Source organism: Schistosoma mansoni, chromosome 7 (assembly GCF_000237925.1).
Source record: "Schistosoma mansoni strain Puerto Rico chromosome 7, complete genome".
In the NCBI taxonomy this organism is placed as follows: Eukaryota; Metazoa; Platyhelminthes; class Trematoda; order Strigeidida; family Schistosomatidae; genus Schistosoma; species Schistosoma mansoni.
The window spans coordinates 8,072,542-8,125,537 of record NC_031501.1 but is presented as its reverse complement, the minus strand read 5'-3'; the positions used below and the strand labels follow the sequence as shown (position 1 = coordinate 8,125,537).

Below are 52,996 nucleotides of genomic sequence, written 5' to 3'. Positions count from 1 at the left end.
CGTTTTAATGCTTAGAATATGTATGTATAAATATACAGCAGTTTAAAATGAAATACTTAGATTTGTTTTTTCATTTCATTCTCCCAATTATCCTCATACCTATCGAACAAGGTATGGAGGCCTGCTTGAACATCTAGGCTGTTTGTTCCAGAAGTGTTAAGGATACTGCAAGTCATAAGAAGGTCACCTCTAAGACGCCTGTACTCTAACGGGTAAAGGTTAAGTGATTGGAGGCGCTCTTCATAAGGTTTGAATTTGAGTCCCCGAACTGATTTCGTGGCTCGACGTTGGATACGTTCCAGAGTGTCCTTATCCTTTTGGAGGGAGGGGGGAAATACTATGTTTCCGCACTCTAAATGGGGACGAATACAACTGTTGAAGATTATGTGGAAAGTTCTACTGTCAAACTGGCCGAAAATGCGCTTCAATGTTACCAGTACAAGGTTTGCTTGAAATGCGTTTTTGTCACAGTTAGCGTACGATTTCAAGTCGTAGGGTATGAACACTCCTGAATCTTTTTCGACTTGAGAAACTTCTAGAGAGGAGTTTCCTAAGTTGTAACTATAGTCTGCAACATGTCGCAGATGGACTACTTTGCACTTTGAAGTGTTGAAGGTAAGTCCGGTGTTGTCACATGTGGATACAGATTCGGCATCAACTGTATTTCAACATTCTCGATTCTCGGAACTAGGAAAGAATGAAATGAACAATGTTATTACAAAATGAATGCATTGTGACATTGTCACAAGCGACAATAGCAGTTGCTGGATGGCAAACCTGACAAACTTTGTCGTACTGCGTCCTTGTTACAACGCACTAAAGAACAGGCATCTATCACTAGCAATGCATTCAAATGATACACTGAAAGTGTTATCTTAAAAAATTTAAATAAACAATTCGATACTTCTACGATTATGATAAAATTGGAAGAGAAAATATGATCGTTTGGTAACAGTTTGAAAACTGCTCACCTCTTTTGTATGTCATCTGGTATGTCCGAAAATTGGAAGGAAAAAAGGCGTTGGTGTAGCCCTCCGCACGATATTTTGTAACATCACATGGTTTACCAACAGCTTCCAATAAACCTATATTGCCTCCATAAACTTTCACCGTATTATCACCCCAAAAGTATACGTCATGAACCAAATAAACATAACCGAAACTTTTGTGCGTCATTTGTTTCCATTCGAAAGCCATAGCTGCTGTCTGTTCTTGAATCACGCGGAAAGTATTTGTATTTGGATCGTCTGTTTGAAAACAAAAACACTTCCTAATAAGTTTTAATAAGGTGTTATTATTCTTTTAGGTATAAATACTAGTCCAATGCGATGACATTCATGTCCATAACATTCAAAATCCTGCATTCGATAAACTAATGGTCAGGCTATATCGAAAATGATTTTATTTTTGTAATTATGTAGACGCATTGTCTGTTTTTTTCAGAATGACTGAGAACTTCAAAATAAACTTGTGATCAATCGGTTACTTCAAACTCAGACGCACATGAGAAAGGAAGGTTTGCATTTCATATATATTTAACAAAACACAAATAAACACAAAACAAGCCAGCGGGAGATTACTCTAGTTTTGTCTTGTCTTTGAAGTCCAATCCGCAGGCGGGTGAGTGTAAACACTGTTCAGTTGTATCAGAAACGTCAATAATGGCCCATGTCATACATTTCACGTAACATCCTCAGTGTAGAATATATCAATGAGGTCAAATATAATCACCTTCAATAACCTTCATTCACTATTCATATCAGACTTGGTAAACTTTGAAATCATTCAGTGTCTACTGAATAGTGGTTCGAACAGGCAACAAGTCATAAACTCATGTGCATTTAAAAATGCATGCTGACCAGCATATACACACTTTTCTGTAAGAATGACGTTCAGTAACACAATTACCTGTGAGAATAAACAGAATGCTTATACTTCTCTTAGCGACTTTACATGTCCAAAGTAGCTTATGGCAAATGAGAAGATTTTTGCTGACTATACATCCTTTCCTTACGAGAATTTGATACTAATGATGTTGAAATATCAATTTGATTTGTGATCAACCACTAGAAATGCACAAATATGAGTTGATGTATTGTTTCTAAGGAATGAAATGCTTTCTGTCTATTTCAACTCATCACCACTTTCCAGGAAGTGTTTTCCTGCAAATTATTCATTTGCCTTTCCCGTGGTAAGTGCATCTCCGTATACTATAGACTATCAAATGTCATTTTCAGTAGGAATCTGTGTTTGTTTGCAGTTCATCCACACACCGTCGATGTCATTTTAACAGTTTTTTTAACCACTCACTTATTTAGTTCGATGATGTCAGGAACAATTTTGCTTGTGATGAATTCTTCGTTGAGCAAGAGAAATAGACTACTGTTTTCGCAGTCACTATCAATCGCAATAAATTCACTTGTCTTTGTGATTATGAAATTAGCAAAAGTGAATAATTATTCGACAAGGGAACAAACGCTCAAGAAATATGCTAATTTAGAGAGAATTAAAGCAACAACTGATACTGATTACATAACGATTGAGTGACCATTCATGATAATAATAATGGCACTCACTTCTAACCATATTTGTTTCCAGATATGCGAGTTCATTCTGTCCGTTTACAGTGTGTATTGGTGTGAATACTAGTGATATTGACAAGAAAACAAGACAAATATGAGACATTCGTAGCAAAGAAAGAGTAATACATGCGACAACTTCATCAACTTCTTAAGAAAATTAATTTTGTCATCTTTCAATTCCTATCACATGAGCACCAGCAGTTTGTTTGCGTTTGATTGCATGTTGCTACATCCAAATATATCAAAATGATACGCTGAATCAAACTACAGTGACGTTTTACTGGTATTACAAATAAGCCATCACAGTTTTGTAACAAATGACATTAAATCAGTTTTGATATCTTATCATTTGATAAATTGTGAGATTCGTCTTGAACATACGACAAAAAAATTTATGGTTGATTACATTCAGTCATCATCATGGTTTCCCTAAGGTGTTATTTAGCTTAAGTAAAGTAAACATAGAAATCTAAAGAGCTTAACTCACCGATCATCACTGCAAGGAAAATGGAGATGTATTCGTCTGACCGTATCATATTCACAGTCTTTTAAAAAGGTTGTCGACAGTATCATTATAAATATTTATATACATATATATGGAGAGAGAGAGAAAGCAAAAATATGAAATAAATAACTCCAAATACTAGACGACTGTTTTTCAATAAGGTCATTTCATTAAAGACCTTAAAGATTTTCTTTCTATTTAGTCCTCACAATCTGATCTGTCGTAAGATTGAGGTAACATTATCTTACGATATCATGAAATTAACGGAGTTTTACAACAAAACCAGTCACATGGTATGCCGTGCGACAATTATATTCTGAATTATTTAATTCTTGTTGAGTTATCGGATGATGATTTATGAAATTGTGATTTTGTTCATAAGTTAGCAGTGAACCTAGTATTTTCGTCTAGAACATATGAACACTTGTTAAATTATTCTTTTCTGTTTCCCTATTTTCTCTGTGAATAACGTTTTTCGCTTGAATTTCATCGAATGAAAGCACTGTATGAGAACATGATTGTCCAGATGCATTGAGAGGAGATAAACCACAATTACTGGCTACAATAGTTTCATTTTTAACATCTGATGAGCTGAATGAATCGATGAACAAGAGTAACATCATATCGTTTGAAACATTATTTCAAGTGATATATGTTTGCTGAAGATATTTGTTTTACATTGCATTCACTCATGTATCAGTCAAAGTAATCGTACAATACATCAAGTCACTGTACTGGTGAATCAGTATGAGAACATTAACTGCCCAATCGATGATGCTGATGACAAGAGAGTACTTAACGGACATACATTTCTCAGGACCTTCGGAAACAATCATTAATGTCACTGAGTAATTTAGCAACCAGTCGAAATGTGACGAAAATAGCATTGATTTGCCAGATTTTTTCACGAAATACGGTGAATGAAAAAATAATTTCTGATCTCTCCAAGATAAAAACGTTTGATTGACATACCATTGAATACTCTGAACACATACATATGTCAGAAGCTACGACTTCACGGAAGAGAAGTTATAATTTCATTGATTTATAATTTGTGAGCCTGATATTCGCTTTTCTTCCAACTGTACTCAACATGCTTCGGCGGAATGAGTTACAATGACACTTCATCGACAGCGGTCAATCTTCACTGTTGTTAGTTCACATTCGGACTATCCGATAAGCATTCAGATGCGCTTATTATTTATATTAAGTGTGGAGGTATTCAAGCAAATGAAGTAAGTGCCAAGGGGCTGTTCAAAACTCATGAAAATGTACATCTGATTTTGTCGGCAGTGTCCATTTCTTTCACATTGAACTGCAAATCGATCTCCTAATAAACATTGAAGAATCTTTTGTTGTTTTCAATTTTGACTGAACGCACAGTCAAATAAATGTGCACATGCTGGCTATGTATCAGTGTTCCAATGAAAAAAATATTTACCCATACTGGGAAACATTTCTGTTTCTAAAATAAGTACTATTTTCTTATATGTATTTTATCTTGAAATTACTAAGCCTACAGATTCTTATATCTTCTCAACTAGCGTTATTCCGAAATGAAAACAGTTGCTTGAAAGCAGATTATATAGGGTTTTCATTGGGAAGGTTTTTGATCAAACTTGTGGTAGTGGTATTTGAAGTACATGCTCGCGCCATGACGGAAAGCAAAATAAATCAAAAAAATAACAGGTTGTGACAGCCGTTTTAGGTTTTTTACACTGCCTCAATATCCGAATGACTAATCCAAATACCTGGTATGTTAAAAAAAAGAAGTATTATTTAGTGCAATAATGTCTGATCATCATCACCATCATGACGAATCTCAAATTGGATGCGGTGTGGAATCACTCATCTTCTTTTTTCATGCAACCATTCCGTTTCCTGGCTAGAGTATCACTACACCGTGATCTCTTTCGTAGTTGTGTCATAACGTGTCTGCAGTTCGTGGATGAAATCCGGACCTAGCGACAACATTTTATATAGTTTATGTCTAGACAAAATTTATTTGATATAATCAAGTATCCACAAATAAATTCATTATGTTAAGGATTTATTGAGCAGAAACGTTACAAATAGACTGCAGTGACGATTATCAAGAACGTCTAAACTGAAAATTTGCATTGCATAAACACTTAGTACGACCAAAATCCTAACACAATTTTGCTGAGACTGAATCTGGTGTGTGATGTGTACGCGATGCCGCTTTGGAAAATATTTTGATGAAAACATTTTGTGTCTGAACGAATTAACGAATCAACTTTTATAGATTATGTGTACTAAACAACCATGCTTGAGATGCATACTGTAAACCAGTTCATGTTGTAACTCGTAGATCATGACTGTAAAAATGGCGTATACCTAACCTTGCAGGAATAAATAATTATAATTATATGCAAATCAAGATAAATGTCAATCAATTTTTAAAGTGAGAATGTGCTTTAAGATCGTCTATACAATTATACTGTATGGATCTGAAACGTAAAGAACTACCTCAAGCGTCATTAAAATGTACATGTATTTATGAACGATTGTCTACGCATGATACTCAATGCACGATGGCCGGATGCAATCAGCAAACGTCGACTGTAGAGAAAATCAATTGAACTTGCAGTTGAAGAGGAAATTAGGAAAACACGCTGAAGGTGTGCTGGACACAATTTGAGGAAGTCATCAAACTGAATCATGTGTCATCCGCTACCTTGAAATTGTGAAGAGAAACGGAAAGGAAGGAGGTCAAATAATCATCGCTGTGAGAATTGGAGGCACATATGAAAAGGATGAATTGCAACTGCGAGTATCTAGGAAGGATAGTCTGTGACAGAGTTGAATGGGGAATGCTGGTGAGCAGTCTATGTTCCTACATGATGGTGCAGCAGTCGTATATAATGATGTAAACCGATGTAAAACATAAGTTCTAAACCAACATACTTCAATCAGTTGGAATTCATTTTGTCACGTGAGATGAAATAGACATATTAAAACAGACGGATATCCACTTAAATAACCCAATAACATCCTCACCACGTCCATTAGTTAATGATGTTGCGCACGGTATTGATATCGATACACTGCCTCTTTATTATCCAAGTCAAAAATAAATGCGGTTGCCAGAACACAAGTAAGACAGACACTTTCAATAATGACTTGAATGTCACTTGGAATGCCAACATTATCGACGAATAATGTAAGACACAAGAAATTCAGCAACAAGAAAGCAATGCGAAAAAGTGTTGTAAGCATTAAATCTACAGATGCGAGAAGTCTTTCATCTAAAAATCAATAATATGTGCCTGTTTAGACAACATTTTATGTTGCAACCTTCGAAACTGGTGCAGATTAAGCTTGCTAATTTTCAAACGACGCTGGAGACGAGCTGACTGCGTCTGACAGTGGAATTCCGGAGATATCTAGGACGTCAAAGAAAACCGTGATCGCCTGACATATTAGCTATGCTTGTCTTCCATTCTTTTCCTTCCCTCTCTCCCCTTCCGTTCTGCACAACTTTCATTCCAAAAGGTCCCTCGCCTACAACTTGAAGATACATCATCTAGCATACAACATAAACAAATGAACTTTTCACAGTCACTTTGTCCTCACTACGTACATATGGCAAATATAAATTGGTATTTCATTGTTATTTTCACATAATTAGGTTTTTGTAGCATCATCACTAACTTCCATGACATAGACTTTTATGTGCACATCAAGTTTCACTTTCAATCTTATTGTTTATACTTACATTTCTTCATCCTTGTGAACTAAAATTAAGTTATTCTGATAATTCAGAGGTCGATATATTCGTATACTCCATTATCATGGTTGATAAGCTGACATGATTTATTGCATTCTTTTTCTCTCAATCTCTCTCACTTCCTTCCAAATAATTATATATTTCAACATTTGAAGTTTGTAATTGAGACATATCATCTCACCGCATATAATCTTACTCTACGGTGAACCGTACTCTAATGATGATTTATTTTCTCATTTAATTATTTTGTTCATTCGGTAACACATAAATCACTGTTTATTCTTCTTCTATGTTAGTGAACGCAATCATTAAGTTACCAGCTTATTCCGCAATTCTCTCCTTTATTTTCTCACCATTCTCTACGTTTTTTGTCTTCAAAATCGATTCAATATTCGTCTAAATTCTACAAATCATGTTTAAGTATGGTGGATATCGTGCAAGCATCATGAAAATTTGTGTAATGCTGCATTTATAACGAAACCTGAAACGATACCTTCACAACACCTCTGTGTCAATAAACTCTTTGTGAATAGTGATAATAATCATAATGAAATTCTACCAAAGTAACACACAAAATGCAAGTTTATGGTTCTACATTGAAGATGTCAGAAGTATTCGAAGTTTGACAACGCATTTTCACCCAATACATTAACGATTATTTTTGTATCAACGCAGTCAAACCACAAGTTTGAAATGAAATGATTCGAAAGTTATTCGGAACGCTATCGATGTAACGAGAAGCGATTAGTCAAGGCGGTATAGGAGTTGTACGAAATGAGTGTCACAGTGTATCCATTTCTAAACGTGATGGTGATCAATGTACAGAAGACTGCAGCTAGAGTGTGTCCATTAAAATTAATGAGGTCAGCATTATTTTCGAGAACTCAAAAAATTTTTTCTTCAACGATTTATAAGCAAGTACGTCGATATGGCCTAGTGATTGAGACTAGATAAAAAATGAGAATAACAAAACAAAACTGTTACATTTTCGTTGCTGGAAATTGATTGTATTTGCGACACGATGACAAATTACACATATTTTATTTTACTCTTCTCTTTATTCAACTACTATAATTCACACGTTCGTACTGTCTTGTAAAGTTGTCCGCATTTTATTACGGAGTTTAACGTTCATCAACGACAATGGGTTCGCAAATCTCCAACATTTCCTTTGATGGTTTTAGATGTACATTAAATAATTAATATACACCTAGAAAATCACGATTATAGAATTAATGCAAGGCATAATTACAGATGTGACATTCTAGGAAAATAAATGGAGTCCTTCTAACAAAACCGCTTAACTTGTTTAACGTAGCTTTGAATTTCCAAGCAGACCGCAAGGAAATCAATTCGAAATTGAGACATGTCATAACAGATCACCTTGTTGTTCATATATGAGAATTATCAAGCTACCAAAAACATCACTCACCTGTACTGATTGCAATTTCCTCAGTGATCTGTGACAGTTCTTGAGGTGCTGTATAAGTGAAAGAAATGGAAGAAAATGTGGTGAGGAAGGACATGAGTGTGTGCCGCGAATATGGTTGTTTCATGAATGTGTTCTTCTCTGTACTCGTCATACGTACAAAATAAGTGATGAGGTTAATTTGCGTCGGTGGAACTCAGACAACCACTTCGCTATTTCACGTCACTTCCCAACGTATGTTCATTGATAACAGGCATGAGGAACATGAGTGTTGAAAAATTTTGCCTTGTTCAATGTACACATAATCTCTTGAAGCTTGTTTCGATTGATGAATAGATTGATTTTTTCAGTATTTTCTCTCATGTGATGATAGTTACAAGATATTGTTTTCTCTCCAACCACTCTGTTCTATTTCAAGCGAAATATGTCATCAATATCAGAATGATGCATCACTTTCCATCAATAATCAATGCATTACTAATTTCAGCAACATCCCTCCGGTGGATAAATTCATGAGTGCTTACGTTTGTGATTGTAAACGTATTCAATCATTTTTATTTCGGTAAGGGAGAGTTGTGGTCGACTGCTGATGCGAACCGAAGTGAATGAAGAAGTTTTCGATGTATTCAAACGTGAGTCTCATGAAGGATTTAAGTATCAAAAAGATTATCATGGAGAAATGAATATGCTTACATATATACTTACGCCTGTTACTCCCAATTTGGTATAAGCCGCCAATCAGCATTCTCCTAACCACGCTGTCCTGCGCCTTACTTTCTAATTCTATTCAAGTTTTAGTCATTCTTCTCATGTCTGTCTCCGTTTCTCGACGTTGTGTCCTTTGATCTTATTCTTTTCCTTTGGCCTTCAGGATCCAATGTGAGGGCTTGTCTTGCGACGCAGTTGGGTGGATTCCTCAAGGTGCGTTCTATCGATTACCAGAACTTCTCCCTGGTTTTCACCTACACTGGAATGTGTCTGGCCAACGGATCCGAAGTATCTCGCGTAGACAACTGTTAGTAAACACCAGTATCTTCCGTATGAAAGCTTTTGTAGTTTTCCATATCTCCGCTTCATACAGTAAAACTGTCTTGACATTTGTATTGCGAACTGCGATCTTGATGTAGGTTGGCAATTGTTTTGAGTTCCAGATGTTCTTCAATTGTAGATATGCTGCTCTTGCTTTGCCGATCACATTTTCATCTGACCCACCGTGTTCATCGATGATGCTGCCCGGATATGTAAAGGTTTTCACATCCTACAAGACTTCCCCGTCAAGTGTATTTCGATTGGCGCATGATGTTTTGTATGGGATCTGACTGACATATGTTGGTGATCATTGTATATATATAATTATATATATATAATTATCAAATAATTATCAATATTTCATCCTGACACAAAACGTAACCTTAAATAAAACAATTCATAAATCAACAGGCAATCCACTTAGGAAAAAATTAAAAGTTACCTGCTGATGCATTGGATTGCGGTGATATATGTCATAAATCTACTTCCGACAGATTTATTGAACTAGCAAACTTAAAACAATCTTTTATCACTTGTTTGTTCTATACATCTAATGTTACTATTTATATCAAATTCATCATGCCTGTAAACTGGCATGAATTTTCTGATTATTATGTTCCGTATATATATTTATATATAAATCATCACATTAATTTTCATTTGACTCTTTTTAATATATAATAAAACATTATTGAACATTGAATAGTTGTAAGTTATTTATAACCACAATCTTAGAATATCATTGTGTTTAAATTAGGATGCTCTCAGTAAATGGATTGGAGTTCTGGAGTAAACATCAAGTCTGACATGAAGGTATATCAAGCTGACGAGGCTCAAATGAGACGAAACCCGCGCCTTGAATTTCACCGATACCCACCATCCGTCCTTGCTTATAAAGCTTGTTGCTTAACACAAGGTGTATTTATGCTACCATGAGACTGATCAATTACACTCCTGAAAAACTATTGGAGGACACAAGTAAGCAACGCCAAGTGGAATAAGTGAAACTATTTTAAATATTTTCAGCATTATTACTTGTTTTTAAAATCTGAACCCGTTGCAATCTATCGAGATAAGCAAACAATTATGTTGTGAAATTTTCACTTTCGAATGTGAAATGTTAAACATCACTCACCTTTATTGACATAATCAGTAACATTTCTTTATGAAGACCTCTGTCATATGACATTTCTGGCTATTGTGATCACTTTTTGATGTTATTGCAACAACAGTTTGATGTGTTCATTTGAATGATTTGGGATATGTCACACTATGCAATGTGTGTATGCAGTTCTTGTTATTTACACAGAACTACGAAAATAAATTTAATGCAACAGGTATTAGTAAAAGAATACTTTGGCTGGTTGTTTAAGGATATTTCCAATTCACTGTGAACATTTGATAAACCTCAGAAGGAATAAGTAAGATCAGTTGTCGAATAATCTCAGACATTGTTACTAATTATTGCGGATCCAGTAGTCTAGAAAATAAGCGTTCGCGTGAGAGACTGACGATTTTCGTTCGCTTCTCGCTTGCTGGATCGTGGATGCGCACTATTGAGGACCTGCATAGTAGAATGCGATAACTGTTGAATTCTTCCAGATCATCAACTGTGATTTAGCTTACATAGACTCGTGAATGCAACTGTCAAAATACTACAATCGCCACAAATCCTGAAATTGAAATACTGTATAATTTATTCGTTTGATGGATGCACGAATTCTAGTCACCTCTGAACACCTTTTTATTTTTCTTTTCAAAATCGGCATAATGGAATAATGCGTGGTGGTCGCGAACTGATCACATGACAAGTACTTCATATTTCAGTAAACTTGTTAATTAAAAGGGTTCAGTTGGAGGATACAGTAGTTTAGATTTTTCAATGAAATGCAAACAACTGTTTATTAAATAAATGTCAATGCTGATTATTCAGAACCGAGATTCATAGACCTTCACTGGATTATTCGTATGTTTAAAATAACTCATTTTCCTTCATATTATGTTCGCGTTATCAACAGTAAGCACTGTGTTCAGTTCCCAGTTAACACTTGATATCAGGTACATTTAACCGATTTGTACAAAAATTGAACGAAATGCCTATTCCACATTCAACTGTTCGCCTCAATCCAAAGTATATTGAATCGATTCGGTTCTATCGTCAGTATTGTCCAGTCATCATATCGGCTATTTAAAACGAAAAATATCCAATTATGTTGGGCCAAAAATTCAGTCAAAATAGAATATGATACAGATCAATACTCTGTGATCAATCATTTGTAGGTGGTATAAAACGTCTTTATATCAATTATAAATTTCTATCATGTGTAAAAGAAGAATAATTTGGTTTCACTAAAGTAAATCGAATGACCATAAATTTCTCAAGATTACAGTCTTAATTATGATTTTCATATTGCAACCAACCGTTATGAATGACTATTTTTAACAAACAGTGAATGTGCCAACATAATTTGACAGCAATCAGATAGGTGGTTAATTACAAGAATCTAGTAATCACTTTAAGCTTGATGAAATTTGTAAATCGTTTCTATGGACTAGAGAATATAATTACGATAGAGGTTTGATGACAACTGACTGTAAAACTCCTCATTATTATTCATGGTTTTGTGATCAGTTACAGTCTGTCGTAATAATTATTCATTGTAATTCAATCCAGATTCAATTCTTTCCCAAACGCATTATAGGTAAACACATGAAAATTTATTTCCACATTTCACCGGTGAATGATGTGCAAACAACACACTTTCGATAATCAACTATCCTTGACTTGAGGATTTGGAATTAAATGACAATTGGTGGCAATCAAGCACAGGACAACAATGACTAAGTGACATTATCGATTTATTGAAATATGCTCTCTTCGACGATTATAAATTATCTTCCAGTTAACCGAACATGTTCAATGAGATAATTTAACTGTACAGTGATAAAGCAATGATTCATTCCAAAAATAAGGCACGTTCCTACCATTCTCATATTTTTATATATCAACTCAAAAAAAGTAGCACATACAAGTCATATGAAGACAAAGGCTACGCTGTTTACTAGTTCACATAAGAATAAATAGAAACCACAATCTAATTTGTAGTACTTTTCATCATTCGGTTGTTGACATTCTAACTGGATCCTGAACAGCCGTATATTGTATATATTCAACTTGTATGGATTGACTCAATTAAACCATTATGTTACAAGTGTATGTGGAGGAGATGAAATGTGGTTGACACTGGTATGCCGGACGAGCGATCTATTTATCGATCTATTTATAACTTGTTGATTGACTGTTCCTGCATAACGGCATCACCGTGAACCCAGATATCGGAAACAGTACTCTCCAATTCAAGCATCGAAGCAATATTTACTTATCTATTAAAATGTTATATTCACTCACTTGCGTGATGTTTATGAGGTGTACGATTCTGGGATGCAAGTTAATTTATTCAAAAATTCCTAAATAAGACAACGAGAGCGTAATAGATTCTGCCGATATCCACATTTGATCTTTTCAATTTGTATTACGTCGATCAGCTGATAAATCGATGCAAACTCTAATGAAATAATTATCTGTAGCTGATATTAAAATATACACAACCACATGTAAGTTTTGTACTGATATTATTCACTTGATCAAGTCCTGATGCAGCTACTGGAACAGAGTACTTGATGTCACGTTCATAATGTTGTAATGTTAGGTGATTGATGGTAGTCCAGAAGAGACCTTGAAGACTATTTTATTGGAGGTGATACCACATTATTGTGCAATACCTACCTTAATTTACAGTATAGCACGTTTGAAGCAATAAGCATTTTGTTTACTTCCTACTCAACACTTGAATTCAGGTACATTTAACCGATAAGAACAAAAATAGAGCGAAATATCTATACCTAATTCAAATCTTTGCCACAATCCGAAGTATATTGAATCAACTGCGTTCTATTGTGAATTATTGTGCAATTTCTAGCTTTATTAAACAGGTACAGTCAGTTACTAGCAATGTTCTGGATATTCAATTTTCAATAATTCATCTTTTTACTGCTTTTCTTAATTTCAGGTGCTCAATTTACCTGGAAAATAGTGTTAATTTATGACAATAACATTGATAATATTATGTTCTTGACTAGTTCATAAGTCTTTTATGGACTACTTGAAACGTGTATTAATATATTCAAATGGATATCCGTCAGTGTTTGAGCAAATTGTTTAAGAGAAATTTTGCATCCAGTATAGAGAAGACATTATGTATGAAGACATGTTTACTGAACGAAACGTTAAAATTATTTACGTTTTTATCGACAAGAGTATTTGAAATACATATTTTACAAATAAATTTATTTTACTTAGTATAGACGAATAGCTAATAATAATAATATATTCTGAAAACAATATTTACAGAATTCACAACAGTTTACAGGCATGATCAGATTGTTATAAAAATCAACATTTAATGTAGAGAGCAAACATGAAATATAAGAAAGTTTTATGTTTGCTGGTTTGGTAATTGATAAATAGTTTATATATGGCAGGCCAATGCAACACCAGGTAACTTGTCATTTTTTCTTAAGTGAATAGCCTGATGTTCTGTAGGGTTATTTCCAGTGCCAAAGCGAGTTATTGATAATTATCTACAACTAGAGAAAGTTAGATAAAAGCAAAGAGCACGGAACAACAAAACAATGATTGCCAATACATGTCTGTCAGGTTATCACTGTTCATGTTAGATATTATTCAAATGTGTTAGAGTTGATAGTGACAGTGTTAATGTAAAGTGACAGCAAAAAAGTGGTTAAACATCTAAAGTTCCTATAATCTCACTTTTGGAGTAAGATACACTTACAGGCACAAGAGCATTTATTGCAATTTCAGAGGAGCAGTATCCATGAAAGGAGCGAACAAATAATGAGAGAAATTTTATCTGACGGATAGTTTGTGGTAGATTATTGAGGAAACCAGAAAATTTTTCAATGAAGCAATTCATATAGAGAGAAGATCTGGAGTATGTTTGTTTCTCTGAAGACAAGGAGTTACGAATGTCGTATTGTGGGGCTTTAGCATATTGAATCGCCTGGCTGGATGTGAAGCAGAGTTTGTTAGGCATTTTGAAAAAGAAGATAAGGTTAAGTTTGAGTCTCCTCTTCCATAGAGGGTCAAGCCCTAGTTTACTACACATCGAATTATATGTCAAGACACTATCAGTTTCAAGAGTACGAAGTGTTAATCGTCTCTGTACTGATTTCAGTCTTAATTTATCCTTTATGCGCGTGCTACTAAGGAGAAAGACGCAGTATTCGAAGAGTGGTCGAACACAGACTTTGTACATTAGAATACGAGATCCGCTGTTATGAAGGTTTCGAGTTATAAAACCTATAAGGCGTTGAGACTTGGAAGTTTGTTTCATTATCTGTTCAGTAAACGACATGTCGTCGGAGTACCTAAGTCTTAGATCTACTACTGAGTGTAACCTAGATAACATTTCACCATTTGTGGTAAGATCGAGGTTGAGTGATGTATCATCGAAACATTACCATCCACATTTAGCTGTATTGAGCTCCAGTTGCCATTTCGAGCACCACTGTGCTACCATGTTAAGCTGCGTGCTGATACAATTTTGAATATTGCTCAGCTCATGTGGAGAAAATGATTAAAGCAATTTAAGAGAGTTCGACAATGAAGAGTTGATTTTGACTATTTGATGCCGATTGCTGAGGAAGGAATCAAACCAAGCTAGTAACGGGTTTTAGATTCCATAAGAAGTTGGTGGTTGATCATGTCGATGGCCTTAGAAATGTCCAGGTATAGCACTATTACTAGATATCCTTGGCCACGAAGAGAATAGACTAGATTAAAGGAGTCAAAGTGACGTCATACAAGATCGATTTTTAAGAAATCCATGTTGCGAATCAATAAATTGTTCAGTCAATAAATAGTTGGATAGTTCGTCACTAATAATTGTTTCCATAATCCTAGAGATAACTGGAGTAATATTGATCGGACGATAGTTGTTCATGTCAGTCTTATCTGCGGATTTGTAACGTGGTAAGATGTACGCGGGTTTCCAACGGTCAGCATAAAAGCCTGATTCCATAGAGAGAGTAAACAACCTAATGAGAAGAAGTGGAATATCTGGACCACCATATTTGTAGAGAAATGATGAAATCCCGTCTGCTCTCTGACCTTTCGAAACCTTGAGGTTATTTATAACCTTACTAATTTTCAGACATGTGAAGGAGATAGATTTAATTGAGTTACCAGTCATGTATATATTTCTAGACACTGAGCCATTTATGGATTCTTTGCCATTTGCAAAATTACCACTGAAAAGTTCTGCTATATTTATAGGGTCATATATAAAACTGTTATTATACAGGATGCATGGTATATCAACCTTTTAAGTTGATTTAGCACGTTTATTGTAAAGATGGATTAGGTTTTGCACTTTTGAGCTAGTACTTAGTGCTAAAAGCTCTTCAGTAATGGCCTTTAACTTATGTTTCTCTTTAATTTGATTAAAAATTATTGTTATTTGTGTGACTGCCGTGAAGTCGTTGGATATAAAATAACGTTCCAGTAGGCGTCTTAGTTTATTACGATATTTAGCTGGTATATGTAACTCGTAAGGTTTACTAATCCTGTAAGTCTTAATTAGTGCACAGGAATCTATACAAGAGTTAACAATCAAATAGAATATGTTGATGGCATCTGTGAGACTATTACATGAGAAGTATTCATCCCAGTCTGAGAGTTTGTATGGTGAGCGCAAGAGGTTCCAGTTTGCATGCTTATAGTCTCTATATTTGCAGGTTCTTTTAATTGGTCGGTTGTAGCAGGGATGGATGGGGAGAGCACAAGCTACTATCTTATGATCACTGCTTTCAAATTCGTTGCACACTTGTACAGAGGGTGGGATGACATCTCTATTAAATATTAGATCAAGTATATTATCACCTCTTGTTGGGGTACGAAGCCACTGTGACTAACAGTACAGGTCAAGGAATTATAAAAATTCATCATTGGTTGACTGACAACCGCCTCCTCGCTTAGTTTCTCTGTCACAGCGTTAGAGTCGATAGTTCTGGATATTGAACTCGGAATCGGCCACTGCTGGATAGCACCACGATGCAGTGATAAGTATAAAAGAAGGCTTGGCTAGAAAAGCTAAGATTCTCAAGGCTGGAATTCTGTTCAGAAGTGAACGTGCGTTAATAAGTAATAAGTTTAAAAAGGGAGTGCGTAGTGTAAACAACCGAGAGCATCATTATCGATGGTATGAGTTCTAGATATGCCTGAACTATGGTGTTTTCCGGATCGCATGGGCTAAAGCATGAGCGAATTGTAGTGCTAGTGGAACAAAGGGTCTCTGGAGGCAAGTTTGAATAATTTGTTGTACCTTTTTTGATGGACAATCAAGACAGGTGTCTGCAGGTTGGGGTTGCGTTGATGGTGCATAACCTAGTATACCATCTTCCCCACTGCGAGAGTGATGATAAGAGTTACATCTTGCAGGTTTATTATTTATAACATTTGGGGGAAACCATGCGGCACGTTGGTTCATTGCCGTCCGCCTAATAGTAGGCCTGCTTACATGATGGTTGTAGTGGCCGTCTGGTGTAACGTTTGAACAAAATGTGTTCTTATAACCTCTCTTACGATGAGTACGGTTAAGCATGGCTTCAGAAATTATACTTTTGTTTGGTAAGGCCGTTGAAATATTTTTGGTATTCGGTCTAGAACCAGAAGGCTTTTGATTAACTTTCTTCGTAATTGGTACATTCTTTTTAGGTTTAGCAGCGTTTTTATGAGCCTTCACAATAGAATCAGGTGTTTGATCATTGGCTTCCGATATTACACTGGAATGAATGACATGAGAGTCTACATCAGATATGTCCTGGTTATCTAGGGCCACTAGGTTTATGAGAGGCAAACTAGCACACTGCATTGGTACATCAGTACACTGAATAACATGAAATTAATTAGCTGCACCATTGGGTTCAGCTGCTGGCGCGATCACATTTGTTGTGACCTTAACGATGTTATTTTCGTTCATGGTACGCTTTTGCGTTAGTCTTTGGTTGATGGTTTTGTCTGAGACTATACGAGCGTTTTTAAACTTCGTATGCGCACAGATTAGCTGTACAGATTCTTTCAAACGTTCCGCTAATAAATGGTAATCGAACGTTAACAGGATAAGGCATGAGTATTTTTGATACTTTTTATTAAGTCGGATATATTGACATGGATTGTCCTGGAGATTAGCTGTCTATAGTATCGAGGTTCTTACAGTTTTAATGGCAACTTTGTCCAGTTTTTTATATATAATCACATTATTTCGAGAGATTATTCCTTTCGTGACTTCACTAGCTATCAAGTCAATAACGGATTCTACTTTGATCCTGTCTTCGAGTTCAGAAGTAACTATGTCCTTTGACAACAGTAGTCGAAGTGGTGACAGTGCCTTTAGTTCTAGTTTACGACCATCATGCCTTAATAAAGAGCCCGCAAGTGACTCCACTTTAGAACGCATATCACTTAATTGCTTATAGACAGCGGCTAATTCGCTCTTAATACGATCGATACCATCTGTTTGTGAGTTAGAACTCACTATTAAGTTAGACATAGAGTCATCCAGCAACGTGTTTGGAATAAGTCCACTCCCACTATTATCTGGTGCAACAGGAGTAGCAGAGCATGGGGTATAGGTAAGACCAGAGTTGTTAATTTCTGAAGAAATAGGAATTTTTCGAGCTCGTTTTTGTGTCAGTCGAACCATTTTTCTTCAAGGGTTAATTGAATGTTATTATTGATTTATAAACTGGGGTTTAACGATATATAAGCACCTTGTAATAAATACGGTGTCAGCGTAATGCAAACTTTAAAAGTACCGCTCAAGTCTTTACTCAAGCTATGAGTAAAACTCATGTCCTCTGAATTTTCTTGCTCTGTTAAACATCACATGTTCCTCAACAGCGCAAATCTTCAGAATAACAATAAGTTCTATACTAACTACGTATTCATATACAAAAAATTTTGTGGTAGATCAAGATGTATTATTTTGAACACATCTTAACATAAATACCCTAATTATATGACTATGAATTGGTATGGTGGATTTTCTGTGTTGGTTGTTAAGTCATTGTAATAAACATGAAGAAACATTTACTTTTATTCGGGAACCAATGATTTGACATATTGTGTTTCAATCTATTTATTTCATCAATTACAATTAAGAATATAAATTCGTCTCATGTTTCAAAGACATCATTTCAAGATACTGTTATTTTCTTCATGATAAAGTTTAACTTTGGATTTTTTGAGCAAAGCAATTTAATAACTTTTCTTTATTCACCTTCCGGAGAAGCTACTTATTGTATTTTCAAATGATAATGTAAATCAAAGAAATGACGTAATGATTTGACATCTCAGTGACATTGCGAATGTAATATACTGATGTGCATCAAATCCATTAAACTTAGGCTGCCTAGAGAGCAATCAACTTTTCGAAAAAACTGTGGTGAAAATATCATAGTTTCAAATTTGATATCTTCACTTCACATCGTTTTCATAGTAAACCGTTGGATATCACTTCACTATTAGGTTTGTATTGAATCTTTATGATTATGAATGGTAATTTGCTGAATTTACTTTTGACATTTCTCCCTTTCTATCTTTCTTTCCTTGTTCAGAGCAATCGGGATGATCTTTCATATGATATTTATTTGGATTTGTAGATGTCTATATTTTACAATCAAATAATAAATGTATTTAGGGTTTCTCACTTACCTATGCAAAGTGTCTTGTACACAAAATAATAAAATCATTATAAATTATTGTGCTCATCTTCAACTTTTTTGGTTGATAATCCCATATTTATTTGGTAGTTATCAGTTCATGTGAATCATGAGATAACGTTAAAATCGATCAATTTTCGTTTTTTTACCCAAGTGGCATCAGTGAATAGTTTTTTATAATTTAACTGATTTCTTCATTGTTGTCTGTCTATACAAAAAGAGTTTCAGAGACTGATGTCTACTAGAAAAGTTGATTTGTAATTATCTTTGAATCCTTCATAGATTAGATTATGTGACTTGATCAATCGCTGTTAACTAGAAAGCACATATTCTGTATGTGGAAGAAGAATAGAAATGAAGTTTGATAACTTTGCATGCAAATCCCCATAAAAGAAAGCTATTTGTGTAAAACATTTTGACATAAGACATTTTGTCTAATGCTTATGAGCCCCAAGAAAGTAATTTTTCACAAAAGCAAGAAGCAGTGCAGAATGATTCAGAGATATGTCTGATCAATAAGAACATGATTGATTGTTCCATTTCTGTTGAGTTAGAAAATTCATCGTTTGATCGTTCGGCTTATTATTATTTTCTGTCAAATGAAAACACAAATACTATTTCAGTCTTCATGGGAAAACAAAAGATTTCTACCAAATGTTTCGATGAGAATTTAAGAGTTTCTGTCATTGAGATTTTGGTTGCAAGATTCTTTTTACTGTGGATATTGATACAATTATTTACTCTTAAGAATTGTTTTATACTAGGTCACGAAAAGTCAGAAACAGAAGTTTCCACTCATTGTGGTATAGTGAAAGATTTATTTGGAATTGACTTGAGAGTAAATAATTCGCATACTGATACACCAAGGTTACGTAATACAAATTGATTTGTTCGTTCGGCATCTCGTTGTTGTTTGTTAGGCAAACTGAGCATTTTCTCTGACTTATGAAATCACACGTTTTTTTCAGTGATTCATACAGTGTAGTGATGGAGAAAGTCAGGGTTACTGTATGTAAAGTTTTGGAATTGTTTCACAACTTTGAACGACATAGATAAAAAGCAATAAGCGCTGTTATTTTATAAGAAACGTTTTACAAAGCATTGAATGAAAGGTAGTGAAATGTTATTCGTATTGAGCCGGTAAGCTGTCTTTGCAGATTTCATTGACATTGATGAATTCCTTCTACTGAAACAGCTCACATGGTTGAAAGCGTTTTGTAAAAGAGTAATTGTTTATTAGCGAACAATGAACTTGTTCAGAATATCACTCAAAAAGAATGAATAGATTGGCTTGGCTAGAAGCTGTGATAAGTTATGTGGGCCGAACATAGTAACCGACACTACATATTTATTCATCCGTACAACTAAATAGCACAGTATGAGTTCTAGATAACAGCCGTTTTCTTTAGATTCTTATCTTTTTCGAATTACACTTTGTAAGAGGCACAAAAATGCTCGTGGTAAGATGAAATGTTTGTTTTTGAAGACATTAGTTGCGAATTCAACTAATACAGTCACAAAACAAATCTAACTTTGCACCATTTTGTTGAATTTGCGAAGATGCAGGTATTCAAATATGCATGGGATAAACGATTTTTTAACTAAGTATTCAGTCTAATGGAACGATAATGGTGATGGTTATGACAATGTGGAAACGATTAGTAGTGTTAAAGTCCAATGTTGTAAGAGACAGCTTAAGTAGTATAATGTGAAGACTGCTGAAGTTTTGAAACATTAGAATACTTGACAAGAATCATAAATGCTGTTATGAGTTTCGCTTGGTGAGTCAAAATATGCCTTATAATAAGAGGAACATAAATACACATATTCTACTTACAACAAGAATGTAAGTCTTATATTTTTTTATTAGTAGCTGTCAGAAGTTACCGATAATTTATTATCCACTTGGATATAAAAAATATCAAAAATGAAATTTAAAACTATTCACTTCAAATGTTCTTATGCAATGATGGGTCAAAATATCAGGAGTTTAGTAGCGTAGGTAAATAACATTGGTAAGATCATAAGGTGACGAGTATGAATATCTGTCATTAAAACATCCGTCATTTAAACAAATATGCGTGCATAATGGAAACATGTGGGGGGGGGAGTCCGCAGACTCTCATATTCGAGATTAACCGGCTGGATTCCGTTAGGATCGATCGTGTATCGACCAAATTGTAAATCTACGGATCACTGTGAAACAATCAATTGAACGAAATTCACCACTCTACATCAACTTAATTGACTACGAAAAAGCATTTGATAGCGTGGACAGGACAACACTATGGAGGCTTCTGCGACACTAAGTCGTACCTAACAAAACAGTCAATATCATTCGGAATTCCCATGATGAGTTAAACTGCCAAATCGTTCATGAAGGAAGAATCACCGACTTATTCAAGGTAAAGACTGGTGTTAGGCACAGTTTCTTACTCTAACCCTTTCTCTTTCTCCTGACGATCGACTGGATCACGAAGACGTCAATATCTGGGGGGAATCATAGGATACAGTGGACAGCTAGGATGCGGCTGAACGATTTAGACTTCGCAGATGAACTGGTTCTTCTATCACTTACACATCAACAAATGCAGGAGAAGACGGCTGGTGTAGCAGAAGCCTCAGCAGTAGTAGGTCTCAACATAAACAAAGTGAAACAAGATACTCCGATACAAAAGAGCATGCACCAATCGAATTACAATTGAGAGAGAAGCTTTGGAGAATGTGAAAACCTTTACATATCCGGGCAGCATAGTCGATGAACACGGTGGGTCTGATGCAGATGTAAGGGCGCTGATCGGCGGAGCAAGAGCAGCTTATTTACAACTGAAGAACATGTGGAACTCAAAAGAATTGTCAATTAATGTCAACCACAGAATTTTCACCACAGATGTCAAGACAGTTCTACTGTATGGAGTGGAGACGTGGGAAACTACGATAGCCATCATACACTATCAGCAACAAACTAATGTGGGAGAGAACTAACCAGATTTTGGCGTAGAAAGAAAGAATTTCTGGAGGTGTTCCATCGGGAGTAGCAGGAGTAAGTGTAGTAAGTTAGTAAGTGCTATGCAAACCATTTGTTTCAATCATACTCTGTTCGTATACGCGACAGACAGATCGCATTGCACCATAAAATAAGGTATTATATTTGTGCAAGATCAAGCCTAATATGGCTGTGGACGTGGGAAACAATGTTTTATAAACTGAAAATAATTTGAGATCAGTGAATCTCACAGTTATCATTCATAGGTCAAAACAAAGCTTATGATTAGATGATTTTAGATATACACCATTTAATTACTCTATAGTTAAACAATAGGATCAGTCCATTATTAGATCCTTGGAGTTAATCGTACTTATGTCTTCACCAGCATATAACAACTTTGAAAAAGTGATAGTTCTGTTGTGAAGTTTGTAAATGTAAGATGATTAGTAAAATCTTTTCTTGGAATCCCCATAGTGCATGCAATGTCATCAATGGACGACTTCTCACTTGCATTAAGTGAATTCACATTTCTACTGTATATGACATAATGAATGATACTGTTGATCGACATTGTCGTGTTGTAAGATACAAAAATCGATTCCTTAAACCATCGCGGAAGTGGTCATAATGCATAATATACACTTATCAGCATCATAGTAGCGGGTGTAATGTTGTTTGCACACTAGGTTGGTTAGTTAGAACGATGTAGTTTTAGAACGGAGGCTCAGTGAAAAATTGAGGTGGCTTATGGGAAGATTTGTCAAGTTTTTGTAACTAAAGAGAGTGCATGAAACTTGTTTCTCCAGCCATCTAAATTCAACTGAAAAACGTATCAGTATTCCATCTCATGTATCTTCCCAATATTCGGAACTTAATATGAACCGATGTTTTTGAAAAGTGGAGTTTGTCTATAAAGATTAGTTTTTGCAATCACATTATTTATCAGTGTTGAATGTGAGTAAATAACGAACCTCAGTTGATGAAATAAGTATATAAAGGTGGTATCAAAATGCATCCTTTACAAATACGTTTGATAAATGTGATTTGCGGACAACTGATTTCGATGCAAACTCTGATAACAGTGCATTCACAGAATAAACTCTCGAAGACATGTTAGAAGTTTCTCTTCACTCACCCTGTTCATTAATCTGTTCAAGGGGATCTAACAGTGATACGTCAGTCGATATGCTGAATCCTCAAAGTACTTCGGTTATCAAATATCAAATAATAACTTTAAGATTGTAGTCAACCTTGAAGAATTTAATTGCTCAGTCTTCAAAACTTGAAATGAAAATGTTTCAGTTTTATTAAAGACTTATTAACACTTGAATATCGCATGGTCATTCATCCAGGTAAAGTGATTAGGTCAAGACAATCCTAAGCTTTTGATCGATTTTCGTACTTTCTCACTATCTTGGTGCGCTTTAGTAACTAGTTCGTCTGCGTTTATCCACTTATGATATCAAACGTGTTTTAACAGACATGAAAGATAAGAGATGATTTTCATGCTGCGTTTGTTCAAAATTATAACCTTACTCTGTGATTCTGTCTACTAAATTAAAGCAGTTGAAAGTCGGTTTTGAAGTTTGTAAAAGTGAAATGTCGAGTGAAATGTTTTCTTGGAATTCTCATAGTGTATGTAATGTCATCAATGAACCCTTTCACACCTACATTAAGTAAATTCACTTTAGAATTACTCGCATTATATATTCGTATTTCAAGTTTATTACGCAATGCAAATGGTTTCTTCTCAGTATTCAGTACTTCAATCGGATTCACTGGACATTTATATACGAAAATCACTGGACAGAGGATTTATTGGTTGCAAGCAGTGATCTGTAAAAATGCCATTTAATTAGTCAGATTTTTATGACGAACAGTTCATAACAATTACAGGAGCGAAAGTTTCAGTCCCCATGCGTTCTTTGTTCGAAATATATTTTAACAAACACGGTGAGACGATAGTAGAATCGAACTAGATATCGAGATAGTGGTTTTAGGCTAAGTTAAGAATGCCACTGAAAAAATGTAATTCGTGAAAAATTCTGATTCTTACATATCAAGGTGTAGTTTTTACATTGCAAATGATAAAAGTCAACATGATTTATTGTGAAATTCAACCTAACTGACTCATATTTGTAATCTTTAAGTAATTCATGTTTTGTAGAAGTGCCGACAAGGTAATTTGTAACTATGTTTGTAACGATATTTGAACCTATACATTTTTTCTAGAAGCATGATTGTTGAATCAAATTGTTGTTTAGTGTTGAATGTGGGTAAATAACGAAAGCGGACAGATGGATTACATATATAAAGACGTGAAAATACATCGCTTACAAATATTTTGATATTAGTATCTGATGGCCCAGTGAATGCTGGCCGTGGTGAAGCGGGTAATAGCAAACCAACTGAAGAAATCTCCGAAGACGTTTTGGGAGTTTATCTTCACTTACTCTCACTGTTAAAGTGGATCTGATAGTGATAATTCTGTCGACACGGTCATCCATCAAAGTATTTCAGTCATCGAAAATCAAAGAGCGACTTTAGAAAAGCGGTCGACTTTGAGGAATACGCTCGTTTAGTTTCGTTTACTTTGCACTCGCATCTAAGACAAGAAGTCCCATAAGGTTTTGCCGGAACTTTCTTGTAAAGAACAATTGCTCCATTAGTCTCTCACATTGTAGATTTAAGATTATTAGTGTGATTGAATGTTTATGCGAAGACGTTTGAACAGACTTTTAACGCATAGATATAATAAAATTAGACTCGATGTATCTTTTGAGCTTTTCATGAAATCCGTGTGTCATGATGATTCTCGTGAATCTTATTCCATGTCTTCTTTGAATTCGAAAAACAATACTCATTATTTTTCACTCTTTTTTTAGCACATCATTACTTATAATCAACTGGATACTTTTCTAATACACTGAAGTTCACGCATTCATTTTCTGATCCAGGAAGAATTTGTGTAAGGAGTTTGAATTGAAACGGAGCATGTGATTTATAATTGAATGCGAGTTTGTAATCAAATCAAATACTGCTACTTCTTGTAGTGTCACAAATTCGCATTTGATCCGAGTCTACTGGGAAGTAGGTGAAATGTTGTTTGCTTGACACAAATCAGAAATTTCTAAATACAACATTTTTTCCTAAACATCTTGAAACGAAATGTATACGGTTGCAATAGAAATTAGAAAAATCACATGATATTGGTCGTTCGATAATTTATCAGAGACTACTTAACAAGGTTAGCTACAAGGATGTAATGGATTCCAAAATATACGACTAAGCAATACCGTAGTTGAAATAGTTTATTTGAAGTCAAACTGTGTTTGTGAGAATAAAAACGTAACTTTTGAAATCAAACTCGTTCGCGTTTTTGATTTGTGAGAATTATTTTCAGAAAAGAATATTCATATATATGCCGTTAGTTTTTTTCATTTTCTTTGTCATGATTACATCAATGTATTTCTCATTGATTCCTTTAATCATAAATATCATTTTATTGAGTAAATATAGAGTGACTTTCCATGAAGTTGACTTGAAAGAACTTTCAAAAATATATTGAATTTCACTAGTCAGCAGCCAATCCTCTCAAGCAGGCTACTGCGTGGAAGACGAATCCAGGAAAGATTATCGACAAAGTGGTCCTACATGCGTAAACGGAAACTATTTGAAGCGCCATTTCATTTTCAATCAGAAGAGAGTTTTCATCATTTTGAAAAAGGGTAAACTGATCTTATTTGTATCAAGTTTCAAGTTACTTACCGATGACAAATATGTTACTACTACTATCAGTATTCTGATAAAGGTATGTTCAGCTTCTATGCCTACCTTGATTCATGACAGGATCAGCATTTAAGTAAGGTGAATAACATAAAGCACCTCACCCTTCACCAGTTCTATTTGTTTTCTACAGTTTTCACACTATGAACATCCATTTTCTTCGACTCAAACAAAGTCCTGCAATAGTTCTTTCGGCAGCATGTGTTTCCTCACATATTGTTTTCGACGGCACTTTTGTTTTTATTACTATTGCATTCATCGACGTGATTGAATCATTCAACCATACATTTTATTGACACGATTTATTTGATTACTGTTATACTGATGTAAGCTTGATACTCTACACCAGAACATTATAAATTTTATCAAATAATCAAGCTTATTCACCGGTTAAACTGATGGTTACATTTTAAAATAAGCTTGCAGCAACGGATGTGAAATTCAGATTTTTCAACCTTTGACAATGTCTTATTCACCTGCTTGCCTTCATCTGCGATTTGTTCAATAAACAAATGGTATGGATCCATAAACGTGAAGTCTGATGATAATGTTATTAGGAAACAGTTTTAACCCGACTATCGCTCTCTTCTGTCTATCAGCTTGCAAGTCTGTTGACTTGCATTGTTAACAGTATTGAATTGAGTGAATAAATGAACGAAAGTCTTATATACATATCAAAATTTATTACTTTATATATTTGAATATGATAGTTTGATAATAGTATAAGAAATTCGAACAGAAAAACAAACGACATCAGTGTTATTTCAACTTTTTAAAAAGAAAGAACGAAACGATGCTGATCACGAAAGTTATGACAACCAATATTGGTATGAGTATATCTGTGAGAGAAGGAAATCAATAACTGTGATCTACCATTTGTTTACTGATGTGAAAATGAATAAAACTATCAGCCATAGGTTATTTTGGAAAAAAATTGAACCGCAACAACAAACACACATAAAAACAAACCTGTGATTTGTAGTACAAGGCAGATACACGCAATGAGATAGAAAATAACTAATAATCACCAACTGAAGTTTATTAACCGAAACTCAATATGATTCTGCCGGAACGTGGTAAAGATAATCTATGTAGAAATGCGCTGAAAATCAACGAGTGTGAACTGAGAGTAGTTTTTGTTCGGACACATTTTAAGACGGTAGGTAATCTGAGTGATTGGAATAGGTGAGTAGACTTCTTCGCTCAATAGTTTTACCATTGCATGAATAATTGACTGAATGTCTGTGTTTTTTATCAGACGAGACCCTGATTCGCCTTGCGTAGATTTACAGATAAAATTTATATGATCTGAAATTATCTGATCTACGTCATTACATCGCATCAACTATTCACATTCACTGAGTTCCGATAAAGATAATTTACTTTTTTATATTTTACACTGTCTGCACAGTCTACGATAAATATACTGAATCCGGTGTTTGTGTAACTACTCGACACTTTGGTAGTCTTAAGCCAAAATTTGATGTGTACAGATACGTTTACACGATTTATGAGAAAGTAGGTATAATAAAAATGATGGTAGAACGATAAAGCATAGCCACCGTATAGCACACTCACATAGAATACGAGGATATTGGAATATTGATGTAATCAGATTATTCGATGCTGCAAATGAAAGAGAGAAAATAGAATGATGTGAAGAATCTGACCGGCATCTCATAAAAAAGTTACCTCCAATTTCAAGAAACGTCAACTTTACTACTATATATTATAGGATAAGAAAAAGGATTTGAATTAAGCCATTGGGAATGTTGAAGAAAATCATATTAAAGATGACGATATTCAGAAGACTGAAAACGTGATATTAATTTGCATTCAGCAAAAATGTTCGTGTTGAGTCAAGGGAGAATTTCTGAAGATAGGAAATGCATTATTTCATCATCGGGTGCACACAATAACAAAACACATTCGCCTAACCATATATTGTCCCACTGCACCTGTCAAGAACGAATCTTTTTTCAGTAAATCAGATGAAAGAACAAAAAAATCTGAAACACTACCATGAAGAAACGATAAGAAGCTGATGGAGATGAGCGTGATGATGATGAATTTATTAATTTATATTTTAGAAAGAGGAAAACGATTTGAGTGAAGCCATTGAGGATGTTGAAGTGAAAAAGTAATATACGACGATATTCAGAAGACTGATAATGTGATAATAATTTACATTGAGCAAAAATTCTTGTGTTCAGTTATGAGAAAATTTCTGAAGAGCGGAGGTGCATTACTTCACCATCGAGTGTGCACAATAACGAAACGAATTCACACAACCGGATATTATCCTGCTGCACATGCTGTATACAAAGCATTTCTCAGCGAATTAGATGAAAGATTCAAAATTTTTAAACACTACCATGAAGAAAAGGGTATGAAGCTGATGGAGATGGGCGTAATGATAATGATGATAATTTTGATCTTTACGCAGTCGATTATATAGAAGTTCATGAAAATGATGAGTACAAAGAAGATAATGATGATGACTGTGTTGAACGGATTGAAACGGAGAAGTTGGGATGCTTGCAGAAAACGTTTGTTCACTTCAAATCAACCAATATAACCAGCATTGAGTTTACATCTGTGCAATACGAGTATTCCGTTTGCGATTTGTTTCCTTTATAAATATGAATAAAACCAGATTATATGTGGTTAAAGAATCTAATGAAAACATGGTAATTCGTGATTTCTCATAATCTGATCTTAATTATATCTCCGAGAGATAAAATAATTAGTTGCGAAATGAGCAGTTTGACTATGCAAAAATCATAAAACAAAGAGTTCATGAAGATGATCATAAGTCAAACAAATGAAGGATTCGAAAAAGATGAAAACACATGAAGTGTACGATGCCGAAAGTTTATGAAGGTTATGCTTGAAAGTTGGCAAACGAATTAAAACTCGTAATGACAACAACAACAAGAAAGGACTGCAGTGAAATTTAATGGAAATAGGCAACAAATATAATGAATGGGTTAAAAAAATAAGGTTAGAAAAATAAAACAAAGACGATGACGTAATGAAGGAAAATATGTCAACATGAATCAAATATTTCAGAGGGGGACGAGTACATAATTTGAGATAGTTTTCAGTTGCCATTGTGGTTGCACGATACCAAGATTCGGAACTGACACATGGCACAACGGATCACCATCTTCAATACTAAAGACATTCATCATGTTACAAAAACCACTACTCACCTGAATCGACTTCAATTTCCTCAGTGATCCGAGACGGTACTGGTGACGCTGTATAACAGAAAAAAATGAAAGAAAATGTGATTAGGAAGGACGTGAGTGTGTGCTGCGAATATGCTTGTTTCGTGAATGTGTTCTTCGCTGCACTCGTCATGCGTACAAAATTAGTGGTGAGGTAATTTGCGTCGGTACAACTCAGTCAATCAGTTCGGTATTTCACATCTCTCCTCAACATATGCTCATTGATAACAGGCATGAGGAACATGAGTGTTCGAATGTGTTAACCGTGGTCATTATACAGATAATCATGTGAAGCGTGTTTTCATTGTTGAATGAGGTAGTAGTTCGAGTATTGTGAATTCATATCTCAGTACTAGGCGATGCAAGGTAAAGTTCATGTGGAAAAGAGCTTTTCCAACAGTTCTGATGCAATAAGACATTTAAAGAGGCAAACCAGAATCCCATAACTTATATTCGCACAATATTCAACTGGTACGCATATAACAATTAATCTTATGAGGATTTCTGTTGATTTCAGATATCTCGAAATCTCAGTTTGAAATGATCAACTCATATGCTAGGCCGTTGATATTTCGTGCAATGAACACAGCACTCAAGCTATTTCAGAAGACTGATATCATTGAATAACACATTGTGGAAGAATGCAATGAGAAACAACAGTTTGTTTGTAGACTCACGTGTCATGAGCTTAGTCGTGCCCTCATTCTTCACAGCGACATTCACAGCTGCTACATAAATCGAATAAACACAGAGAGCTCAATCACGTATCGACCAACGGAATACACACGATTGACATATTCATTCTGACAAATTTATATGAATCGTGTCCGTGTTCCTAAATATCCACTTTCAGCATGCAGACATCAGGCCGAGACATCCTTACAAACAACGACACACAAACATTCATGCACCGAATAACATCTCTCACACATTCAACGCAATCAGATGATCGATATTTCATTGGAACCATTGAATGTGGATAAGTGAGTTCTTCCCGTTTTCGGTTGACACAGTATTGATTTTGAAAAATGGAGTTGAAATTTACGGCTTTTGATTTACCCACCTAATGTTGAGGTGGTAGTGAAAATTTCATTGCAAACATTCTAGTGTCCATCTATTCAACTGTTTCCCACATGCAACCAGTCGCAATATTTCGCAAATATTTTATCATCAAGACAATATGATGAATACGCAGAATTTGCTGACAACCAGTTCACGGTTACATAAAGCATAATGGATTATTTACTAGAAATCTATTCCAGGTTTTCCTTGCACGTTTATTCACATTCCTCTATGAAAGTTTATCCGATGAATAAAAATATTATACACATGAGAATTACTGGTTTTGCAACAAGTAGAGAAGTGGACGCCACAATCATGTGAATCATTATCACCAGAGTACAGAGAGAATCAGATACACGACTAGACAGTGAGTGTTTCATACACTAATACACTCTAATCACAGCATGAAAATTTTGTCGATTATTCATTCGCATCTCGTGAATCTCTAAAAATCACATGTGAACGGTTGACACATCACTCTTTCTAAAACTCCATATAGTTACCAGTGTTACATGAAAAGTAGTGGTGAGTATTGAGTGCGTTGCTTACTGTTGAGATGTGCAAAGCACATTCCCACTTGTGGCAATATCAACAAAGAGACCTAAGTGCAGTGATGTTGATGGAAGTGTGTCCAAAGAATATTGAACGACTGTTGCTGAAGTGTGAATGGAGTTGAGTCAGTAAAATATCTGTGTAGACGTTGATGTCAATAATGTTATTCTGGGAAAATGGATTGGTTTGTTGAACTGAGAGCGATGACATATTTTGAGATAGTTTTCAGTTGCCATTGTGGTTGCACGATACCAAGATTCGGAACTGACACATGTCACAACGGATCACCATCTTCAATACTAAAGACATTCATCATGTTACAAAAACCACTACTCACCTGAATCGACTTCAATTTCCTCAGTGATCCGAGACGGTACTGGTGACGCTGTATAACAGAAAAAAATGAAAGAAAATGTGATTAGGAAGGACGTGAGTGTGTGCTGCGAATATGCTTGTTTCGTGAATGTGTTCTTCGCTGCACTCGTCATGCGTACAAAATTAGTGGTGAGGTAATTTGCGTCGGTACAACTCAGTCAATCAGTTCGGTATTTCACATCTCTCCTCAACATATGCTCATTGATAACAGGCATGAGGAACATGAGTGTTCGAATGTGTTAACCGTGGTCATTATACAGATAATCATGTGAAGCGTGTTTTCATTGTTGAATGAGGTAGTAGTTCGAGTATTGTGAATTCATATCTCAGTACTAGGCGATGCAAGGTAAAGTTCATGTGGAAAAGAACTTTTCCAACAGTTCTGATGCAATAAGACATTTAAAGAGGCAAACCAGAATCCCATAACTTATATTCGCACAATATTCAACTGGTACGCATATAACAATTAATCTTATGAGGATTTCTGTTGATTTCAGATATCTCGAAATCTCAGTTTGAAATGATCAACTCATATGCTAGGCCGTTGATATTTCGTGCAATGAACACAGCACTCAAGCTATTTCAGAAGACTGATATCATTGAATAACACATTGTGGAAGAATGCAATGAGAAACAACAGTTTGTTTGTAGACTCACGTGTCATGAGCTTAGTCGTGCCCTCATTCTTCACAGCGACATTCACAGCTGCTACATAAATCGAATAAACACAGAGAGCTCAATCACGTATCGACCAACGGAATACACACGATTGACATATTCATTCTGACAAATTTATATGAATCGTGTCCGTGTTCCTAAATATCCACTTTCAGCATGCAGACATCAGGCCGAGACATCCTTACAAACAACGACACACAAACATTCATGCACCGAATAACATCTCTCACACATTCAACGCAATCAGATGATCGATATTTCATTGGAACCATTGAATGTGGATAAGTGAGTTCTTCCCGTTTTCGGTTGACACAGTATTGATTTTGAAAAATGGAATTGAAATTTACGGCTTTTGATTTACCCACCTAATGTTGAGGTGGTAGTGAAAATTTCATTGCAAACATTCTAGTGTCCATCTATTCAACTGTTTCCCACATGCAACCAGTCGCAATATTTCGCAAATATTTTATCATCAAGACAATATGATGAATACGCAGAATTTGCTGACAACCAGTTCACGGTTACATAAAGCATAATGGATTATTTACTAGAAATCTATTCCAGGTTTTCCTTGCACGTTTATTCACATTCCTCTATGAAAGTTTATCCGATGAATAAAAATATTATACACATGAGAATTACTGGTTTTGCAACAAGTAGAGAAGTGGACGCCACAATCATGTGAATCATTATCACCAGAGTACAGAGAGAATCAGATACACGACTAGACAGTGAGTGTTTCATACACTAATACACTCTAATCACAGCATGAAAATTTTGTCGATTATTCATTCGCATCTCGTGAATCTCTAAAAATCACATGTGAACGGTTGACACATCACTCTTTCTAAAACTCCATATAGTTACCAGTGTTACATGAAAAGTAGTGGTGAGTATTGAGTGCGTTGCTTACTGTTGAGATGTGCAAAGCACATTCCCACTTGTGGCAATATCAACAAAGAGACCTAAGTGCAGTGATGTTGATGGAAGTGTGTCCAAAGAATATTGAACGACTGTTGCTGAAGTGTGAATGGAGTTGAGTCAGTAAAATATCTGTGTAGACGTTGATGTCAATAATGTTATTCTGGGAAAATGGATTGGTTTGTTGAACTGAGAGCGATGACATATTTTGAGATAGTTTTCAGTTGCCATTGTGGTTGCACGATACCAAGATTCGAAACTGACACATGTCACAACGGATCACCATCTTCAATACTAAAGACATTCATCATGTTACAAAAACCACTACTCACCTGAATCGACTTCAATTTCCTCAGTGATCCGAGACGGTACTGGTGACGCTGTATAACAGAAAAAAATGAAAGAAAATGTGATTAGGAAGGACGTGAGTGTGTGCTGCGAATATGCTTGTTTCGTGAATGTGTTCTTCGCTGCACTCGTCATGCGTACAAAATTAGTGGTGAGGTAATTTGCGTCGGTACAACTCAGTCAATCAGTTCGGTATTTCACATCTCTCCTCAACATATGCTCATTGATAACAGGCATGAGGAACATGAGTGTTCGAATGTGTTAACCGTGTTCATTATACAGATAATCGTGTGAAGCGTGTTTTCATTGTTGAATGAGGTAGTATTTCGAGTATTGTGAATTCATTACTCAGTATTAAGTGATGCAAGGTAAAGCGCATGCGGAAAAGAACTTTTCCAACAGTTCTGATGCAATAAGACATTTAAAGAGGCAAACCAGAATCCCATAACTTATATTCGCACAATATTCAACCCGTACGCATACAACAATTATCCTTATAGGGATTTCTGTTGATTTCAGATATCTCGAAATCTCAGTTTGAAATGATCAACTCATATGCTAGGCCGTTGATAATTCGTGCAATGAACACAGCACTCAAGCTATTTCAGAAGACTGATATCAATGAATAACAGATTGTGAAACAATGCAATGAGAAACAACAGTTTATTTGTGGACTCACGTGTCATGAGCGTCGTCGTGTCCTCATTCTTCACAGTGACATTTACAGCTGCTACATAAATCGAATAAACACAGAGAGCTCAATCACGTATCGACCAACGGAATACACACGATTGACATATTCATTCTGACAAATTTATATGAATCGTGTCCATGTTCCCGAATATCCACTTTCAGCATGCAGACATTAGGCCGAGACATCCTTACAAACAACGACACACAAACATACATGCCCCGAATAACACGATTACATAAAGTATAATGGATTATTTACGAGAAATTTATTCCAGGTTTTCCTTGCACGTTTATTCACATTCCTCTATGAAATTTTATCCAATGAATAAAAATATTAAACACATGAGAATTACTGGTTTTGCAACACGTAGAGAAGTGGACGCCACAATCACGTGAATCATTATCACTAGAGTACAGACAGAATCAGATACACGACTAGACATTGAGTGTATCATACACTAATACACTCTAATCACAGCATGAAAATTTTGTCGATTATTCATTCGCATCTCGTGAATCTCTAAAAATCACATGTGAACAGTTGACACATCACTCTTTCTAAAACTCCATATAGTTACCAGTGTTACATGAAAAGTAGTGGTGAGTATTGAGTGCGTTGCTTACTGTTGAGATGTGCAAAGCACATTCTCACTTGTGGCAATATCAATAAAGAGACCTAACTGCAGTGATGTTGATGGAAGTGTGTCAAAAGAATATTGAACGACTGTTGCTGAAGTGTGAATGGAGTTGAGTCAGTAAAATATCTGTGTAGACGTTGATGTCAAAAATGTTATTCTAGGAAAATGGATTGGTTTGTTGAACTGAGAGCGATGACATATTTTGAGATAGTTTTCAGTTGCCATTGTGGTTGCCCGATACCAAGATTCGGAACTGACACATGGCACAACGGATCACCATCTTCAATACTAAAGACATTCATCATGTTACAAAAACCACTACTCACCTGAATCGACTTCAATTTTCTCAGTGATCCGAGACGGTACTGGTGACGCTGTATAACGAAAAAAAATAAAAGAAAATGTGGTGAGGAAGGACGTGAGTGTGTGCTGCGAATATGCTTGTTTCGTGAATGTGTTCTTCGCTGCACTCGTCATGCGTACAAAATTAGTGGTGAGGTAATTTGCGTCGGTACAACTCAGTCAATCAGTTCGGTATTTCACATCTCTCCTCAACATATGCTCATTGATAACAGGCATGAGGAACATGAGTGTTCGAATGTGTTAACCGTGTTCATTATACAGATAATCGTGTGAAGCGTGTTTTCATTGTTGAATGAGGTAGTATTTCGAGTATTGTGAATTCATTACTCAGTATTAAGTGATGCAAGGTAAAGCGCATGCGGAAAAGAACTTTTCCACAGTTCTGATGCAATAAGACATTTAAAGAGGCAAACCAGAATCCCATAACTTATATTCGCACAATATTCAACCCGTACGCATACAACAATTATCCTTATAGGGATTTCTGTTGATTTCAGATATCTCGAAATCTCAGTTTGAAATGATCAACTCATATGCTAGGCCGTTGATAATTCGTGCAATGAACACAGCACTCAAGCTATTTCAGAAGACTGATATCAATGAATAACAGATTGTGAAACAATGCAATGAGAAACAACAGTTTATTTGTGGACTCACGCGTCATGAGCGTCGTCGTGTCCTCATTCTTCACAGCGACATTCACAGCTGCCACATAAATCGAATAAACACAAAGAGCTCAATCACGTATCGACCAACGGAATACACACGATTGACATATTCATTCTGACAAATTTATATGAATCGTGTCCATGTTCCCGAATATCCACTTTCAGCATGCAGACATTAGGCCGAGACATCCTTACAAACAACGACACACAAACATACATGCCCCGAATAACACGATTACATAAAGCATAATGGATTATTTACGAGAAATTTATTCCAGGTTTTCCTTGCACGTTTATTCACATTCCTCTATGAAATTTTATCCAATGAATAAAAATATTAAACACATGAGAATTACTGGTTTTGCAACACGTAGAGAAGTGGACGCCACAATCACGTGAATCATTATCACTAGAGTACAGACAGAATCAGATACACGACTAGACATTGAGTGTATCATACACTAATACACTCTAATCACAGCATGAAAATTTTGTCGATTATTCATTCGCATCTCGTGAATCTCTAAAAATCACATGTGAACAGTTGACACATCACTCTTTCTAAAACTCCATATAGTTACCAGTGTTACATGAAAAGTAGTGGTGAGTATTGAGTGCGTTGCTTACTGTTGAGATGTGCAAAGCACATTCTCACTTGTGGCAATATCAATAAAGAGACCTAACTGCAGTGATGTTGATGGAAGTGTGTCAAAAGAATATTGAACGACTGTTGCTGAAGTGTGAATGGAGTTGAGTCAGTAAAATATCTGTGTAGACGTTGATGTCAAAAATGTTATTCTAGGAAAATGGATTGGTTTGTTGAACTGAGAGCGATGACATATTTTGAGATAGTTTTCAGTTGCCATTGTGGTTGCCCGATACCAAGATTCGGAACTGACACATGGCACAACGGATCACCATCTTCAATACTAAAGACATTCATCATGTTACAAAAACCACTACTCACCTGAATCGACTTCAATTTTCTCAGTGATCCGAGACGGTACTGGTGACGCTGTATAACGAAAAAAAATGAAAGAAAATGTGGTGAGGAAGGACGTGAGTGTGTGCTGCGAATATGCTTGTTTCGTGAATGTGTTCTTCGCTGCACTCGTCATGCGTACAAAATTAGTGGTGAGGTAATTTGCGTCGGTACAACTCAGTCAATCAGTTCGGTATTTCACATCTCTCCTCAACATATGCTCATTGATAACAGGCATGAGGAACATGAGTGTTCGAATGTGTTAACCGTGTTCATTATACAGATAATCGTGTGAAGCGTGTTTTCATTGTTGAATGAGGTAGTATTTCGAGTATTGTGAATTCATTACTCAGTATTAAGTGATGCAAGGTAAAGCGCATGCGGAAAAGAACTTTTCCAACAGTTCTGATGCAATAAGACATTTAAAGAGGCAAACCAGAATCCCATAACTTATATTCGCACAATATTCAACCCGTACGCATACAACAATTATCCTTATAGGGATTTCTGTTGATTTCAGATATCTCGAAATCTCAGTTTGAAATGATCAACTCATATGCTAGGCCGTTGATAATTCGTGCAATGAACACAGCACTCAAGCTATTTCAGAAGACTGATATCAATGAATAACAGATTGTGAAACAATGCAATGAGAAACAACAGTTTATTTGTGGACTCACGTGTCATGAGCGTCGTCGTGTCCTCATTCTTCACAGCGACATTCACAGCTGCCACATAAATCGAATAAACACAAAGAGCTCAATCACGTATCGACCAACGGAATACACACGATTGACATATTCATTCTGACAAATTTATATGAATCGTGTCCATGTTCCCGAATATCCACTTTCAGCATGCAGACATTAGGCCGAGACATCCTTACAAACAACGACACACAAACATACATGCCCCGAATAACACGATTACATAAAGCATAATGGATTATTTACGAGAAATTTATTCCAGGTTTTCCTTGCACGTTTATTCACATTCCTCTATGAAATTTTATCCAATGAATAAAAATATTAAACACATGAGAATTACTGGTTTTGCAACACGTAGAGAAGTGGACGCCACAATCACGTGAATCATTATCACTAGAGTACAGACAGAATCAGATACACGACTAGACATTGAGTGTATCATACACTAATACACTCTAATCACAGCATGAAAATTTTGTCGATTATTCATTCGCATCTCGTGAATCTCTAAAAATCACATGTGAACAGTTGACACATCACTCTTTCTAAAACTCCATATAGTTACCAGTGTTACATGAAAAGTAGTGGTGAGTATTGAGTGCGTTGCTTACTGTTGAGATGTGCAAAGCACATTCTCACTTGTGGCAATATCAATAAAGAGACCTAACTGCAGTGATGTTGATGGAAGTGTGTCAAAAGAATATTGAACGACTGTTGCTGAAGTGTGAATGGAGTTGAGTCAGTAAAATATCTGTGTAGACGTTGATGTCAAAAATGTTATTCTAGGAAAATGGATTGGTTTGTTGAACTGAGAGCGATGACATATTTTGAGATAGTTTTCAGTTGCCATTGTGGTTGCCCGATACCAAGATTCGGAACTGACACATGGCACAACGGATCACCATCTTCAATACTAAAGACATTCATCATGTTACAAAAACCACTACTCACCTGAATCGACTTCAATTTTCTCAGTGATCCGAGACGGTACTGGTGACGCTGTATAACGAAAAAAAATGAAAGAAAATGTGGTGAGGAAGGACGTGAGTGTGTGCTGCGAATATGCTTGTTTCGTGAATGTGTTCTTCGCTGCACTCGTCATGCGTACAAAATTAGTGGTGAGGTAATTTGCGTCGGTACAACTCAGTCAATCAGTTCGGTATTTCACATCTCTCCTCAACGTATGCTCATTGATAACAGGCATGAGGAACATGAGTGTTCGAATGTGTTAACCGTGTTCATTATACAGATAATCGTGTGAAGCGTGTTTTCATTGTTGAATGAGGTAGTATTTCGAGTATTGTGAATTCATTACTCAGTATTAAGTGATGCAAGGTAAAGCGCATGCGGAAAAGAACTTTTCCAACAGTTCTGATGCAATAAGACATTTAAAGAGGCAAACCAGAATCCCATAACTTATATTCGCACAATATTCAACCCGTACGCATACAACAATTATCCTTATAGGGATTTCTGTTGATTTCAGATATCTCGAAATCTCAGTTTGAAATGATCAACTCATATGCTAGGCCGTTGATAATTCGTGCAATGAACACAGCACTCAAGCTATTTCAGAAGACTGATATCAATGAATAACAGATTGTGAAACAATGCAATGAGAAACAACAGTTTATTTGTGGACTCACGTGTCATGAGCGTCGTCGTGTCCTCATTCTTCACAGTGACATTTACAGCTGCTACATAAATCGAATAAACACAGAGAGCTCAATCACGTATCGACCAACGGAATACACACGATTGACATATTCATTCTGACAAATTTATATGAATCGTGTCCATGTTCCCGAATATCCACTTTCAGCATGCAGACATTAGGCCGAGACATCCTTACAAACAACGACACACAAACATACATGCCCCGAATAACACGATTACATAAAGTATAATGGATTATTTACGAGAAATTTATTCCAGGTTTTCCTTGCACGTTTATTCACATTCCTCTATGAAATTTTATCCAATGAATAAAAATATTAAACACATGAGAATTACTGGTTTTGCAACACGTAGAGAAGTGGACGCCACAATCACGTGAATCATTATCACTAGAGTACAGACAGAATCAGATACACGACTAGACATTGAGTGTATCATACACTAATACACTCTAATCACAGCATGAAAATTTTGTCGATTATTCATTCGCATCTCGTGAATCTCTAAAAATCACATGTGAACAGTTGACACATCACTCTTTCTAAAACTCCATATAGTTACCAGTGTTACATGAAAAGTAGTGGTGAGTATTGAGTGCGTTGCTTACTGTTGAGATGTGCAAAGCACATTCTCACTTGTGGCAATATCAATAAAGAGACCTAACTGCAGTGATGTTGATGGAAGTGTGTCAAAAGAATATTGAACGACTGTTGCTGAAGTGTGAATGGAGTTGAGTCAGTAAAATATCTGTGTAGACGTTGATGTCAAAAATGTTATTCTAGGAAAATGGATTGGTTTGTTGAACTGAGAGCGATGACATATTTTGAGATAGTTTTCAGTTGCCATTGTGGTTGCCCGATACCAAGATTCGGAACTGACACATGGCACAACGGATCACCATCTTCAATACTAAAGACATTCATCATGTTACAAAAACCACTACTCACCTGAATCGACTTCAATTTTCTCAGTGATCCGAGACGGTACTGGTGACGCTGTATAACGAAAAAAAATGAAAGAAAATGTGGTGAGGAAGGACGTGAGTGTGTGCTGCGAATATGCTTGTTTCGTGAATGTGTTCTTCGCTGCACTCGTCATGCGTACAAAATTAGTGGTGAGGTAATTTGCGTCGGTACAACTCAGTCAATCAGTTCGGTATTTCACATCTCTCCTCAACGTATGCTCACTGATAACAGGCATGAGGAACATGAGTGTTCGAATGTGTTAACCGTGTTCATTATACAGATAATCGTGTGAAGCGTGTTTTCATTGTTGAATGAGGTAGTATTTCGAGTATTGTGAATTCATTACTCAGTATTAAGTGATGCAAGGTAAAGCGCATGCGGAAAAGAACTTTTCCAACAGTTCTGATGCAATAAGACATTTAAAGAGGCAAACCAGAATCCCATAACTTATATTCGCACAATATTCAACCCGTACGCATACAACAATTATCCTTATAGGGATTTCTGTTGATTTCAGATATCTCGAAATCTCAGTTTGAAATGATCAACTCATATGCTAGGCCGTTGATAATTCGTGCAATGAACACAGCACTCAAGCTATTTCAGAAGACTGATATCAATGAATAACAGATTGTGAAACAATGCAATGAGAAACAACAGTTTATTTGTGGACTCACGTGTCATGAGCGTCGTCGTGTCCTCATTCTTCACAGCGACATTCACAGCTGCCACATAAATCGAATAAACACAAAGAGCTCAATCACGTATCGACCAACGGAATACACACGATTGACATATTCATTCTGACAAATTTATATGAATCGTGTCCATGTTCCCGAATATCCACTTTCAGCATGCAGACATTAGGCCGAGACATCCTTACAAACAACGACACACAAACATACATGCCCCGAATAACACGATTACATAAAGCATAATGGATTATTTACGAGAAATTTATTCCAGGTTTTCCTTGCACGTTTATTCACATTCCTCTATGAAATTTTATCCAATGAATAAAAATATTAAACACATGAGAATTACTGGTTTTGCAACACGTAGAGAAGTGGACGCCACAATCACGTGAATCATTATCACTAGAGTACAGACAGAATCAGATACACGACTAGACATTGAGTGTATCATACACTAATACACTCTAATCACAGCATGAAAATTTTGTCGATTATTCATTCGCATCTCGTGAATCTCTAAAAATCACATGTGAACAGTTGACACATCACTCTTTCTAAAACTCCATATAGTTACCAGTGTTACATGAAAAGTAGTGGTGAGTATTGAGTGCGTTGCTTACTGTTGAGATGTGCAAAGCACATTCTCACTTGTGGCAATATCAATAAAGAGACCTAACTGCAGTGATGTTGATGGAAGTGTGTCAAAAGAATATTGAACGACTGTTGCTGAAGTGTGAATGGAGTTGAGTCAGTAAAATATCTGTGTAGACGTTGATGTCAAAAATGTTATTCTAGGAAAATGGATTGGTTTGTTGAACTGAGAGCGATGACATATTTTGAGATAGTTTTCAGTTGCCATTGTGGTTGCCCGATACCAAGATTCGGAACTGACACATGGCACAACGGATCACCATCTTCAATACTAAAGACATTCATCATGTTACAAAAACCACTACTCACCTGAATCGACTTCAATTTTCTCAGTGATCCGAGACGGTACTGGTGACGCTGTATAACGAAAAAAAATAAAAGAAAATGTGGTGAGGAAGGACGTGAGTGTGTGCTGCGAATATGCTTGTTTCGTGAATGTGTTCTTCGCTGCACTCGTCATGCGTACAAAATTAGTGGTGAGGTAATTTGCGTCGGTACAACTCAGTCAATCAGTTCGGTATTTCACATCTCTCCTCAACGTATGCTCATTGATAGCAGGCATGGGGCTGAACGTAATTTGTTCTCTTCAGCCGTGTGATTTTTCTCCCATTTCTTTTGATATATCTTTTGACCTTTGCAGAAAGTATTGTTACAATATTTCCCACAGTCTGATTTTGTTGGTTATAATTATTTCATTTTTTTCTGATTTTTTTGAGAAATATTTTTTTCTTCAATGTAATAAACTCTTTGTTTTGCATAAAAAATTTGCACAAATTTCATCAGTCGCTTTGCATGAATTTTAATTTTCTTGTTATCGAACTTTTGTCTGGCATGTTTTTTATGCTATCTACTGGAGCCTTCATTATTTTGTGATCGCTTATGGAAGAGCTTTAGTTGAATGCTGATGCTTATGTAAGTAAATGAAGGGGCTCTTCATCATTCAGTTGTAGTCTGTGAACTGAGAAATCACGTTCATGCACCATGTAATTTCGTGAATAGCCGTGTTCCGTATCTCGGTATGATTGACAGATACAAATTTGTTCATGATGAGTCATGGGAGAATATTTTAAGGCAGTTGATTCACTATTACTCAGTCAAGTTTACAATTTAGTCAACATTATTCAAACAATTTTTGTAAACTATATTATTTTGACGTGTACTTCAATCGACTTTTAACTTATTCATCTCACCTGATGTTCGGATTATTTTTTGTTCTTTCTTCACATTCCTCGCAGTATATATATCTGAGAAACAATAAATTAGGTTTGAGTTTTGGTTTCTCGATGAAGTGACTTCATTTTTCAGATGGATATAATGAGTATTTAGTTCACACAGATACTATGATCTATTACATACTCAATATTTTGAGATAAGTAGAGATGCAATGTAACCTTTCCTCTCATATAAGTAAAGAAACGCTTCATGAACTTACATTTGGCTGTTATTTACTACAAAAGAATGAAAACAATATCGTGATTTGGTGTGTATGATGTTAATCATTCGGTTGAACAATAGCACATTATTCGAAATGAGACGTCAGTGGTTCAGTTAGAGCACATTTCACTAAATCTCTGTACAACATCATATATTATCTGGTTTCATGATTAACCTACATCACAAAGAAGACTCATTGAATTCCAGAACACAATTTCAATACAGTTTCACCCCACGTGTAAGTCTGAATGAATTTGCTGTCTCGTAATCATCGAACTTCAAAGTAGGTGACAATTTAACAAAATATTTTTTATTTTTGAAAATTTATTGAGTAAACTCACATTCATGGCATTTTCATTCCAAAACCGGTAGAGAAAAGAAAAGTTTGAAAATAAAGAGTTTGTTTATTTGTTGAGAATGCAATGTCGAATAAACACACATGTGCTCAACAGAGCTCAATAAAAAGGCTTATTCATGGGAATGGTCTCAATCTATTTCTTTGGCTTGTTTCATATGATCACACAAGATGCAAATTATCACTAATGCGCCTTGGTTGACTACACATATGTCTTGTATTGGGATGACCACAGTGAGTACGACATTTCTGTGGACTGGTTTTAATTAAATTTGTAAACGTCTGCAATTATTCGCAACAGTCAAGATTGTGCAAACGATTTCATCGATTTTGATAATCATCAAATGACTCTAAATGTGTACTCGAAAAACTCAATTTATTGAGATAAGACACATTCATATGGAAAGAGGTTCAAAACTCATCACAATGCGACATCAGAAGCATGAACTCAATTCCAAGTAAGAGTTGACTTGACGAATTCGACAAACTATCATAATCGAAGTGTTTCATCACATAAGAAAACTGTAAATCTAAAGCAACATTGAGGTCAATCAGACTAGCTCTTCTATTCTAGATATATATTATTTCTATGTCAACTGTTGTGACCACATTACGCCGACCATTGAACTGTGACCATACGTGATTATGCAAGTAACTGCCAGTAAATGACTGCGATATCTGTTTATTGGCAGGCATTGTTAGCAGACGTTCAAAAAACATTCTTTGAACCTTACTACGGAATCAGATTTGGACGTACACGAATATCTTGAAAGATATTACTTTTCAAATTGTCGACTGAAAGACATGTGCACATCTTGCTACTTCCACAAACGTGCCTGCTAAAGAAACCTTTCAATGCATAAGAAACATGAAAAATGTTACCCATTGTCGGTAGAGAGAAGAGATTTTCATGTTCGTTGAACAGAATGAACACTTCTTCCATTCCTTCGCCTGGTTCGAAGTCGTTCGCATAATACTCAGCTTGATCGCTCGGGAAGATGAACATCCGTAGGTGTTGTCTTGAAAATCCTCTGAATATAATGGTCGAATCAGTTGATTCACAGGCTGATGTTTCTCTTTCCCAACTCACATGTGGATACAGATTCGGCATCAACTGTATTTCAACATTCTCGATTCTCGGAACTAGGAAAGAATGAAATGAACAATGTTATTACAAAATAAATGCATTGTGACATTGTCACAAGCGACAATAGCAGTTGCTGGATGGCAAACCTGACAAACTTTGTCGTACTGCGTCCTTGTTACAACGCACTAAAGAACAGGCATCTATCACTAGCAATGCATTCAAATGATACACTGAAAGTGTTATCTTAAAAAATTTAAATAAACAATTCGATACTTCTACGATTATGATAAAATTGGAAGAGAAAATATGATCGTTTGGTAACAGTTTGAAAACTGCTCACCTCTTTTGTATGTCATCTGGTATGTCCGAAAATTGGAAGGAAAAAAGGCGTTGGTGTAGCCCTCCGCACGATATTTTGTAACATCACATGGTTTACCAACAGCTTCCAATAAACCTATATTGCCTCCATAAACTTTCACCGTATTATCACCCCAAAAGTATACGTCATGAACCAAATAAACATAACCGAAACTTTTGTGCGTCATTTGTTTCCATTCGAAAGCCATAGCTGCTGTCTGTTCTTGAATCACGCGGAAAGTATTTGTATTTGGATCGTCTGTTTGAAAACAAAAACACTTCCTAATAAGTTTTAATAAGGTGTTATTATTCTTTTAGGTATAAATACTAGTCCAATGCGATGACATTCATGTCCATAACATTCAAAATCCTGCATTCGATAAACTAATGGTCAGGCTATATCGAAAATGATTTTATTTTTGTAATTATGTAGACGTAAAATAAGCCAGCGGGAGATTACTCTAGTTTTGTCTTGTCTTTTAAGTTCAATCCACAGGCGGGTCAGTGTAAACACTGTTCAGTTGTATCAGAAACGTGAATAATGGCCCACGTCATACATTTCACGTAACATCCTCAGTGTAGAATATCAATGCGGACAAACATAATCATCTTCAGTAACCTTCGTTCACTATTCATATCAGACTTGGTAAACATTGAAATTATTCTGTGGCTACTGAATACTAGTTCTAGTAGACAACAATATTTTTAAACACTCAGTTATTTAGTCCGATGATGTCAGGAACATTTTTACTTGTGATGAATTCTTCGTTGAACAAGAGAAATAGACTACTGTTTTTGCAGTCACTATCAATCGCAACAATTTCACTTGTTTTCTTTATTATGAAATTAGCAAAAATGAATAATTATTCGACAAGGGAACAAACGCTCAAGAAATATGCTAATTTAGAGAGAATTAAAGCAACAACTGATACTGATTACATAACGATTGAGTAATCATTCATGATAATAATAATGGCACTCACTTCTAACCATATTTGTTTCCAGATATGCGAGTTCATTCTGTCCGTTTACAGTGTGTATTGGTGTGAATACTAGTGATACTAACGAGAAAACAAGAGAAAAAAACAGAAGTACACGCGACAACTTTGTAAACTTGAGAAAATTAATTTCAACATCATTCAATACTTATCACATGAGCACCAGCAGTTTGTTTGCATTTGATTGCATGTTGCTACATCCAAATATATCAAAATGAAACGCTGAATCAAACTACAGTGACGTTTTACTGGTATTACAAATTAGCGATCACAGTTTTGTAACAAATGACATTATATCAGTTTTGATATCTTATCATTTGATAAATTGTGAGACTCGTCTTGAACATACGACAAAAAAATTTATGGTTGATTACATTCAGTCATCATCATGGTTTCCCTAAGGTGTTATTTAGCTTAAGTAAAGTAAACATAGAAATCTAAAGAGCTTAACTCACCGATCATCACTGCAAGGAAAATGGAGATGTATTCGTCTGACCGTATCATATTCACAGTCTTTTAAAAAGGTTGTCGACAGTATCATTATAAATATTTATATACATATATATGGAGAGAGAGAGAAAGCAAAAATATGAAATAAATAACTCCAAATACTAGACGACTGTTTTTCAATAAGGTCATTTCATTAAAGACCTTAAAGATTTTCTTTCTATTTAGTCCTCACAATCTGATCTGTCGTAAGATTGAGGTAACATTATCTTACGATATCATGAAATTAACGGAGTTTTACAACAAAACCAGTCACATGGTATGCCGTGCGACAATTATATTCTGAATTATTTAATTCTTGTTGAGTTATCGGATGATGATTTATGAAATTGTGATTTTGTTCATAAGTTAGCAGTGAACCTAGTATTTTCGTCTAGAACATATGAACACTTGTTAAATTATTCTTTTCTGTTTCCCTATTTTCTCTGTGAATAACGTTTTTTGCTTGAATTTCATCGAATGAGAACATGATTGTCCAGATGCATTGAGGGGAGATGAACCACAATTATTAGCTTCGATCGTTTCATTTACATTGTCTGATGAGCTAAATGACTCGATGAAGAGAAGCAAAAATACGGGAAGCACTTAACCTCAAAGGTTCATTCATGTACAGAAAATATAGGGGTTTTATGGTATTTTAGACGTCCTTGTGATTTACCGAAAATTCAAAAATGCTACTGAACATCGCTAATGAGAACTTCCACATGTGACTTTTCATTTTCGCGATATTTATAGCGAACTGTGAAATTAGGAAAACTCGTTGAAAAAGTCAGGAAACCGCATCAAGAGTCATCCACTAAATTGAAATTGTAGGGAGAAACTGAAAAGAAGGAGGCCAAAGAACTCATTACTGTGAGAATTGGAAGCACAAATTAAAAGAATGAATAGATACTAGTAGGATATAGGAAGGATAGTCTAGGACAAAGTTGAAAGGTAAATGCTTGTGAGCGACCTATGTTCTTACATGATAGTGCAGGCAGTTGTATGTATTAAAGTGAGTCGAGAACACAGCAAAACAAAAAACTGATGTTAACACTGGTTATTGAATCTTTGATGTGAGCCTGTTTAGACAACCTTTTTACGTCGCAGCCTTCGCAGTTGATGCAGGTTGTGTCTGATAATTTCCAGACGAGCTGGCTGCATCTGATGTCCGAATTTCAGAGATAAACAGGATGCAAATGAAAACCATAAAATGACACGAAAGTACTTCACAAAACACTGTATTACAAACGCGACAGCGGTTGGCTTGTTTGACCGGCAATTTTTGACATCACAACACCACCTCTATACCATCTGTGTAATCGAAAGCACGCCGAAGAGTTCTCAAAAAGCAGCGGTTGAGTAAAAGCGAGTTCGACCACATGCTAGACTAAGGACTCATCCGTCCATCATTTTTGAACGTGTTCGTTAAAATGACAGCAATGAATGACATCGAACTGGTGACTATGGATGACGAAATGCCTAGAACATTCTTGACTGCCACTAGTCACTCCTTGTTCGTTATTTAATAGTTATCTAGAATATAATTATGTTGTTCTCTAAAATCCACTTGGTGAAAGTGAATATTGAATTCACATAGCTGCTGACAACAGTCCTAAAACCGCTATCATCACATCTTTCAGCCTCTACGGATTATGTGCATGCCATTCGGCTTAAGAAATGTAACACAAATATTCTACAGATTCATCGATGACGTCTTTCCAGTTGTGCATCACATATGATTCATTTGACCGGCGAAACCCGTGGAAGTGCGAGAATCGTCCATTCGGACAATATTGCGAATATAGGTTTCTTCACAGTTCAAGTATTACAGTGAGCGCATCCGATTTGGCGAACGAAGAAGTATTTAAAGGAATAGGTCAAACGCACCTGACGACCTTTACATCCTCCTCAAGACAGGTGATAGAGACCTAGTTGATACACAGCACTATCGATAGAGCCTAAGAATTCGTCAAATTGTGCGTCGCAAACTTTGACTTCCTGAAAATATCTCAATAGACTGCAGACTGTTGTTCGATTCCGGACATTTCCTTTGTCTGAGTACACTATTGAAAATCATACGATCTCAAGGGACTGGCTGACAGATACACGTAAACGGGTCAGTAGAACGGTTTCATCGTCAGCCACAAGCCCTACTCGTATCTGCAAACGTTTCACAGTGATCTAACGGTATTCCACTAGTTTCTCTCTGTATTCGCAATGCAGTGAAAGCTGACAGTTGCCGCACTTCAGCTCGGCTCGTTTACAAGACGACAAGACGACATTTAGTAAATATTCCTCCAAACACCTACACGAGAATACCTGCAAACGTCATGTGCTCAGTTGAACTTCTTTCCTCTCGCTCAACATGCCCTACGTTATAGTACCTTAGCGCTATTGTAGTGAAGGAAAACACAAATGCGAACAATCAAGTGTATTTGAAGACAAAATTACAGAGCTTCATGTTAACATATGAGAACCATACAGTAAACACTTAATTTGAGAAATCTCCAACAATTGTCTCAAACTTGACCGCTTCTTTTGCTTATATCAGTCACATATACCACGACCACTAGCCAGCTCAGATTGATCACTACTCGATATATTGATAACCTAACAACTATTTATTCGAATTTTTTACGCTAATAATATTTTTCTCTGAAATCCACTTAGTGAAAGTGAATATTGAATTCACATAGACCGACACAAATAACACCTTCAAGATAAAGTACCTGCGGATTAAGTAGAATGTAACGACCAGACATTCAAAGGTAACATTCACACACTAAACTACATCATGACCATCATCTTAGTCAAACAGAACCCTATTGTCAATCGTCCTGCAACATGCAACAGAAAAAATAGATGAGAAATGGTGAGACTTCAATGAAAGTCACAAAATAAAAGCTCAAAGGATGAAGACTGAAGAGCGCTTAGTTTGGGTTGATGAGATGGGAATAAAAATAAAATGGGCGATAGTAAAAAGTATCTAAGAAATGACAGTACTATCCAACGAAATGCTGTGTAGGAATTTACAGCACTTTCTTCCGTTACATAGAATAATACTAAACAACAAGTAAAAAGTCTATTTTATCAAAACCTACACATTGATGTGGTACATTCGTTTCTCCGAAATATACATGAAAAATGGTTTAAATGAGTTTGCAAGACAGCCCGATGAAGCAATTGCTCGAGTTGATGTGGCAGCAGTCACAAAAACCTTTGCACACTTCTAAGACTTTGTAGGTCCTTTACAATTCTCAATCGGCCCGCGCTCCGAATTTCGAAACATTCCTGTTTTTTTTCATTTTTACATCATATATGTCCATTTAGCCGCATGTCACATGTTAATGTGAATTGCTCTTTGCACATTTTCCACCAAATGATTTAATGTTAACTACGTCTATCTATCTATTTCCTAATATAAAACATTAAATTTCAACACTCTTCAGTCTATTTCAATAAATATTTGTCTGCCATTATATCTTTCTCAATGTTCATGATCTGTCTCGAAACCTATAGTCTATGCTGCTTTCATCTCGAAAACTGCACCGATAGTTGCATCACAGACATTAAATTGAAACCCGTTTAATAATAATAATATATTTCTGCAATAGCAGGTACACGCCATTTTTTTTAGGCATGATCTACAATTTACAACATATACTGGTTCACGGTATGCATCCCAAGCAAGGTTGTTTAGTAATTATAATCTATAAAAGTTGATAGCAGTTCATTCGTTCACATATAATGTGTTTTCATAAGAATAGTTTCCAAAGGGGCATGGCGTCCACGTTACATACCAGATCCGATCTCGACAAAAAGTGTATTAGGGTTTCGGTCGTGCTAAGTATTTCTGTGATGCAGCTTTTTAAGTTTATAGTTGTTACAAAGTAAGCTTTTGGAGCGCCTGGTTCGAACTATGACCTTGGGAAGCGCGTTCGTCGAGCTTGTTCCAGATGTGAGAAGTTACATAGCTTCACCCTAAGAGCAAGATTCTGAAGAGAAAAAAAGAAAAAGAAACCGAGGAGCAGCAAGGCATTTGGATATGAACGTTAACCAATGCTTAACATTTATTAGTGGAACAGATGGAGGTATGATAAATTATTAGATTAAATTGATACTAGCTCATGTTGCAAGAGTGAAGTGTGATTAGGGGCTCCAGAGGAGAGGATGCAGTAATAAAGAACAATGAGTTTTGATATTTATCAAGGTGGAGTAGGTTCCAGTGAAGGAGGGAAGTCAAGGTTGGAATGAGGAAGAACAGAGTGCATATAGAGAGTGGATTGTTGAGTAAAATAACAACCATATCCTTTACAGTCTGTTTTTTTCATCATCCGATGCCTGCCACACAGTTTTCATGTAAAAGTCCGAGTTAGCATGTTAAAGGTTGTCTTAGTAGAATAGTTAATACAGCACAAAAATTAGAAACATGAGTCTGAGTGGTGAGTGTAGGAGAACAACCTCAATGACACAGATTGATTGACTTGTTCTCATCCATAAAGAGCCTGATACAAACAAAATGTTCTGCCCCACAAACACGGGTGGATTGAAATCATCGCCCTCACCATCAGTGCTTGCTGGTCAGTAACTCCACCCTCCCTCCTTTTGTGATGTTAGGCTCATTTACGCTTATTTTTTGGATACATATCATACCTCACACAATGCTCTGTGTTTCACATCCTGTTGGAAAACACTATCTCTATAAGTACCATGTTACAAGCTTATCAGACAGTTACAAATTATGGACTGTGGGTGAGGCTTCGATGCAGTTTTTATTGACTATATAGTAAAGTGTAGGTTACGAATCAGAATATAGGCATTAGGAAGGGCATAGTGTAGGATATTTGTTTACCATAGTAGGCGGAAAAGTGGAGATTTCTATAGGTTAAAGATAAGGTAAGATAACGAGTGGTGAAATAATAATAATGGCAAGGCAACATAGTGTACAGATGAGTAAAAAGCTGATAAAGAATAGACAAGAAGTAACTGTGATGTTTAAATAAATCAATGACTTCTTCGTATCGATGATTGTTGTAATTTTGAATTTCAAATACAATACATTCGTTCGGGCTCATCTGATACTTCTTGATTAAATTGCGTTATTCCTGGGATTACTAGTTTATACTTCAATTCAAATACTTCTGATCACCATAGTAACTCGCACTTAATTCGCGCTGGGGTTATTTGTTCTATGCTAACCGGTTGATGGGTGACAGGTTCTGTGGTTGTACGACCACTGGCATTAGGCAGTCGATTGTGCGTTTCTTCTGACGTTTTAGGGTATTTATAAGCGTCGTTTGGCAACCGAGTATTGGTAGGTCCAGTGAGTTGCCTGTCTACTTCAATTGAAAAGAATTAGGGAGGGAAAAGTATCTAATACAACTACAAGGTAGGGAAATAAGGCGATTCAATCTATATATGTAGAGAGCCTATGATGTCTGTGTGGGACGTGGATGTGTTCGTTTGATCCAGATCAACTCAGGTGAGGGCTTGGTCAATGAGTCTTGTAAACGTATGTAATTTGTCTGCCATGCGTATTTCAGAAGGAAGACTGTTCCATATCAATGCGTACTTGATAAGGAAGAAGTTTTCACGTGTTTTTGATCTCTTTTTCAATTTTGACAGTGGATACCTTGTCTCGAAGGTTGTATCCATGTGAGTCTTGGTAGAGAGCTATGTTACATGTGGAATAAGTAAGGTTTTTAAGGAGTTTGAAATAAAGAATTAAGTTAGACCTAAGCCTTCTTTTCCAGAGGGGTTCTAGTCCTAAGACATGGCATCTGGATTTGTAGTCAGTGAGTTGGTCGTTCTTAAGTATTTTGCGAGTGAAGTCTCGCTGTATTCCTTCCACCTTAAGTATATCAGATAGGCGTAGGTTGGAAAATAAGAACGAGCAGTATTCGACGATGGGTCTTACGCAGGCTTTATACAGGATGATTTTAGTTTCGTTTTGAAAGAAATTATGAAGGATGAAGCTAAGCAATCTCCGCATTTGAGGTGCTTTAGTTGAGGTATGTTCAGAGAAGTTAAGACTGTCAGAGTAATGTACCTCAAGGTCAGTTACTAATGTCAGTCTGGGCGGTGGGTTTTTGTTAAGTGCTAGTTTTAGTTTAAGTGACGTGTTTCCAATACATAGCCAGCCACACTTCTCTGTGTTGAGCTCTAGCCCCCAGCGTTTGCACCAGTCGTCTACTTTGTTGAGTTCATGTTGGATCGTTTGCATAGTACTACGTACATCACCAACGTCAGTTTTATAGATGACTTTTAAGTCATCAGCGTAGAGGTAGGTCTTACCTGTGGTAAAGCATTTGCATGTATTGTTGATATAAATTATAAAGAGAAATGGACCCAAGACACTACCCTGCACAACACCACTGGTTATTGGTCGAGGTGTAGATGTTGTAGAGTTAATCTTGGTTATGTGGTATCTGTTTCTGAGGAAAGACTCAATCCATTGCAATAGGGTTTTATAATTCCAACTGACTGGAGTCTGTTGATTAGAAGATTATGGGGTACTTTATCAAAGGCTTTCTTTATATCGAAATAAAGTATAATCACTAGCTTTTTCTGGTCACGTATGCGAGTAACCTCGTTAAAGAAGTCCATCAGACATGTACTACATGATCTTGTTCTAATGAAACCATGTTGTGATGGGTCTATTAGTTCTTCCTTAAGTAGGTGATCTGATAGTTGACTTTGTATCACTTTTTCCATTATGCGCGAAATAACTGGGGTGATATTTAAAGGTCTGTAGTTTCCGACCAGGTTTCTCGGTCCTGATTTGTGTTTGGGAAGAACATACGTTACCTTCCAGGCTTCAGGATATGTACCCGCCTCTAAAGATAGTGTGTACATTTTGAGCGATTACGTATGTATATCCGGCCCTGACATTTTATAGAGAATTGATGGTATATCATCGGCACCAGAGCTCACATTGGGCTTAGAGGTTTTGATGGCGGTATTTATACTCCTAATGTCAAAGTTTATGGTGCTAATATAGCTTTTGCTTATGCATTTTATGTTAACATCTGGGGCATTATATCTATTCCCGTTTTGTGAAAACCATTCAAATTCAGTTCGCATATGACGGTTTGGTCATAGTACGTCACGCCATCATGCAGTAAAGAGTGAATGTTGTGATCTTTGTTCTTTCTCATGCGTTTTACAAGGTGAAAACATAGGTTTTGGATTTTAGA

At 35.9% G+C, this 52,996-nt stretch overlaps 3 protein-coding genes across 3 annotated transcripts; all 3 read right to left on the bottom strand.

The window, feature by feature from the left end:
- Window positions 1-912: 912 nt before the first annotated feature.
- Window positions 913-45,306, bottom strand: Smp_121200 (hypothetical protein; the record flags this gene model as incomplete). Its single annotated transcript, XM_018798757.1, has 3 exons — window positions 913-1,247; window positions 41,620-41,748; window positions 45,297-45,306. 3 exons carry the CDS (start codon window positions 45,304-45,306, stop codon window positions 913-915), a joined length of 474 nt encoding a protein of 157 aa, XP_018653667.1.
- Smp_166750 (hypothetical protein) lies at window positions 3,348-6,768 on the bottom strand (the record flags this gene model as incomplete). Its single annotated transcript, XM_018798759.1, has 2 exons — window positions 3,348-3,494; window positions 6,763-6,768. 2 exons carry the CDS (start codon window positions 6,766-6,768, stop codon window positions 3,348-3,350), a joined length of 153 nt encoding a protein of 50 aa, XP_018653669.1.
- Window positions 7,963-20,030, bottom strand: Smp_166740 (hypothetical protein; the record flags this gene model as incomplete). Its single annotated transcript, XM_018798758.1, has 3 exons — window positions 7,963-8,007; window positions 18,952-19,041; window positions 19,953-20,030. 3 exons carry the CDS (start codon window positions 20,028-20,030, stop codon window positions 7,963-7,965), a joined length of 213 nt encoding a protein of 70 aa, XP_018653668.1.
- Window positions 45,307-52,996: the final 7,690 nt, after the last annotated feature.